General features: G+C 42.7%; 1 protein-coding gene across 1 annotated transcript; it reads right to left on the reverse strand.

Moving 5' to 3' along the window:
• Positions 1-17,184: 17,184 nt before the first annotated feature.
• Positions 17,185-35,065, reverse strand: rnd3 (Rho family GTPase 3). Its single transcript, XM_033024740.1, has 5 exons — positions 34,716-35,065; positions 34,305-34,392; positions 23,779-23,888; positions 19,161-19,295; positions 17,185-18,371 (listed from the first exon to the last, which is right to left on the reverse strand). The coding sequence occupies exons 1-5, from the start codon at positions 34,857-34,859 to the stop codon at positions 18,120-18,122; spliced, it is 729 nt and encodes a 242-aa protein (XP_032880631.1). The 5' UTR covers positions 34,860-35,065; the 3' UTR covers positions 17,185-18,119.
• Between the last annotated feature and the right edge of the window lie 37,024 nt (positions 35,066-72,089).

A 72,089-nucleotide genomic window follows, 5' to 3' on the forward strand; every position in this document is an offset into this window, starting at 1 on the left:
TTTCCTTCATGTAATATAAAGTGCTGCAAAATGAGAGCATATGTATTCAAGAGATTGTAAAGACCATTAACAATTGTAGTGAGAATTTAACATAGTCTTCCATTTTTGAGGTGATGAAGATTTAGAAATTGGCCTTTTCTCTGTCGTGTCGAGAAGAACAATAAATTGTATTATCACTTTCTATTTAGCTGTTGCTGGCGGGTTAACAATTCACAATATTTCAGCTGTGAGTCCACACAACTGTCTGCGTGAGACCGTTTCATCATTATTGACAGTAATATGCAAGTGAAGATGAATTTTAATGACCCAGCATCATTGCAGCTTGAGTCACAGCCAACATTGCCTCAAAGAACCCCAGCAGTGTCACCATCACATGGACTGCAGCTTGGCCAGATGGAAGGAGTGTGAGAAATGTCCCTAATCACGTCGCCAAGTCCGGACCAATATCAGTGTTCCCTTCTCACTTGGCAGCTGGTTCTGAACATTAATTACCAATAGGAACAAATCAGCCCTCGATGGGCATGGGGCGAGCATTTTAGACTTATTTGGGTATGGATCAGTCTTTTGTCTCCAAAACATTCAAAAATTGTGTTAAACGATAAAAGAAAAATACAATTTTACTTCGGAGTCACGTGAGTGACTACGTGAAGAACCCCGCCAGGACGCATGCATGCCATATCGCTACACGCATTGCAACGAGTCACAGCAGGGGGAACGACGTTCCCCATAGCGGCAAAAATTGAAAGCCGGGAACAGCAGGTAAAGAGACTCTGCGTTCCTTCCACTTACCTTACAGGTGGAGACATGGACCAGATCCACGAAGGCTGCGGGAAAGCTGGCGGGGGAGAACCGCAGAGTTGCGGGCAGCCGGCAGCAGCAGCCAACGGCACGCCAATCTCCCGTAATGGGAACAGCTGTGCCCGACTTCGCTCCCGCACCAGCCACGGCCGGGCGGTAGAGCGAAGCAAAAAACCAACAGAGTGGTTGACTCCGATGAGTCCGACTCTGAATAGCCGCGAGCGGCCAGTGTCCGTGCGCATTGGGGCTGGTTGGAGCGGCTTTAGGAGCAGCCACGAGCGGCCAGTGCCCGTGCGCATTGGAGCCGGTTGGAGCGGCTGGGAGCGGGGAACAAAGCAGCCGCGACGGCCAGTGCCCGTGAGCATTGGAGCCGGTTGGAGCGGCTGCAGGAGGAGCAGCTTCAAAAGCAGCCGCGACGACCAGTGCCCGTGAGCATTGGAGCCGGTTGTAACCATGGAGGTAGGTGGGTCTGGTTCCTTACGAGGTTGGTGGGAGATTACAATTCTATCTGGATGCATGGAATAAATTAACTACCGACACTTATATTTTCAGAAGTATAGGGTTATACCATAGAATTTATATAAAACATAATCCTCCAGTTCAGCATGTACCGAACCGAATATTCGTGCTTACAGGCAAAGAAAAAATCAAAAGCGCATGCTGAACTACAGTGCCCATATAAAAAAGGAGTAATGGAGGATATCCAACATGAATCACAGGAATTCGTGTCCAAAATCTTTATCATAAACTAGATGGTGGTTGCCACATCATCATAGGTTTGACTAATTTGAATACTTTCGTACTATATATTCATTACTAGGTGGGAACCTTTGTTACTGCTAAGCAATTCATTCCTAGGTTACTGCATGGCAAGCATCGTATTAAAATATGCTTATTATACAGTACCCATTAGAGGTGACCACAGATGTTATTTAACACAATGGATCATCTGCGGTACACCTTTAACACAGTTCACATGTCAGTGACTTTGCCGAAAGAAAAGGTTACAGCCTTAATGGAGGCTTGCAGCAAAACAAAACCATCCATCAGACTGGTAGCAAGAATAATTGGCATTATAGTGGCTGCGTTTCCAGCCAAACAAATCGGACCTTTACATTATCAAAAATTACAGAGGGTAAACATTCGTGCACTCAAAAATTATGGGGGTCATTCTGACAGACCAATGAAGCTACCAACAGAGGCCACAATGGAACTAAAATGGTGGAAACATAACATTAGGCATTGTTCCGATCCAAACATTATCAGCTACCCGTCTATGGAACTACATACTGATGCCAGTGCACATGGATGGGATGCTACCAATTCCATCTCCAGCTGTGGGGGAGATGGAATGCACAGGAGGCATCATTATTACAAACACTGGGCATAAACTATCTGGGAATGTTGAGAGCATTCCATGGCTTTAAGTCATATTGTTCTGGGTTATATCACCAGCATGTTAGACTACAAATTGACAACACCACCGTGGTAGCATATATCAACCATATGGGTGGAAACATATCAACATCATGTGACAATCTGGCCAACACAATTTAGCAATAGTGTATCCAGAGAGATATTTGGATATCAGCTACCTACTTACCAGGTAAACTGAATTAGTGCTAGACAACAGGTCACGCTAATTCTATGAAAACACTGAATGGATGTTGGATAAAAAATGTATTGCTGAAATTACAGCACGGTATGGAACGCCAGATATCGACCTATTCGCATCCATGCTCTCACCAGTTATCGAATTATGTTCATGGGAACCAGAACCTGGGACAGTGGCTACAGATGCATTTTCACTGCATTGGGGGATTATTTATTTATGCATTCCCTCCTTCTGCCTCATCAGTCGGGTATTTAGGAATATACAGTAGACTCCGCGTCTGGTATTTTGATAGTACCCGATTGGCCTACTCAACCATGGGTCCCGGTGATACACGACATGGTTTTAGAACCATGCATCACCATCCATCATAGACCTAATTTACTGGTTCTCCCCGCAACAAGGAGTAGTTTCCCATGTCATAATTATATAAACCTATTAATTTATAGAGTTGAAAGCATCTCTACTACACCTGGGACTGACGGACCGAACAGTGGATATTATTTCAGCGGCCCACAGACAGTCCACCAAAAAACAGTACTTGGTGTCATCAAGAAATGGGAAGTACTGTCACAACAATAAACATCACCCACAGATCTATGAACATCCCGTCTGTTCTGCAATTCCTGGCAAGCCTCCTTTACGATGAGAGGCTCAGTCATAGTGCCATCAACTGTGCCAGAGTGCTCTGTCAACATACCTGTGGCAAGGAACAGAGCGGCATTCTGTTGGGACACACCCTGGCAACCAAACTCATGAGGGGCATTTTAATGTTAATCCCCCAAGAACCAGGTACTCCCAAATAAGGGATGTGAGCATTGTACTGACCATGTTAAGAAACTGCTCTCCAGCTACAGCTCTGTCCCTACAGAAACTGACTATGAAAACAGTCATGCTGATGGCCTTGGTCACGGCACAAAGGGTCCAGTCACTACAGAAACTAAGGCTGGACAACATGATTATTTCATCTGGAAATTTAACTTTTCACATCAATGAAATAGTCAAACAGAACAGACAGGGGTCAGCAGGCCTAAAAACAGAATTCAGGGCCTACTCGACAGATGGTCATCTCTGTATTGTAACACACTTACTATTATATATGGAGTATACTAAGATCATCAGAGGGAAAGAAATGTCACTTTAATCAGCTACAAACAGCCACTCAAAACAGTGACAGTCCAGACCATCTCTAGATGGCTAAAAAAGGTCCTAATAAAGGCTGGAGTAGACACTAGCATTTTTAAATCTCACTCCACCAGGGCTGCAGCTACATCGGCAGCTATGAAGTTGGACGTTCCTATGGACCAAATCCTCAAGACAGCAGGATGGTCAACGGAGGAAACTTTCCAACGACTTTATAACAAACCAGTCATTGAACCTGGAACATTTGCAGAAACAAATTTAAGTTCTGTAATATAATTTACCCCATAAATAGGGGCAATAATTGGTGTTAATATATTTATCGTTGGGTTTCAATATCGTATTGATGTCTAATGATGTTAACTCTATTCTCCCCATAATCAAGGCAGATGTGATGCATGGACTCGTTTCCACGGCATGAAATCACAGAGCTTTAAAATCTTCACGTAGTCACTCACGTGACTCCGAAGTAAAATAGTAAGATTAAACGAGAACTTACCAGTTTGAAGTTTGATCGTTATTTTATGAGGAGTAACGTTGAGGGAATACGTGCCCTCCGCTCCCACCCTTGATCATATACTCAACTGGTATCTCTTCTCTAATCTTACTATGTTTAGTCATTACAGTTATCTGTGATTTCACACCGCTGTTTTGAAGAATGACACGCATGCGTCCTGGCGGGGTTCTTCACGTATTCCCTCAACGATACTCCTCATTAAATAACGATCAAACTTCAAACTGGTAAGTTATCGTTTAATCTTACTATTGTGTTTTATTGTTAGTGCATGGACAATCTTTGGAAGCAGCTCTGCCTGGCGATGACTAAAACTGCTTCTTGGTCATACAGACAGTTTATTAGTAACTGCTGGATTATTGTCTTTGTGGTAATGTTAACATATAAAAATGCAAAGTGTTGGAGTAACTCAGTAGGTCAGGCAACATCTGGAAAGGGAATGGACAGATAACGTTTTGGGTTGGGATCCTTCTTCAGAAGTGTCAATTCTGCCACTGTATATGAATAGTACAGTACGCTGAACTGTTGACTGTCCATTCCCTCCAGAGGTGCTGCTCCACCCATTGTGTTACTCCCGCACAGTGCTTTTTTTGTTGTAAATCCGCATCTGCAGTCCCTTGTGTTTAAATGTTCATATTTATTTAGGCTTACAGGAGAAAGTTACTCTTGCTCTTATTTACAGATATCTCATGTGTAACATCATTGGTTAATCGCAGAGTGACCATTTAAACGCCCAAATTGAAAAGCAAATTGGACTCACTAAAATAAGCTAATTAGTGATTTTTCTGCTGCAAACTATACAAGTAGAATTTGTTGCTGTTGAAAGCGAATAAAACAGAGTTTATGCACAAAATAACTTCTAGCCATGGCTAAAAGCAGCAAATGCTAACATTTGAAGAACATTTGACATCAGCTGTCGACAGATCCCAGAAGGATTTAGCGAGTGAAGTATTATTCTTATCAGAGCGACTGGCAAATCACCAACAGTTTTGCTTTAATTTAGAGTAGTGTGAGCATTGCAATCAGGATACACAGAGCACTTCACAGCCTATCCGTTACTAGAGACTGAACACCATTCTTCAATAATGTTACTGCATTATTTTTAGCAACAATGGTGCCTCTGGCACTTTGACAGCTATTTTATTGATGCTGCTTCAGAACATCTGAACGTTATTCCCCTAAACTATTCTCCGTATTCTTTATTCAATACGAGCAATGTGAAAAATAGATGGACATTCTCACAGCATTTTGTTTGCATCAACTCCTGTAAAGTTGGATTACATAATTTTAGAAGAGCGAGGTAATAAAAGCATGAAGAAAGTTTAGTTTAGTTTAGTTTAGAGATGTAGCACGGAAACAGGACCTTCGGCCCACCGACCAGCGATCCCTGCACATTAACATTAAAGTACACATACTAGGGACAATTTACATTTATACCAAGCCAATGAACCTACAACCCTGTATGTCTTTGGAATGTGGGATGTAACCGAATATCTCGGAGAAAACCCACGCGGTCACAGGGAGAACATGACAGTTCAGTTCCGTACAGTTTGCACCCGTAGTTGGGATCGATTCCTGGTCTCTGACATAGTAAGCACTGTAAGGCAGCAACTCTAGCGCTGTGCCACTTGTCCGCCCAAAGTAAAACATTTTGTTCAGTCGTGTTTGTTTAATATATTTTTGCTCCCACCACAATAATCACACATTTAACTTAGTTGCTTTTTTTGTACCATGAAGTATCACAGTGAGAGGATGAACAGAGGAACAGAGAAACAAGTTTGCACATTAACTTCACCAAGATGCTTCAGAAAATGATTGAAATATATAATTACTAATTATAAATTAACATTGCTAGCAGTGAAGAAGGGTGCAATTAATTACGATCTTTATTCTTTGAAGTTATTAGCACCTATATCATTTCTGCATGTTTGACCATAATAACCATGTGCAGTGGTGAATATTAAAAGCAGTAAGCCATTTCTTAGAATCCTCCTGCCTTCTAATCAAAGTCCAACAATTGGAAGACCAATTTACTAGCTAATTCCATATGCATTCTCCCAACTGTAGATTTGTTCAACCTCTCCCTGGCCAAGTCTGTGGTCCCTGCCTGTTTCAAAGGATCCACCATTGTACCAGTGCCAAAGAATGCCTCTCCAGCTTGCTTGAATGACTACCGACCGGTGGCCCTCACCTCGGTAGTCATGCAATGCTTCGAGAGGCTGATCAAGAACCACGTCTGTGCCTTCCTCCCTCGTACCATGGACCCGCTGCAGTTCGCATACCGTCCGAACAGATCCACGGACGATGCGGTCTCCCAGGTTCTGCACACCACTCTCTCTCTCACCTTGACAGCCAGAAGGGGGGGCTATGTGAGGATGCTGTTCATTGATTTAAGTTCAGCTTTCAATACCATAGTCCCCACCAGACTTGCTGAGAAGCTGCTGGAACTGGGGCTGAACACTCCCCTGTGTGCCTGGGTCCTGGACTTTCTCACCACCAGGCCCCAGGTGGTCAAGATGGGGAGACATACCTCCAACCTCCTCACCCTGAACACAGGATCTCCCCAGGGTTGCGTCCTCAGTCCCCTACTGTACTCCCTGTACACACATGACTGTGTGGCCAGGTTCAGCTCCAACTCCATCATCAAGTTTGCTGATGTCACTGTGGTGATGGGCCTGATCTCCAATAACGATGAGAAGGCCTACCGGGAGGAGGTGGCTGATCTGGCACTCTGGTGTCAGGACAACAGCCTCCTCTTGAATGTCACAATAACTAAGGAGCTGATTGTGGACTTTAGAAGGGCTCAACATCTGAGGACGTTGACTGGAGAAAAATGGGGCTACTGTGGACAGGGTGAGCTGCTTTAAATACCTGGGAGTCCACATGACAGAGGATATGACATGGACAACACACACTGCCGCACTGGTGAGGAAGGCAAGGCAGCGCCTTTACCACCTCAGGCAGCTGAGGAAATTCAGTGTCTTTGAGGATCCTTCAGTGCTTCTACTCTGGGGCTGTAGAAAGCCTCTTGTCTGCCCACATCTCAATCTGGTTTGGGAACAGCTCTGCCCAGGACAGGAAGGCTCTCGGCCAATCACACTATGGGAACTACACTCACCCCCTGCAGGACCTATGCACCAGGAGGTGCAGATCCAGAGCCAGCAACATAATGAGGGACCCCTACCACCCCAGCAACGGACTGTTCCAGCAGCTATGGTCAGGCAAGCGCCTCCGCTGTCACGCTGTGAAAACAGAGAGGATGAGATGTAGTTTCTTCCCACAGACCATCAGGACTGTAAACTCTTATCTCACCAGGGACTAATTTACTGTTGTGTTGTGTTGTGTCTTTTTTTAATTTTTTTCTACAATGTAAATACTGGTCCTGTACTATTCTGTTCTGTTGTTCTGATGTTTTTGCACAATCCGCAGGCATTGCCACTTTCATTTCACTGCACATCTTGTATGTGTATGTGAGAAATAAAGTTGACTTGACTTGACTTGTTAAATCCCTTTAAAATCAGAAACCACACTTGCACCATTTCTCAATGCTTTCTGCAGATCAGCCATTGATGTTGAACCTAATAATAATAATCAGTATGTGGAGATTCAATCCTTATTTTTCTGGAAGCAGCAAGAACTGCTGGTCTTAGACCTCCAACTTGAGGCAGGTCTAACATTCTGATCAGTTCATTGCCATCTCCGCAGAAGGGTTGTTAGGTATATTCCTCACTTCTGTGTCCGGAGTACAGCCAAGAAGAAGAAAATGCTGTGTAGGAAGGAAATGCACTGTTTATACCAGAAGAAAACATGTCTGTATAACACTTTGTCACCTACCCCACAGCCAACAATGGACCATTGTGGGCTCCACCTTTCCGTGATCATCGTTGCTTTGCATATCTTTCACTCATTTGTTCTATATCTCTCTCTGTCTCTCATTTCCCTTTCCCCTGACTCTCAGTTTGAAGAAGGGTCTCGACCCGAAGCATCACCTTTTCTCCAGAGATGCTGCCTGACCCGTTGAGTTACTCCAGCTTTTTGAGTCTATCTCCATGCTGATCAGCTCTGTTGAGAGATGGATATCTATGTTTAATCTGACTTAACTGGACTTTATCTTGCACTAAGCATTATACCCTTTATCCTGGATCTGGACACTGTGAGCAGCTTGATTGTAATCATGTATAGTGTTTAGCTGACTGGATAGCATGCAACAAAAAGCTTTTCACTATACCTTGGTACATGTGACAGTAATAAACTAATTTAAATTAAACAATTAAGAACCATTATGAGCAAATCAACACATAGAACAAACAGTCTGCCAAGTTAGAAAATGTAGTGTCTGAAGAAGGGCCTCGACCCGAAACGTCACCCATTCCTTCTCTTCAGAGATGCTGCCTGTCCCACTGAGTTACTGCAGCATTTTGTGTCGGCAGTTGATAAATCCTTTGGAATGCTACAGCATTAGAGAGTCACCATCATCCAACAAGATGATCGCAAAGGAAAGTTGAGTTTATGTACAGAATAACCATTTCTGGTATTGGTTTATTGTTTTCACATGTATCAAACTGCAGTGAAAACCCTTTGCTTTATGTGCTGTACAGCAAACCACGCATTAACACATTAACCACAATTAGACTATAGCATCACATAGGCATGTTATATATGACAGGTAGTGAAAAGAGAAAATAAACTGCAGAATATGTTGTTACAACTACAAAGAAAGTGCAGATAAAAAAGTGCAAAGTCGGCAATAAGGTAGGTTGAGAGATGGTGACTACACCCGTAGCTTTTTAGAGGTCTATTCAGTAATCTGATATCAGCAGGGGGAAGTAGCTGTTACTGAATCTGGTGGTAATGTGCTTTCAACTTTAGTATCTTCTATCAGATGGGAGGTGACGAGGGAATGGCCGGGGTGTAAGTGGTCATTGAATATGTTGACTACTTTTCAGAGGCAATGTGATGTGAAAATAGAGTCGCTGGGGATGAGCCTGGTTTGCATGATAGACTATGATTTGGTGTGGTCTTCTGCAGAGCAGTTGTGATGCATGCCGATAAGATGTTTTCTGTAGTCCATCTGTAGAAAGCGGTAAGAGTCATTGGAGACATGTTGAATGTAATTCGTCTTCCAAAGAACTAAAATGTTGTTGTGCTTGGCCCTGGTGCCAATGTGATTTCATGCTACATTACTATGTTTTCAAGTTGAATAATTAAATTACTGACTATCAGAGTGTACAGGGAGACTTGCTGCTCATAGAATTTCTTGAGAAGGCAGCCAGCATAATCATGGACCTTTTACACCCCGATCACTCCTTCCTCTCCCTTTTCTCATCAGGCAGTAGGTTCAAAAGCCTGAAAGCACATACCACATGATTCAGGAACATCTTCTTCCCTGCTGTTATTAGATTACTGAACGGCCCTCTCAGAACCTTAGAGTATTGTCCTTATTTCATAAACTGCCTCATTGTGACCCTTGCACTTCTTGTTATCTGCAAAGTGGGCACCAGGGGCTACAAGTGTGTACAATGTGCTGGATCCAGCACAATTCAGCAGATTATTTAAAACCTTGCAACAGTCTTATCTCCTTCAGCTGCAAGCATAGACAAGAAAATAAGTCTAATGCATAGGAATGAACTGCAGATGCTGGTTTAGACTGAAGATAGACACAAAGTGCTGGAGTAACTCAGCGGACCTGGCAGCATCTCTGGGAAAAGGAACAGCTGAGGTTTCGGGTCGGAACACCGACAAAATGCATATGAAGGAGCTGCAAATGCTGGTTTATACCAAAGATAGACACGGGTGTTCTGACCAGAAACGTCACCTATTCCTTTTCTCCAGTGATGCTGCCTGACTCGTTGAGTTACTTCAGTGCTTTGTGTCTATCTTCAAAATAAATGTAATGTTAGATTTGGGAATGATTGGAGACTGACATGATTAGTTAAGTTTAGCCTAGTTTAGTCTAGTTTAGTTTAGTTTAGAGATACAGCGTGGTAACAGGCTCTTTGGATGACTGAGTCAGTGCAGACCATACACTAACACTATCCTACACACTAGGGACAAATTACAAATGTTCCTAAGCCAATTAACCCACAAACCTGTATGTTTTTGAAATGTGGGAAGGAAACCAGAACTCCTGGAAAAAAAAACATGGTAATGGGGAGGACATACAAACTCTCTATAGACAGCACCCATCGGCAGGATCGAACCCTGGTCTCCAGCACATAAAGGGAGCAACTCTACCATTGCTCCTCTATGCAGGCGTGATCTCAAAATAAACTCAAATAAACTCATGCATTCTTCTACATTTTACAATATCAGGAGTTCCTAAGTAGCATTATATCTGATTCAACAATTTTGAAATACAGCAGTGTGCAAAAAAAGCACATCTACCAATTCATTCACAACAAACTTCCACATTGATCAATGTGCTAATGACTAGAGCACCTGTTTCTAAGTGTTGGTTAAGAGGTAAAAATATTGGATATCTCACCTGCTCTAATTTGAAATAGCACCATGATATTTGTTAGTTTTGTCTCTGGAAGTGGACAGAGCCGCCAATAACAATTCATCTGAAAGAAAGCATCTCCAGCAGTTTCAAACTCCCTCAGAATTGCACTGGAATGCCAGCCTAGATGTGTGCATTGAAGTCTCTGGAAAGGGATTTGAAATTATTATCAAAAAGCGAAACCAAAGGTAATACTGCAAATCCAAAATAGAAGCAGAAAGTTTCAGCAGCAGCAGTGATGTAGTAGTAGTGTTTACGAAGGAACGGCAGATGTCGGAAAATCGAAGGTAGACAAAAGTTCCGGAGAAACTCAGCGGGTGCGGCAGCATCTATGGAGCAAAGGAAATAGGCAACGTTTCGGCTGAAACCCTTCTTCAGACTGATGGGGGAGGGGTTGGGGAGGGGGGGGGGTCGGGGAGAAGAAAGGAGAAAGGAAGAGGAGGAGCCAGAGGGCTGAGGGAGAGCTGAGAAGGGGAAGAGACAGCAAGGGCGACCGGAAATTGGAGAAGTCAATGTTCATGTCGCTAGGGTGCAAACTGCACAAGTGAGGTGCTGCTCCTCCAATTTCCGGTGGTGCTCACTCTGGCCATGGAGGAGGCCCAGGCCAGAAAGGTCGGATTCGGAATGGGAGGGGGAGTTCTAGAGATCAGCTGACATCTAGAGCAACGGATGCAATAGATGAGGTTGGAGGAGGTGCAGGTGAACCTCTGTCGCACCTGGAACGACTGCTTGGGTCCTTGAATGGAGTCGAGGGGGGAGGTAAAGCGACATGTGTAGCATCTCTTGCGGTTGCAAGGGAAAGTGCCCGGGGAGGGGGCGGTGCGGGTGGGAAGGGAAGAATTGACCACGGAGTTACGGAGGGAGCGGTCTTTGCGGAAAACAGACAGGGGGGGGGAGATTGGAAGATGTGGCGAGTGGTGGGGTCATGTTGGAGGAGAACTATTTGTTGTATGTGACGGCTAGTGGGGTGAAAGGTGACGACTAGGGGACTCTGCCCTTGTTACAAGTGGGGGGGATGGGGAGAGAGAGCAGTGTTACGGGGTATTGAAAGGACCCTGGTGAGAGCCTTATCTATAGTAGGGGAGGGGAACCCCCGTTCCCTGAAGAATTAGGACATTTCTGATGCCCTGGTGTGAAACACCTCATCTTGGGAGCAGAAGCGGCGTAGACGGAGGAATTGGGAGTAGGGGATGGAGTCCTTACAGGAAGCAAGGTGGGAAGAAGTAGTAGAGTTGCTGCCTTACAGTGCCAGAGACCCGGGTTCGACCCTGACTACAGGCCCTGTCTGTGCGGAGTTCGTACGTTCTCTCTGTGACCACATGTTTTCTCCAGGTTCTCCAGTTTCCTCCCACACTCCAAAGACATACAGGATTGTAGGTTAATTGGCTTTGGTAAATTATAAATTGTCTCTAGTGCGTCGGATAGTGCGTACAGGGATCGCTGGTGGGCACGGATTCAGTGGACTGAAGGACCTGTTTCCTCATTATATCTCTAAACTAAACTAAACTAAACTAAATGTGCCGGGGATGGCCATTAGGTCAAGCAACATGTGTGGAGGAAGAAAAACTGTTGACTTTTTATCAAAACCTGAGAAGTGAAAAAATAAATATGTTTTATGTTGCTGAGAGGGAAAAGGGGAAGAGAACAAAGGGGATAACTATAAACAGACATTCTTTTTGTTAACTCCACACCTTTCTCTCTCTCTCTCTGCAGTTCACAACTCACTTCACCATACCGATAAAGGATCATTGAACTGAATTGATATCTCTGTTTCTTTCAGCACAGATGCTGCGTGACCTATTGAGTGTCCCAAGTACTTTACAAAATGTAGAACAGAGCACAGAATTGAGACCAGATCAGCATGGGAACAGGCCCTTTGACCCCACAATGTCTATGCCAAACATGATGCCAAGATAAACTAATTTCCTTTGCATGAACGTGATCCATATCCCCCCCATTCCCTGCGCCTCTCCATCCATGTGTCTCTCTAAATGGCACTATCATATCTGCCTTCTGAGCACGCACCACTCTCTGTGTAAAAAAAACACATCATACATCCTGCACATTGCCTTTAAACGTTTGCCCCTTCTCACCTCAAACCTACGCCCTCTAGTCTTTGACATTTCCTCCCTGGGAAAATGGTTCTTATTATCTGCCCTATCCATGCCCTTCACAATTTTATATATTTCTATCAGGTCTCCCCTCCAGAAAAAAAACAATCTGCTTTTGTTAACCTCTTGCTCAAAACATTCTTGTTTTGGAAAATTGCTCAGTGGCTATTAGGTTTTCATATTGCTTTGACGCCATAATCTTTGTACTTAGAACAATTTTCATTGGTACTTCTTTTTCCGATCAGCATGATCAAAGTCACTCAACTTAAAAAGGAACAAAAAGAGTCTAATGTCAATGAAACATAATCAGGTGTAGAGATGTTCCTTCCTGAAAGGTTGAGTTACAAACATTACTTTCATAATATCTTTCTCAGGCATGTATTGGTGTACAATCTTGAAATTGTTATGTTATCCTGAGAACTGGAATCTGAGTTCAAATCCCACAGCGAGAGTTTCAGAATTTGGATGAAGTTCCAAATGTCTCAATTCTATGACTCCAGGAGGTCAGCCAAGCTGCTTCTCTCTGTACCTCTTTCATGGCTGCTTTGTTCCCTTTATGTATTGGAGATTGCAGTGAATGACTTTAAATTGTGCTCACCATTATCATCTAACTGACCACAAAACGTCAGTCAAAAGTCTGGAGAATGTTGCCCAAGCAAATTCTTCGATTGTGTACGGTATCCTCTGAAGCCACCACAAACCACAAAAACAGGGATACAGGGCCTCATTCTAATTTCTCATCCAAAAATCAGCCATCACTGACAATGCAATACTCTTTATAACGCATACTGAAGCACTGTCCATGTATTATACGTTCAAGAATGGAGTTCAAACCATCATTCTCCTGACGCAGCAATGAACACTAAACTCAGTAATTTCCTTATCGAAACCGTGTAATTTCTTATCCTTTAAAACCCCCCTTTCATTCCCCCTGACCGCAATGTTGAATGGCTGAACTTCTCCTCTGAATCACTGAATTTCTCTTCTGAGAAAGTCAGTGACTCAGAGCTTCCAACTAAGCCAAGATGATAAGTAGCAAACACAATGTACAAAAACATTTAAGAACTCATGATTTTTTTAGAAGAAGCCACAAATAACTGCAGATGTAGGAATCTTTAGCAAATCACAAAGTGCTAAAGGAACTCAGCAGATTAAATTGTATCTGTGGAGGGAATTGACAGCTGATGTTTCTGGTTGGGACCCTTCTTCAGAATGATTTTTAGGGGATGTTGACTAGACCATAGTTAGAGTGCTATGCAGTTTGGGATAATTGAATTGCAGCCATGGAAAGTGTACAGGATTGATTTTCTTGAATAATGACTGAGATGGAAAATATGGTTGTTCCATTTGTGTGGCACAGTGGCGTAGTGGTAGAGCTGCTACCTCATGGTGCCAGAGACACAGGTTTGATCCTGACTACAGATGATGTCTGTGCTGTGTTGCGTTTGTACATTCTCCCTGTGAATCAGTGGGCCGAAGGGCCTATTTCCACACAAAAATTATTTTTCAAACTAAAATTCCTTTAGGGATTTGTAAATTACTGACAAGGCCTGAATTTAGGCTGAAGCTTGGTTTCTGGTCCAACCATAATTGTGTTTGAGAATATAGTGTTAAATCACCTTCCTGAAGCATGACAATCTATCCAGTGAAGGTATTATTTGAGGCACCCTCGGGGAACAAAAGGCAGGTGGGAGAAGAGAGAGAGACAATGGTTCGATGGTCGATCCAAGCATACAAGGAAGTCGATTGCTGGAGACCCACAAAAGCCTGGGGCTTGCCTGGAACGGGGCAATACTAGAGGGCAGACTGCAATCGGAAATTGGTACCAAAACATGGCTCCTCTTGAATGCAGGATCAGTAGACTATTTCCGTACACTTACTAATCGCAGATTGAGGGGGGATCTTATAGAAACTCACAAAATTCTTAAGGGGTTGGACAGGCTAGATGCAGGAAGATTGTTCCCGATGTTGGGGAAGTCCAGAACAAGGGGGTCACAGTTTAAGGATAAGGGGGAAATCATTTAGGACCGAGATGAGAAAAACATTTTTTTACACAGAGTGGTGAATCTCTGGAATTCTCTGCCACAGAAGGTAGTTGAGGCCAGTTCATTGGCTATATTTATACAAGAGGGAGTTAGATGTGGCCCTTGTGGCTAAAGGGATCAGGGGGTATGGAGAGAAGGCAGGTACAGGATACTGAATTGGATGATCAGCCATGATATTGAATGGCGGTGCAGGTTTGAAGGGCCGAATGGCCTACTCCTGCACCTATTTTCTATGTTTCTATGTCTATGTGATTCAGTATGGGAATATTGTACTGGACTATGTAAGAAAATAATTTCACTGTGCATTTGCACACCATACTTACTGTATTATTCACATTGGTCTTTCCCCGATCTCTCCAGCTGCGGGCAGCTTGATTCATGTCAACTCTCATATCCAATCCATTTCTGCCGCAGTCACATCACAGTGTAAAGTAGCTCAGCAATGTGGCGTGTCAGTTCTTAGAACAGTCCTCTGGGCATTCACTTTCAAAGCTGAACAGTTCCCATCTTTAGGTTTTACTCTAAAATTAAATTTTAAATTAAATTTCTTTATTTATATAGCACATTTTTAGTCAACTTGCATTGACCCCAAAGTGCTTCACATAATTACATCCACACACACAGGCAAAGGTGGGTGAAGTGTCTTGCCCAAGGACACACACAGGCAAAGGTGGGTGAAGTGTCTTTGCCCAAGGACACAACGACAGTATGCACTCCAAGCGGGATTCGAACCAGCTACCTTCCGGTTGCCAGCCGAACACTTAGCCCATTGTGCCATCTGTCGTCCCAGTACTATCTGGGTACTATCCTACACACTAGGGACAATGACAATTCTTACTGAAGTCAAGTAATCTACAAATCTCTACGTCTTTTGAATGTGGGAGGAAGCCGGAGTTCCCTGAGAAAACCCATGTGTTCACAGAGAGAATGTACAAACTGCATATAGACAGTACCCATAGTCGGGATCGTCCCCAGGCCTCTGGCACTTCTGTTTCTCCTATCCACATCATATTCAACTCAGTTCTAAACATCTAATATTTCTGATGAATAGACTGGTGACCTTTCCAAATAAGCCTGCATCATTTTAATAGCCACATTTTCTTTGCCTAATCCAACCCTAAGTAACAGGCCGAAAAGTTGAAGGTATTATTAACTAATGTTGCAACAAGTAAAACAAACCAGCTTACCTCTCATTGCATTGTTGCATTAGCCCCCTGGAAGTTTGTGGCTATGTTGTAAACATTTGAACACCTCCATATCTTAATTGAAGCTCAGCTCTCAGAATGCTTGTGCATCTGATCTCCCAAATATCTCCCAGCTGTTATCAGGCAACTGAATCGTCCTACCACAGATATCAGTGCTGAACTACTTGTACTGCTTTGGTGACCCTTGGACTTCCCTTGATCAGACATTGCTGGCTTTACCTTGCGCTGTGTTATTTGCTTAACATGTAAATGGCTCCTTGTAATCATGTATTGTCTTTCTGCTGACTTGATAGCATGCAACAAAAGCTTTTCACTGTACCTCAGTACATATAAATGAAATTCTTCATCTTGTTTGTGCCCAGGTTGTGTTGACCATGTGTCAACCTGGTTTTCCCATCTTCTTCCAAACGCTAGGCTACAGCCTTCCCATTTTCCCTACTCACATTTTCCCCGTCGAGACAATAAACATCTTCCCGTCGCATTCCCACCAAAAACAACACGAGAACCTACCCATTTCGGGGAAAAAAGATGACATCACAATGCTCCACTCCAGCAAGGAGGGGGCACTTCAGCGCTCCAACGGTGACGTCACAAGGTACTCGCAAGGCAGGACGACCTGCTCCGGGAAGGAGGGGCACTCCAGCAGCGGTTTGCAAAGCACAATGGGACAATCCAGGAGGGAGGGGCACTCAAGCGCTCGCGGGACAAGCCTTGGTCCAGGACGAGCCCGGAGATGAAGTCGGGGCCTGCACTGGAGTCCAGGCGACTGCCGAGCTGATGGCTGGAGTTTACAGCCAGGGTCGGGCAGGGTACAAGAACCAGGCCGAGTTCCAGGCCCTGGTGCTGCTCTACGACCTGGGTAGTTCCTAGGGCAGCAAACAGGTGTGAGGGGAGAAGGATGAGGGAAATGAGATAGGATGAGGAGTGGGGTGGAGGGAGAGCTCTCTTTCCCCCCCCCTCCCCCACACACGCTCAGCTCCCTCTCTATTCCCCTCCCCCTCCCGAGGGAGGGTGATGAGGAGGGAGTGCTGGGGTATGAAGAGAAATGAGCCGCACCTGCGCAGTTGGGGGCTTTGAGTGTGTGGTGCAATATTGCGTTGGGGGAAACGGGTGAGTGGTGGAATCTTGCATTGGGGGAACAGACCCAACGGGCCTGCACTTGGTCTAGTAAACTATAAAACCTCTATGTAATGAAGGATTAGCTAATCGCAGCCTCAAACAGAAATTTTCTTCCTCCACCCCAAATAATAGAAACCAAAGTGTGATCAGTTTTTTTTTTATTTGGCAAAGAAATAAGTATTCTTTGTAATAAATCATAAGCTTTAATAAGCTTAGATTAAAAATACAGTTTAGTGATACGGTATAGAAGTCTGCTTACTATAAACTGCTTGAATAAATCTAAATGGTGGCTTTTAAAACGAATTATTGCAATAATTTACATCAATACTTGATTACATTTTCCAAAAACTATACCTCAATAAATACTGCCAAAACATTAGAATGGACTTACAAACTTCCAACATTCAAAAAAATTGAAAAACACTACATTTTGAAAACATAATTTAAAGTACACAATACCTATTACAGAGAAGCTTTTGCCAGCTGTTATATACCACCCTAAAGCATCATGATGCACCAATCATACAGCATTGTTTAGTGAAGAAACTAATGTTCAGTGATGTAAAAACACTGGAATGACCTCATTTCTGCAATAATGGTCAAAGTGCAACTACAGCTTGTTACATGTTCAATATTATGTGGAGATTATTGGCCCCACCACTGGATCTTGGAAATATATCCTCAAGAACAAAGGATGGTGTTAAGTTTGCTTCCAGGTTTAACAGTTTCCTTTGCTTGCCCTCCCCTCCAATCAGGCCCGCATGCCTCATTTTATGGGTACAAGGCCTTTGCAAGTCTAACCTGGATTCCCTTAGGATTCCATCTCACTAATTCCACTGGCAGCATCTACACCCAGCTTTTTCTAAGCCAGGTCATTCCACTCTCTGAACCCCAATGTCGCACACATGAAAAGGTGAAGGATATCTTTGCAAAGGCGATTTGAGACACACTGGTATGTAAATGATGCTGCATTCTGCACGGAGTCCTTTCCTGTTTTGTCAAAATAGCCTTTCATTTCATGTCATTGTAACTTTAAGCTGATCTCTTTCCGTTTCCACTGCCCAGCCCCACCGTCTTCACATCACAGTGCAGCTTCGTGCCTTGTCCTTCCGTAAATCAGGGGACACTGAAGACAGTTCTGGTCTGCTGGGCACGTGTGAAATTCGTTTTGTAGCTCGCTTCGATTGGTTACGTTTGACATTTTTGTTTGGTTTGTTTACACAGGCCAGCGTAGCCACGTGAAAAATGTCTCTTACACTGTTCTCCGATGACAATGATGAGCATTCAATATATGTTGCTGCTCCAATCTGTTTGGCCATGTTGGTACCCTGAAGAGAAAAGAGTCATCGATTAATAAAGAATTGACAGAGTGGGCAAGATATTGTTATGTTTAATGGATCTGCATTTAAAATTTGCTTTACATTTAAAGGCTTTTTAAAAATCAATGCAGCAGTTCGTAGTCATCTTCAAACTAAGTGTCTTTGGCATAAACCATATTTTATGATCAATGTATGTGGAGAGGAACTGCAAATGTTGGTTGATACTGAAGATGGACACCAATAGCTTGAGTAACTAAGCGGGCCAGGCAGCATCTCTGGAGAAAAAGGAATTGGCGATGTTTTATTAATATTGGCGTGGAGTGCCAGATACTAGGATCCATTAAATGTATATTTTGTTTACAATACAGTCTCAGGACTGCAATTATATAGCATTGATATTAGATACGCAGATCAATTATAAGACCAATGCATTTTCATTGGTATTTCATCAGCATTTTCATTGGTCATTTGCTCTGGTATTTTATTTAATTCACATGTTTAATCAATAATGTTTTATTATTGATGTTTAATGTTTAACGCGACATTCCTAACCGTCACTGTATATCATGTTGTCACTTGCAGTCGGAGCACCAAGGGAAATTCCTTGTATGTGAATACTTGGCCAATAAACATTAGTTCATTCATTATTTTACTGCTATTAAAATTATTTTGAGTTCAGCAAGGATTTAGAGTACACTGGTACTTTTGAGCTGTGTGCCACCTTGAAAGAGAAGTACACCTATCATGCTCTTTTGTGCCAGAAAAATGGAGATCACCTAGAAGTGGAAATCTACCTACCTGATCATAAGACACTGGATTCTGTCGGTGATTGGACAACTCCACTAAGGTGGTCAGATCAGAACGCAGATCAGATTTACAGCCAACCAACAAGGTTTTTGTGTTCGGGCAAAATTCCTGGATCTCACCTTTCCACTGAAAATTCAAACAAAGTGGCAAGATTATTTATGGCAATATAGTCCATCAACCTCTCCCTCGAAAGGCAGCTTGTTAACACAGAACACAGCCGTTAAATGTTAAACCAAAGAGTATTAAGAATAATTTTATTACAGAAGACAGCAGCATGCTAACAGTTAGGGCAATATTCTCCAAGGTGTGCAGATATAGTTCAACCATGAAGGATATCCAAGGCTTGGCTGTTTATATATAACAGGACAGAGAGCTGCTGCTCTTTAAAGCATTCCAGAAGACAGGGAAAGACTGCACTGCATGCCTTCGTGCTGAGCAGGCCAAGTGTGCAAATCAATTTGCTTTAATCATTTACCACAACTCATACGATGCACAGCCAGATTAATAAACATTTTAAATGTCAGCAAGTTTCCTTTCTTATTTGTTTGCTGCCTACAAATTTAGAAATCACAATTGAAGAGTTACAAATGATTATCTTTGTTGCTCCTGCAAATGGAATCGAATCACAGAAAGAATTGTTTAGAAATGAACCAAAGATGGACACCAAGTACGGGAGTAACCCAGGCCAGCATCTCTGGAGGGAAAAGGCCTTTTTGTCCCCCGGAGAGCAGAGTTACTCCAGCATTGCGTCTCTAGGGCAGGCATTATTTATTTTAATATGTGCATTTGAGAGACTTGAATGATTTGTAGTTGCCACTCAAGATCATGGATGACTTGTTTCCACTCTGGGTTTGCGTGTCAAACTCATGCAAAAGGGGAATGAGGGAAGCTGGAGAAAGTCCACTCCTTCTGCAGGGAAGGATGAGACTCCTGACCTCAATGCATGGCCAGGGAAACCCAATTCTATCCTGCTGCTGCACCGCAGATTGGATCAGTCATGGGCCAGACGTTCCCAGGAATCAACGAGAATGGTTCAAGGAAAATTAGAATACACACTTGAACCCTTTTCTCTGCCTGTCTAGTAATCCCTTCCTCTGAAAGTCAGATTAGCATCTGCCTTGGGCTACATCTGTTAAGGCATGCAAATGATGCAGGCTACCTAAAGTAGCAACAAGGTAGGAACATAGACCCAAGTATCAATTATGACAACCTGTAATAAGATGGCACCTTTACATTGAAAAATGCCCCAACACACTTCATGTTAACATAATCAAACTGAAGGAATAAAAACTTGGGCCTGGAGGTAGAAATGTAGAAAGCCATCTCCAGGAAGAGCAAGAGAGGAACCTCCAGAGCTCAAGACCTAGTTTAATGATGGGCTGAATGCAGTGGGTGATTCGTAAAAGGTTAGGTGCAAAATGTTGTGCTGGAGAGGAAGTGAATCTCTGTCAATGTCCTGAGGTTCATAAGCTGAGACGTTGGATGAGTTGGGGTCAGAGAGAAGGATTTGAACACAAGGATGCAAATTAATGTAAAAATCAAGGTACTAATGACTATTGGATTTTAAGCCAGAAAGGTCAAGGTAATAGGGTTCAAGGTGTTGAATTTAACAAACACCAAGGTTATAAGCGAAAAACACAAAAGTGTATTCCGATAAAATGCAAGGAATCATGGGATTTGTCAAAAGTCACAAGTGATAAAAACTCTCGGCAGCCGTGCCGCACGTGGACACAGACTTGTGCCTCATCTGCATCCAGGACCGAACCCGGGTCTCTGGCGCCACAATCGCTGCCGAATCGCCACTGGACCATCCCCGTCCCCTCCAGAGTGTCCTTACTTAACTACAAAGTCACCAATCTGTCTGTATGCATGCTGGCTTGAATGTTTTGTTAGTCCTTCCTATTTTATCTAGGGCCCTTACATTTTCCCTTTGCTTCTACTGTTTCAAAGAGAACAATTGCAGCATATCCAATTTTTCTTCGTTTGACATTTTATCATCCTCAAAGACACTAATATTTCCTAGGGAAGGTACAAAAGTGTTCACAAGCCACTAGAGCAGTGGTTCCCAACGTGGGGCGTACACCCCACAGGGGGGCAATTTTATTTTTAAGGGGGGAAATTGAGCGCGACTGAGGAGGTCTGGGTCCAAATTTTCGATTTTTATTTTTTGGGATTTTCCATCAGGTAAACATATGTAGTTTATGTTTCAGATGTTATTTTGAGTAAATAATTTTTTGGGGGTAAAAGGGGGGGGGGGGGGCATCAGGATTTTAGAGGTGATTAGGTGGGGCATGGCCAAAAAAAGGTTGGGAACCGCTGCACTAGAGCAAACATTAAACATTTTCATATCTTCCTAGGAATTGTTAGAGTATATTTGAGGTTGCCACAATGAGAAAATAGTGCAGAGCGACTAAAATAATGACCAACACATGGATCACTACTACAAAGAGCCAGCGTAACTAGTGCAAATTGACAACGACTCCATTTAATGAGCATTTTTCACACACTGGACCAGTTATCACTTTTTAAATGATCAATCATTAAGCATTGAAATTCCTGCACTCTTTACAATTCTGCTCCAGAATTTTTCATTAAATCATAATTAATAAAATGATCAGCAAAATGATTAAAACAACGCTCCATTCAATATCCCACTGAGCCAGAGCCAGTGCAGTTGTAATACTAATTGTGTTAGGTATTGCCTCTATCTTTCAACCCAAGATATTGGTTATGCATGAGGAAAACAACATGAAATGCAATCGTAGTGGCAATAAAGCTACAACCAGCCTCCACCTAGACTATCTCAATGGGAAGGTGAAAGATAAAAGAACACCAGGGATTTGGTATATTAATTCCCAAGCCAATTGGATTTATAAACAAAAGAAACAACAGGCTGGCAGGAGGTCACCCCCCAATAATATTTTATGTTGGATCAAATGTAAAAGCTCAAAATCCAGACTGAGCAGAATACCAGCAACTGGAGAAGCTTAGAACGTTAGTCAGTGGTCTCGCAACCACTATAACGGGCTATAACACCAACTACACAAAATGAACCAACTCTGGTTTTTACACATTTTCCCCTTTCAGATTATATTATTCCAAATAATGGAAACATTGCATGGGACTGGAGAAATGAGCCAAAGGCGAGACAGTATTTTACAAATTGTTTTAAAGTTGGGTCAACTGAGTGTTGATCCCAGCTTCTATCAAATTAGTCATATACATCCCCTATACAAATTTGAATGCACAGCGATACCCAAGACCAATACCAAAGACCGAGACAGGTCTGGCACTTCCTGCTTATTACCCTTTATGGCCAGTCTCTTTGCAATCATCCTCGTGACTCAGCAACTAATCCCAGGCCTTGTGAGTCAAGTTTTTACAAGTATGCAAAAGACTGCAAACAAATTCAAGCCTCTCCAGCAGTCAAGTATTCCAGATAATGTACACAAAGCTGCTATTCGATTGCTCATTTAAAGAGATACAGTGCCTTCTATAATGTTTGGGACAAAGACCCATCACTTATTTATTTGCCTCTGTACTCCACAATTTGAGATTTGTAATTTAAAAAATAAATGTTTTAAATCACATGCAGTTAAAGTGCACATTGTCAGATTTTATTAAGGGTCATATTTATACATTTTAGTTTCACCATGTAGAAATTACAACTGTGTTTATACAGTCCCCCCATTTCAGGGTACCATGTTTGGGACACATGGCTTCATAGGTGTTTGTAATTGCTTGTATCCATTTTGTTTAATGGTTAAATATTGCAAACAAGCCTAAATAGATTTCCAAAATGTAGAACACAATAATCTAAGTTAATCAACATCAAAGTTAAATTGGTAACAAGCCCACAACAAAGTGCCTCTGGCTGTGTTACTCAGTGTAAAAAACACAGGGAATCCAAATGCTCTTCTTCAGTACTCCTAATATTTCTTAGCTGTTAAAAAAAAGCTAAGGTTGGTAGCTTGAAGGCAGACACAGCTGTGTTGACAATTCTATTCCAATTACATCACCATGTTCCTCCAAGGTCAACTCATTTCCGGGGCGAACTAGTCATTGTTCATATCTATATAGTCATTGGGCCGGGCACTATCAGTCACTCAAGCTTCTTTTAGTAAATGCATCAGTATCAGCTTCAAATGAGAGCATTCTCTACATGGTCACAAGCATTTTGACTTGCCAGGACAATGTGCAGTAGATTTAGAAAAAGGGTATATTTTCAACATAAACATAACAGCATGTGTATATGTGTTTCAAAAAACAAACCCTAAAGATGGCTAACGAAGGAGTTTCAAATCAAGTTATTAGTCCAAGATTGGAAGTTCATAGGTTCTAGCGTAATTAGGCCATTCAGCCCATCAAGTCTACTCCGCCATTCAACCATGGCTGATCTATCTTTCCCTCTCAACCCCATTCTCCTGCCTTTTCCCCATAACCCCTTAATACCATTCCAATGAGGAAATTGGTGTGAAGATGTGAAATCAGTTCCTCTGTGCATCAGGATACAAGGCAAACCAATTCTTTGTTCCAAATATTTATCCCCAAGTCATAATTAAATATCCTGAATGTTAAATATGGAAAGTCCCTTCTTTATCACACCTACCTTCTTAAGCACACTGTCGAGGGTCTCCGGGCGACTTATATCAAAACAAATCAAAACGGCATCCGAATCTGGGTAGGAAAGTGGTCGGACATTATCGTAGTAGGGTGAACCTGAATAAAGCAAAGACAAAACATCAGTATCACAATAATCATTTTGCACAAAGTATACACATCAAAACGCAGCTAGCAGACAAGATGCAGAAATCTGGAACAAAAAACTGCTAGAAGAAATCAGCAGGTGAATCTGCATCTATGGAGGCAAAGGGATGGTTGATGTTTCAAGCCAGGATCCTGCATCCTGCTCTCAATTATCCCTTTTCCTCCATGGACGTTGCATGACCCACCAAGTTCTTCCAGCAGCAGGATCACATTAAAATGGAGCATGAAAATCAGTCTTCAGTTTCTTAATTGAATAAGTTTCAAGTTGGGAAATATTTTTTCCTGGTAGCTCAAATCAAGCACAAACGTTTGTGAAAAGGAACACACTGCAGTTTCAATGAAGTTATAATTACCATCTCTATGGCTGGTAAATCAGGAACTGTGGGGACTCATTACCATAGAAGCAGATAAACATGTTAGTTTAACACCACAATACATGTGCCTCCAGTGTATACATGGCATTTCTTCAAATAAATGAATTAATTGATGAAACCTTTCAAAGTCAATCCGTAAAGAATGATGACCTTCTCAACCAATATTCACAAGTAAAACTACTTGCATTTTACATAGAAAAATCCTGTTTGGGATCATGGACAAAGTCTCCTGCAATTTAATCCCTGTTGCAATTGGGGTTACTAAACAACCCTATCCAATCTCAAAATCTCCTAGTCCCAGAGATTACTTCAACATTTTCTAACAGGAAACCACAAGCAACTAACTTGACTAGAAGACTGAATAACTTGAGCAAACATTAGCATTTGCAGACATGCAGATATGAGATCAAAGTTCAAGAAGGAACTGCAGATGCTGGAAGATCGAAGGTACACTCCGAGATCAAAGTTCAATTGGTTTCACCACAGCTCCCAATTACGTAACCAAATAGCCTCCTTTAGCAATGTACTCAGAAGGATGAATATCAACCATCTTCAATATATGGCACACATGAATCCTTTATGTCACTTGAATGGGCAACAATAACCTGGCATACCTTTGTTACCCATGGATTGACTATCCCAGGGTCCCTCAGGCCTAGCTCCAATCTTCCATAAATTTTGTGCAAGAAAGAACTGCAGATGCTGGTAAAATCGAAGGTGTACACAAAATGCTGGAGTAACTCAGCGGGTGAGGCAGCATCTATGGAGAGAAGAAATGGGCGACGTTTCGGGTAGAGACCCTTGTGCATTTAGTAAAAATCAGTGAAGAAGTCAGCTGCCTACATTCCCATATACCCACTAGCCTTGGACACGCTGATCTACTTTGGTGCCTGCCATTATCCAGCTCCATTTTAAAATGTAAAAAATATTTTTCAACTTCTCCAGCTCTGTCCTCCTCCATCACTCCCACCCTCTGATCTCCATGGTCTAGTTCTGGCTCCTTAAGCACTATTTTTGATTTTAACAATGGTAGCTGTATATCTAGCAGTCTAAGCTACAACCTCCTGTCCCTTCACTAAATCTCCCCCCTCCCCCCATACTCTTTCAAACCTCACTCTGGGCCACTTCATTTCTACATGTGGAATGACGTCAAAAATGTCTCTTGATAATACTTGGCCAGCACTTGGGAATACTTTACCGCAATAAGGAGACCTACTAGTTTCTGATAATGACAGGTCTTCCTTCACACCAAAAGTGAAGGAACAACCTTGATTGTGCCACTATCTCCAAGGTGCACTCACATTCAAAGCCATGAGTGCTACCACCAACTAGTAATTAAACAAAAATAGTGAAAAATAAAGCATTCTAATAACTAATATGAACAAAACACACTTTCTACAATAACTAACCATATACCTCTCTCCAGTTGAAGAGAAAAGCAATAATGCCTTTGGTACCAAACGAATAGTCAATGGCATTAGAGCAGAAGATCCTCCTACCAAAAAGTTGTGAAGTTTACAAGTAATTTGCATGACATCATTTCTAATGAGTAATGAGTGAGAAGGAAACAAAACAAAATCATGAGGAATAGATCAGGTAGATGCACAGAATCTCTTGCCTAGAGTAGGGGAATCGAGGACCAGAGGACATAGGTTCAAGGTAAAGGGGAAAAGATTTAATAGGAATCTGAGGGGTAACTTTTTCACACAAAGGGTGGTGGGTGTATGGAACAAGCTGCCAGAGGTAGCCGAGGCTGGGACTATCCCAATGTTTAAGAAACAGTTAGACATGGATAGGACAAGTTTGGAGGGACATGGACCAAAGTTGGGCCAAATGGTGTTTCCACACTGTATCACTATGACTCTAACAAAGTTTGGTAGCTTAACAAGCTGTATTGAAACTGGCTTAATATCTTTGCCCTGCTGACAGACCTCCTATGGAGATGGCAAAACTGCTAGCCCTCATCTAGTCACCAAGTATCTTAGAACAGTTTTATGTCTATCTACAACAGCTCAAACAGACTTTGCAACTGGACAGACAGAATCACTTATGCTGGCCTAAGTCACTTCTGTCCACAACTGCACCCCACCAACAACTCAGTTTGTTCTCTCAGCCAACCCAGTCACTTCCACTGGTTACAGAGTTATTTAAATGAATTGATTCTGGGGACAACTGCATTTCTACAATTGTCATCTCCACTCACAATGTTCTAAGTGCTCCATTTGAATGATGTGCCTGTACAGTTGTAGCTGTGCCATTTCATAGTGCAGCTGAACACATTTAAAGCCCTTTTCAGAAAGTGATAGCATTAGATTTATGAACAAAGAAACAGGGACTGAATGAAGCATCAGCCTTGCCATTTGGTGAAGCAGCAGGTGTGGGTCAAGAATGAAAGACTAAAATCACAGTGAAGTCAAGCTCTGAAAGGCTAGCATTAGCCATTAAATGCAGCATTATCACTTCAGCACAATAGGATCAGCTTAATGTACTGAGCTTAGAATGCACATTAAAATGAAGCAAGTTATTAACTACTGACAAAGGCCTCTGAATGCTCTACCTTCGTATTCTCAGAGTTTTCCATTCATTTTCTGACAAGTACTGCCCTGTGCTGTAGCTTTGCATTGTAATACCCATCAATCAAACCAATTGGGCTGGGTTGAAGGCTACAGCAGGAGAGAGCAGCTTCCTCATCAACCCACATTCAGTCGGGCAAGTCAACCTGGTGCAATTAGTTTGCTTTTTCTTAAAGAAGATTCAATCTCAACTTCCCAGCGTTCCTATGGCCAGTACTGGAATAATGAACAAAGCTAATGTGGCCTGACTGGCTCTTTCCAAATTGAGTTATCATCTTTGTAATGCATCAATGTACGAGCAACTAGTAGGGATAAACAGACGCAATTGATTTAATTGCCATCCCCTTGGAAACAGACAAAATCAGTGAGAATCTCCTACCATAAGAAAATCCAGCAGGTATGCAGACTACTTAAATTAAGGTATCTACTGCCATATGGAATTTCAGAGCTGTGAATCCAATTCCATATTAAGGAAGTGTCCTTTACTGGATTGTATCAAGTTTTACACCCCATATCACACAATGCTCGACAAGAGAGGACAGAGGGAAAACATTTATATTTCAGACCCATAATCTTTCTTCAAACATGCCTTTGCTAGAAAGTCTCCAAAGGATGCTGCCTATCCTGTGATCACCATTTCTGATCTTATTGCACATTTCAGGCATCAACAGCATTATTAATGCAAGTTATTCATTAATTCAATTGCTTCCCTCAATTAAGCCACTTTCAAATCTTGCACACTATTACATTTTGTCCACATTATCAACCACTTTCCCTTGCACACATATTGGTGAACACTCATGGAGTAAAGTGCTTGGAAAATAATAATAATAATAGGAAGATCCCAATACTAATGTTGCTCCACATTGTAAAAAAAACTGCTTTCATGTTCAAGAGTGATCAACGCATGACCCAACAAATCTCATATTTCCATTTCTCTGGCAATAGTTGTAATGAATATTTAGTTTCATCTTTAAATGTACTGACTCTTTTTCATTTGATAATTAATGCAATCCTTTCTGGTTCACATATAGCAGTTAGAATTCCCACAGTGAAACTAAAACTAATTTACTTCTCAATTTCACAGACATTCCCATGCGAGATTAACTGTAACCCAATCGCTCATTACTGATCATCCAAGAACAGTATTTAATGCAGTTGCACATGGACACCACAAACACTTTTAGTAATGAAAACTCAATCCAAGGGGCTGTGGAAAACAGTGATCATTTGCAGTATCTCACTGTGGAATTTATCATCACAGCTTGCAACTAAACCCTGCCATTCAGGAGCACCAGCAAGATTCAAGCATAAAGGCAGCAGTGCTAGGCCCAGAGCATTGCGTTTAATCATGACGGAGGTTTGAGGGATCATGCACATGTTGAAGCTAAACTGGGATTTAATTAAGTAATGGGAGAGGATCAGTAGAAGTCACTAAACTAAATCAAAATGACTGCAAAGTTCAGGAAGTATCATTAGTTTGGGAATTGTTCCAGTAGCTAAAATAGGTGGCAAGTCTCACCTTGGCAAAGATCAATGAAATGCAGTTCGGTTCTTTAGTACTTGGAGCATAATTAGAAGCCAAGGTTAACCTCACCTGATAATTCTACTGATAGATCAAATGAAAGTGCCCAACTCGCTAAGGTCTACAAGTCAGTATCTAACAATATCCCTCCGGGGATATGGATGCATGTTGGTTTGTACCAGTTTTTTTTTTTAAAAAGACAACAACAAAATCACTCATCTAGAGACGTGTTCAAATCCCATTCTAACAGCAATAAAATTAATCTCAAATAAAGGAAACATCAGGGTCAGAAACAGTGACCCCAGTGTCATTAAACACTTCCGATGCTCTAATGTCTTTCAGGAAAGGAGTCATAGTGCGACAGTGTGGAAACAGGCCCTTTGGCCCAACTTGCCTACACTAGTCAACATGTCCCAGCTACACTAGTTCCACCTGCCTGTGTTTGGTCCATATCTCTCTAAACTTGTCCAATCCATGTACCCGTCTGTTTCTTAAAAATTGGGATAGTCCCATCTCAACTACCTCCTCTGGCAGCTTGTTCCATACACCCACCACCCTTTGTGTGAAAGTTACCCCTCGGATTCATAATAAATCTTTTTCACTGCACCTTAAACCTATGTCCTCTGGTCCTCGGTTCACCTACTCGGGACAAGAGACTCTGTGCATCCACCCAATCTATTCCTCTCATGATTTTATACACTTCAATTAGATCACCCCCTCATCCTCCTATGCTCCAAGGAAGAGAGTCACAGCCTGTTCAACCTCTCCCTATAGCTCAGACCCTTTGGCCTTGGCAACATCCTTGTAAAAGAGAACTTGTATTCCTTGTTCAGTCTGATGTACATGGTCACTGGCAAAGAAGCATGATAGACTTAACTACCCACTCAAACAAATAAACAGGACAATATGTGATGGACACTGGTCTTGACAGTGATACTCAATAATTAAGCCTAAACAGCTAAAATGAGTTGGTGAGAAAAAATAATTAGATAGACAATTTGAATTTCACTGCATTGCACACCTGCTCACACAAGCTACATTATCACTGGATACCTTCAATCCTAGCTTTCATGATCACATTGAAATGAAGTTGTACTAAGTCACCAGGTGCTTGCGGTCTACAAAAGTATTGGATTTCCTCAACTTCATATTGTTCTTGAACTTCAACTAGTTAATGAAATTCATGATAGTCTACTAGAGCAGCTGTCTCGTCTCATCTCATCTGTCCCACAAAAATATGTTCTTGGAACTGACTATCAAATGGAACAGGCATGCACCCAATCTAGCTGATATTCAGTGCACAATCCAAAACTAATTTAGCATCTGCAGTTCCTTCTTGAACACTAATGCAAGTCGGTTGGAATTAATTGTACTCGGTACGCGAGTTGTAATTCATGAGGGGAACACAATATCAATAATTATGAATTTAAGAACATGCCCCATTATGTCGCATTAGCAAATTATAAACAATATTAATAATGAAAAGGGATTAGCACGGTTATAAACTATTTAATTGTTAGTGTTTTTAAATTATATTAAGCTATCATTAAAGCATTACACAATTTCATTTTGATCCATTTAAAAGTAATTAAAGCAAAATGTATATTATTTTTTGATGATACAAACATTACTACAGAACCCAAGACAAATAATCTTCACCAGAACTCCAATGCCTAAAGAATAGCCAGCACTTCCCACAAAAGGATGTGGATCATATATCTTTCACCCATCTTGTTAGAACCAGATAAGGAAGTATTGATTTGGAACACCATTTTATTAATCCTGGTTGAAACAAGGTTAGGGACCCAAGTCCACTGTCAACAAGATAAGTTCATCTTTACAAAGCACTGAATCAGAGAACCTGTTTAAAATAATGAGTGGTGGCCCTGAAAAAGTTGTGCCCTTCATACAATGAAATGCATTTGGCTAAGAGGCCCCTCTCTAAATGTAAATTGTTTGCTCCCATTCCAATTTGAAAATTATAATCAGTCACTGGAATTATGCATTGAGTATCACCTCTGGCATCACTACTGCATGTTCCAACAATAGGACACTCAACCAAAAAGGACAAACAATTCAAGTTGCCAGCTAAGCTTAATGTGTTTATTACTACATTCCATCAAAAAACCACAGCTTGCAGTCAGTAATGAGAATCTAATGAGAATTTTACTGTTCCAAAGTAAAATGTTAATCCTGTACTTCACAATCCAAATATTGCAATCAAATCTTTTTAACAAAGATTTACTAATGAAAGTGGTTAACTATTCATCCAAACTAACTTTAACGGAATCAACAGACCTAACTGTTGAGCCCTCCAGAGGCGTTGTGGCCCTTGCTCAATGAAACACCAGCGAAGTGAGGAGCCCACCTGATAACCCCAATGAGTTTGTTAACATGTGGGTAACTTATCATTGCATATGGAGCTAGTCACTGTCCTTAGCACGTGCGTATAAGCAGTTTAGATTCAACCTTGGCCTTGTCTTGTTGGTTGAGCGCTTATCCTGGTGTTATAGCACAAGTACTTTGTGTGTTAATTGTAATTTGAAGGCTCCAACAATAATAGCTTGAGATTGGGCCAGAACTGTCACTACCACCAATGTTGTAGAAAAAACTAGTTGTTCTTTCCTTTCCTGGACATTGAATGGCCCTGTTGACATTAGGCCAACAATGTCTAGCTGTGGATAGTGACGGTGCAGAATTCAGTAATAAAGAGCAGGACAATTTTATTTATCACCGAAGGACATTTTTCAGTTCACCTCTTGGAAAAAAAAAAAAAATCAGTATTAGTGCTCAAGTAAAACCAAGACACTGGGGTGCAGAATTGAAAGCCCCAGACCCATGGAAAAGCTATTTTGCATTAGCAGGCAAACAATTTTAAAATAATCAACCAAAACTTCAAAAGGCTATTTGAAAGCACTCGCTTTGATTCAGTGGGGAACACAATGTTTCAGATTGCATAGCTGGTACAATGGTGCAACATTGGAGAGTGACAAGTAATCAATTGGCCTGGAATAAGGAGCTGAGTAACTAACTGCCCCCTCCCCCACCAGTTGCAAAAGGGTTGCAGCCATAAGTAGGTTAGCAGCTGGCGGATTTAACCAATTGCCACCAAATAAAGTTGTCTGATAGAATTCTTATTTTTTTAATGCCATTGAAGAACACCAAAGTTATTGGAAATTCCTAACATTACTGAAGGAAGAAAAGCAACATTTTGATGAAGCTGCTACATCATCAAAATTTGGCACGGGCACTCAAAATCCATTCCTCATTTTAATGTCATAGAAAACATTAAAATGTGTAACTGTTAAGTTGCAAGTTGATGTAATGACTAATGAAATGTTTCAGAATGCACTGCCCAACCAGTTAGCTGCTGGATAGATGCCCTTTGATCTAAAAAATCCAATGTAATCACGAGGGTAAAGATGTGTAATTTTAATAGATACCATCTATTTCCTAATGTGTTGTATTTCCTAATCCGATTTTAGCACCAATCATTCTTCAAATGCATCCACCGTAACTGGGTACAAGACTGGTTGTTATTATTGGTTATAATTGGAGTTTCAAAATGTGTGCGAAAGATAGGAAATGTCACCAGCTTCATGAAAATTAGACTTCAACATAACTATCCCTTCATTTAAATAAAACGGACAGAACGATATCAGTAGTTAGGAAACATGCGTCCAGTCACAATCTCTCTCTCTCTCTCTCTAGAGAGAGAAAAGCACAAATGGTAACCAAATTGTATAGGGGGCGATATTCTTCTCCCGCTGTTTCTGTTAGTAAAGCGATTGATTTAAGCTCCGGACAGTCTTTATGGGTTGTTAGCGCAATTCCTGGCATACCAGTCTGGAAAGGGAAAATGCCAGCGCTCTCGCCAGCAGCGGCCTCTGCAGTCCGTCTGCGTTTTTATTATTTTATGTCTATGTTTTAATGTAGTTTTTGTTATTTTTGTTGGGGTATGTGTGTGGGGGGGTGGGGGTGGTGTGGGGGGGAGGGGGAAACTTTTAAATCTCTCCCTGCACGGGAGACCCGACCTTTTCTTTGTCGGGTCTCCGTTGTCGTTGGGGCTGCAACGAGGAGCGGCCTCCAACAGGAAAACCGGGGACTCCAGTGCCGAACTCACCTCACCGTCGCGGAGCTGGCCGAGTCCAGAGCGGGTGGAGCTGTGGTGGACGCTGCTGCGACCCGACCCCCGGAGATTCGGTGGCTGCAACTGCGGGTTTGGCGGACGGCACCGGGAGCCCGCGGGTCCCTGCTGGGTGACCGCTTTTCGGGGCTTCCGCAACGGCGACTTCTCCCGCCCGAGTTGCGGGGTTGAAGAGCTCCTGGAGCGGGGCCTTACAGCACCGCCCCGCGCGGCTTGGAATGGCGGCGGGCTGCGAGCGCGCGCCGGGGGCTCTAACACCAAGACCCGGTGCGCGAACTTGCATCACCCGGCGTGGTTTAATGGCCACGGGACAATTCGCCATCGCCCGCCGGGGGCTTTGACTTTGACTCTGACATGGGGGGGAGAGTGCAGTGGAGAGAGAAGTTTTTTTGGCCTTCCATCACAGCAATGTGATGGATGTTTATGTAAAATATGTTGTGTCTTGGGTCTATTTGTTGTAATGTATGGCTGCAGAAACGGCATTTCGTTTGGACCTCACGGGGTCCAAATGACAATAAATTGAATTGTATTGTATTGTATTGTATTGTATATTTGAAGAATGCCTGATGGACACAAACTTCTGCAAGCAATTAAACTCCCTTGGTGGTTATCTCGGCCCTTTGATGTGCCTTAATGACAGCACTTGCATTCTGTCTTTTAAAAAGACAGCTCAGTCCCGAACAGACTAGCTAAACATTTTGTGCCATCTTACACGCGGCGATTGCTCTCTTCTTTAAATACAACATAACCACCGCATGGAATGCGCCCACACAGCGCTCCGTTAAGTACATTGTGTGAGCTGGTGGTAACCGATTTCAGCGATTTGATATACAATTAGATCCATATATCACAACGAGCATGGTTTTAATTAACCAACTCAATGTACATTTTAAATCCATTGCAGGAACGCGGAATATTTGAGAAAAGGAAATGTATTCAGTATACAATCCACTTTCCTCATCTGAGGCCGGAGTTGAATTTCATTGGAAGTATCATTGAATGCTTGGCTTTTAAAATGATCTACGTTTCACCGAGAGCAACGAGGAGAATCTTTGTTTCTTCCCGACATCACGTTCCCCGGTCTCCCAATGCCTTTGAACTGAAAAGCTAGATAACAGCAGGGAGAGCGGACACACAATTCCCCGCTGTAATATACTTTATCACCACCCCCACCTCCAAACTTTCGCTCATAAAGTACTGGGCAAACAAGGCGTGGGTTTTATCTACCTGCGTTCCTTCTAAACTGGCGTCATCACCGCGCCCTTCTTTAATTGAGGAAACCAACAAAACCAAATTCCAAATTATATCCTAAGCCACTAAAAATAAATTCTTCTTGTCCAGGGGAAATCCTTTGTTGCATACATTTTTGGAAGGCAGGGTGGTGCGAGTCTAATCGACAATGAAGATAAAACGCCCCGAAACATTTTACTCCTTTCTTTAAAATAGCTGTGCGATAAGCCAATGAGACGTTTATCTAACTAGTAGCCGGTTAGGAAAGAGATCCAGAGTTTACAGATGCAGAGTTGACTCAAAACCGGAAAAAAAAAAATCGCAGACACAAAATAACTGGGGTAACTCAGCGGGACAGACAGCATCTCTGGAGAGATGGAATGGGCGATGTTTCGGGCCGAGACCCTTCTTCAGACTGGAAAAAAGATCGCGTCCGATTTAATCCACCACATAACGTGAACTCCCTGAGAAAGACAGAGTTTGTAACAACGCAAATCCAGAAGCTAGGAGACTTCTTACCTGAAGTATCCCAGAGACTCAGCTCTATTCTCTGCGTTTCAATTTCAAAGCTTGCTGTGTAATTTTCGAAGACGGTGGGTACGTAACTCTAAACACAGAGAATGTGAAAAGCTTTAGAGTATATAGACTTAAATATTTAAATTAAATTAAGCTAGTCCAAGCACCGGGGAATGTTTAACAATTCAGTAGCGAATGTAATCACTAAACTTAAATTAAAATTAAATTTAATCTTCAGATTAAATCACTAAAAAATATACGTGAAATAGTTTAAAATAAAGTTCAGGTAGTAGCCCTACAGCAATCATTACATTAGGAAATGTTAAAACATAATAAAATGGGTGTAATTTTCATGCAGGTGCACCTCAAAATTCAGTAATCAGCCAGACTGAGGAAACCGGATTGGTAACATACCTCCGGGAAACAATCCTTGGCGAAAACGTGCAGCAAAGCTGTCTTTCCACATTGACTGTCGCCCACCACAACTATCTTGCATTTCACGGTTTGATTATCCATCGCGTTTTTGGTGAGTTTCTGGCTTGATCTTCTTTCCTTCATTGACGTGGATTTGGAAGGTGGGTTAGAAATAATTAAATTTCTCGCTGGGCTGCTTGCTGTAAGCGTGCGGCTGCCTTCACAACAAAGACTGGAAACAGGAGACCGATTCCTCTCCCCTGAAACAGCGAGCCCCGAGAGCTGTTGCTGCTGCTGCCTTGACCTGTGCAACTGCCCAACACGGTTCCTCACTCTGGCGGTGCGCACCTCCTGATATAACATCTCGCTGCCAATCAGTTAGTCTCCGCCTACCTTCCATATAAGGACTGCCTTCGTTCCATTCGTTCCATGGAGTCGCGATGGCTGCTGGGACTTGTAGTCCTGTGTGCAACTTCGGTCGCTGTCTGCCAAGTGAATGCGGACTACAGCTCCCGAAGCCACCCTTCCCTACCAGCCACCGCCCTTGTCCCGCCCCCACCGTGCGTTGATTGGCTCTCCGTTAATCGTCTTGCAGTGCCCGCCCTCCGAGTGAGCCGTTTGGCTACCTGGCCTGTCAATCATACCACAGACGCTGCTCCTGCAATTCCAGATCTATTTCCCACCACTGGTCGTGCATGCATGGAACTTTAAATGTTACCGATATTGCAAATGCAAAGAGAAAAATCTGCAGTCAAAATGTCATTCCCGTTGTTCCCACCGAGGCGGATTTTTTTTTTCATTTTGTGATGATTATTGCTCACCTTCGTCTCCTCACTTTCAATATTTCCACTCCCACAGTTTTCTTTTATTCCCCTCTTGTGGAGATGCTGGTTTGGATATACGCAGACCGTGTTTGCAGTATCACATAATACCACGGAAAACGGTTCTGCAGAACATTGAAGGAAATGTGTATGTTTGTGGCAAGACGAGTCTTGATAAATCCTCATCGAGTGATGCACAGACCAATACTAATGTATTTCCTCTCAGATCTCCCACATACCAAGTATTATGCGCCTAATAATTTTGCCCGACACTGAAAAATGCATGAAAGATTTGCATATATTTCATTAATTTATTCTGTATCTCTCCATATCAACGTCTATACCTCTCGGTTCCATTTCCCCTGACTCAGTCTGAAACAGAAACATAGAAAAATAGGGGCAGGAGTAGGCCATTCGGCCCTTCGAGCCAGCACCGCCATTCAATATAATCATGACTGATCATCTAAAATCAGTACCCGTTCCTGCTTTTTCCCTATATCCCTAATTCCTTTAGTCCGATCAGCTAAATCTAACTCTCTCTTGAAAACATCCAGTGAATTGGCCTCTACTGCCTTCTGTGGCAGAGCATTTCACAGATTCACAACTCTCTGGGAGAAGTTTTTCCTAATTTCAGTCTTAAATGGCCTACCCCTTTATTCTTAAACTGTGACCCCCTGGTTCTGGACCCCCCCCCCCCTCAAATCGGGACATTTTTGGCCTGCATTCAGCCTGTCCAATCCTTTAAGAATTTTATATGTTTCTATAAGATCCCCTCTCAATCTCCAACCGAAACGTCGCCTATTCTTTTTCTCCAGAGATGCTGTCTGACCCGCTGAGTCACTCCATTTTTTGTATCTATCTTCGGTTTAAACCAGCATCTGCAGTTCCTTCCTACACTGAAAAATGCAGATCACTTGTCTCCAGTTTTTTTTTATGTTATCAGAACAGGGCGACTTCTTTCCATAAAGCAAATTTGAAACGTAACGCAGAGGAGGGATTGCGAGGGAAATAATCTTATATGTGAACATTTTAAGCATTTGCAACAATAATAATTGTATTTGAAATGGGACCGATGCAGATCTGCGGGTCATTTCGCACAATGTGGGGAGGCGAACATGTAATTTACAGGGCAAGTTGCTGGTTGTGCATTCGACGTGTGAAACCGGTTTAGAGATGAGTAGTTTGCCTAGACATGTTCTACCTTGGCATTCGCAAGGATGTGGGAAATAAATGGTCCCGGTTTTGGAAGGGAATCTGTTGGAAGGCGCCCTCTTCTGTTGAAGATCGTTGCAGGAGACTGGAAACATGAGACGTGTTGTACAATGAGACCAGCCCGGCGCAAGCAGAATTATGAAAGGAGCTAAGTGCAATGAAAGCCGGGCGTCTGATATTAGTTTGGAATTCAGTGCAAAGAATGAAATTACAAGTACGATAAAATAAAAAAATCGAGCAAGAAATAATGACACTTAAAAATGCACGGCAAATATATATTTTTAAATGAGTACTTTGGGTTAGGAAGCGTGAGATCAAAGAGACTTGAATGCACATATTAAAACAGGAATGTGGATCCTGGAAGCAGCAGGGACTGGAAATACCCGCCACGAGGTCTGGGCGGGAGCATTCCTGGAAGAAGAAATTGCTGTTTCCACATATAATGGTGCACGGGTGTAGGGTTAATTGGCCCGTGTTCCGTGTGTGATCGGACGAGGTGCGGAGGAGTTGCAATTGAAGTTGCAAACAAAACGAAACGAAAAATTAGTCGAAGATAGACACAACAAATCGGGTATGTTTCATACCGGTCAGTTATTGGTTTGTTTAGGAAGGAACTGCAGATGCTGCTTTAAACTGAAGATAGACAGAAAAAGCTGGGTCAGCGGATCACACAATATCTCTGGAGAAAAGGTGACGTTTCGGGTCGAGACCCTTCTTCAGACTGAGAGTCAGGGGAAAGGGTAACGAGAGATATTGACGGCGATATAGAGAGATATAGAACAAATGAATGAAGATATGCAAAAATGCAACGACGATAAAAGAAACAGGTCATTATTAGCTATGGGCTAGGTGAAAACGAGTTACAGACAATGAAACTCACCAGGACGACATTGAAACAAGTACTTTAAGAAGGAACTGCAGATGCTGTAAAATCGAAGGTACACATAAATGCTGGAAAAACTCAGCGGATGCAGCAGCATCTATGGAGTGATATAAATAGGCAACGTTTCGGGCCGAAACCCTTCTTCAGACCCTTCTTCAGGTTTCGGCCCGAAACGTTGCCTATTTTCTTCGCTCCATAGATGCTGCTGCACTCGCTGAGTTTCTCCAGCAGTTTTGTGTACCTATTGAAACAAGTACAACGAGTCTGAAGAAGGGTCTGACCCTAAACGGCACCTATTCCTTTTCTCCAGAGATGCTGCCTGTCCCATGGAGTTACTCGAGCTTGTTGTGTCTATCTTCGGTTTAAAGCTGCACCTGCAGTTCTTTCCTGAAAATACCCCAATAACTGATTGGTATGAAACATAAACTGTAAATGCCGGGAATATCCAGCAAGTCTGGCGGCATCTATGGAGAGTGGGATGATGGAGTTGAGGTTTTGAGTCAATGATCTTTCATGAGAATTGGGTATGGTAACTTAGAAGTAAAATGTCATTTACAGCAAAGGGGGAACAAAAGTCTCAAAGGGATCTAACCCACTGAATAATGAAAGGCCTAGATAGAATGGATATGGAGAGGAAAGAAGATGGGGAATTTCTTTAGTGAGGGGGTAATGAATCTGGAATTCATTGCCACAAATGGCTGTGGAGGCCAAAGTCAATGGAGTTATTTAAGGCAGGGATTGCCAGATTCTTGATTAGTAAGAGTGTCAGGGGTTATGGTGGAGAAGACAGGAAAATGGGGTTGAGAAGGAAAGATAGATCAGCCATGATTGAATGGCAGAATAGACTTGATGGGCCGAATGGCCTCATTCATCCTAGAAATGAAGTTTCCATTAGTGAGAATCTAGGACTAGCGGGCACAGCCTCAGAATAAAAATACACTTTTAGTATGGAGATAATGAGCAATTTCTTTCGCCATTAAATTGGGTATTTTTAAAGCGGAGATTGGCAGGTTCTTGATTAGTAAGGAGGTCAACAGTTATGGAAAGAAGGCAGGAGAACATAGTTGAGAAGGAAATATAGATCAGCCATGATTGAATGACAGAGTAGACTCGATGAGCCAATTGACCTAATTCTGCTCCTAAGACATGAACTTATGAAGAAGTCCTCCTTGGATATAACCTTTTATATCTGTTGGAGAGAGTTGCACTTGAACTTTTATTGTCTGTCATCTGTTACTTAATGAACAAATAACTGAAATAAATTAATTTCAACTGGAAATTAGTGAGCTCCTATAGATGCATTTTGCTAGAGGCAACTGCATCTTCTTATCTCGCTGAGCCCGAACTAGCACGGAAATGTGCTAAGCACAATACACTAATTATTTTCTCAGAAGGGAGTATTTTACTTTAGTTTTATTAAAATTCACCATCGCGAAGAGCAGTGATGTGCAATTATATTCTATTTACATGTAAAATATGTGGAATAGGCATTCAGTGTATGACCTTGACAAGAAAATTAACTACATTTACCCGAGAAAGGCACTTTCAGCTTAATTAGATAAATTGACATGGCTGACTACAGTGATACGTTACATTTGATGGTAAAGTGTTTATCTTGTCACTGGATCAGGAATTTACTCTGGGAAGCTCTTGGATAACCTCAATACTACCATTCCACAGTGGGAACTCAACCACTTTGATATCGACACTGCTCCATCATCGCTGAGCTGTGGTTTGGAGATCTCCAGCGCGGCCGGCGCTGAATAACATCGCGGAGTCCTGGGACACTTTGCCGAGGGCCGCCAGCATTGCATCTCCGCCCAGCGCGGCCTGCGGACTTCGGGAGCAGCGGACTCCGGTACGAGGTGCCCGACTCGGATTTCCAAGCCGCTGAAGAGGTCCTCCAGTCTCGACGTCGGACTTCCATCACCCCGGCGAGCAGGCTCCAACATTGGGCCGCCCGGAGCGGCGAGAACGGGGGGTTGGTGAGTCCCCCTCCGACCACGAGAGGACAACAGAGGACGACTGAATGTTTGGAGCCTTCCCTCAGAGTGGGAATTTGATCCCGTTGTGTGGGATGCCTGTGTTCAAAAACAACCTATCGTGTCCTGTGCTCTTTATTATTTATTTGTATGGCTGTATGGCGATCACACATGTCACTGTACCAATTGGTACATGTGACAAATGAATGTATCTAGTATCTTGATTAAACACATATGCTGCATGACAAGCAGGAAGAAGCAGGGAGAAGGAGGAAGAAGGCCAATTTAGAGAACAAGAAAGTGGTTACATCTTCTGGTGGGGTAAACTGAAAGAGGAATGGTTTCTTCATCAAATTAGCTTACTGTAAGAATAAACGAGTTCATCAGCTCAGCAACCCACCCCGCAGAATTAGTACACACCTTTTGTTCGCTCTAACGCAGAATCAATATGCTATGGTCACCAGTACATACAGTTGGCGAATTCCAATAAAATCCTTCCCTTGAATGCACGTGAAACACCGCCTCATCATAAATAACAATTTGTTTTGTTAGAAAGACAAGCACAAGACATCATTGCAATAGCATCAGGCCAAACAAAACACCTGCTAGATTAGATCATTGTTCAAGTGCGGGACTGCAAGGGCCTTTGCATTACGCACACCATAACAGTCATGAGTTAAGGAAGTTTAATTGTCATATGTACAGGATACAGAACAATTAGATTCTTACTTGTGGCCACTTTGCAGGCACATTAACGCAACAGCTCAACAAATAAATATACAGTAATACAATAAATCACCAGTTATATTACGTAATGAGGCCATAACAGTGCAAGCTGAAATACACGTTGCCGAGGTGGGGTTATGGCTAGCGTGGTGCAGTATGATTCAAGATAATTGATGGGAAAAAACTGTTCTTGAACATGGCTATTCTCAGGCTCTTATACCTTCCTGCACTGGCCTTTCTGAAGTTAATGATAAGTTCCTTGCTTCTATTGACTCGAGCAAGAGGTTGTTGTTGCAGCAGCACACAGCTAGGTGTTTTGTCTCTCTCCTGTATGCTGACTCATCAGCGCCTATGATTCAGCTCTCAACAGTGGTATTGTTGGTGAATTTATAGATGACGTTAGAGCTGTGCTTAGCCACACAGTCATCGGTGTAAAGAGAGTAGAACCGGGGACTAAGCACTCAGCACTGAGGTGCACCTTTGTTGATGGTCAATGAGGAGGAGATATTGGTACCAATCTGCACTGATTGAGGTCTGCCCTTTCTGTTCACTCTCACCATGTTTACTTCATCTAATATCTTGCACTGCAATGAGGGATAGTGCTTCCTGTGGGATTATTTGTATTTCTTCATGGTGTGACTGTAATGCTATTGGGAAATCAAAAGCCAAACGGTGCCTCAAACCCTGAACCCCCAGCCACCGATTCCAGATCTTCTCCAGATCTTCTCCAGAGATGCTGCCTGACCTGCTGAGTTAATCCAGCATTTTGTATCATCGATTTCATACCCTCTTTCGCCAGTGTTTTATACAATATCATGTACATTCTCACTCTTCTATATGAACCAGAGCTGAGATTTCAACCCCTTATTCTTCTGACCAATGCGACCCCATTTCACAGCTGTAATCACATTTCTGTCCCAGCTCTTGAGTTAGTTGTCTGCAGACGTGACAAATCCACATCCTCTTGGCCAGCCTCCTCTATTTTTCCACCCATGCATTTGACCCCATAAAAAAAACGTCCTCAATCCCCTTCCTCAATCATCCTCACACTGCTGACCTACATTGTCTCCCAATCCACTAATACCTCAAATCTACAATACTCATCCCTGTGTTTAAAACCTTCATGCTGAAACTTCTTTATACCTCACTGCTCACCATCTATTTGATCAGATGCAGCCTCACAGCCTTCTGAGTTCCTTGCTCCTCCAGGTCTGGGCTCTGAGGCAATCTTTCATCTTTCACCAGTAATTGGTAGTCGTGCCTTCAGGAGTTTCAGGCTTTCCTTCATAATCGTCCCAATCAATCTCCCGATCCTCCTTCAAGATGCTCCTTAAAATCAACCACTGCAAGGTTTTGCTTTCTAATATAACATTATGGGCCTCACTGTCGAATTATGCTGGATAATATCCTGTAAAGTGCTTTGGGCATTTTACTGCATTAAAGGCACTCCACACATATACCTTAATGTTATTCATTCTCTCAGACAAAGGCAAAGCATGATTTCCTGATTTTAAAATTACCGAGAAGAAATCAGATAACTCGATCCAATGAGTCGGACATTCCGAGCGAAGGGGAGAAAGGTTGTCTTTATCCACAGGTTAATGAACCTTTGGAATTCTCTGCTCTAGAGTCCTGAGGAGATTATCACTGAGTCTATCCAAGACAGAGATCAGTTTGATATTAATGGAGTCAAGGGATATGGGGTTAGTGCAGGGAATATCACTAGGATAAATCTCAGCCATGATGGGATTGAATGATGGAGAAAGTATTAGGAGCTGAATGGCCTACTCCTGCTTCAGTTTCTTCTTAAGTCAGTGCAAATGATCTGACTGTCATCCAACACAATGTATTGGTCGTACCTATACCTCCTCCTTCAACTCCATCCAGGAACCCCAACAGCCATTTCAGGTGAGGCAGAGGTTCACTTGCACCTCCTCCAACCTCATCTACTGTATCCTCTTTTCTAAGTGTGGTCTCCTTTACATCGGATACTCAGACTGGGCGATTGTTTTGTTGAACACCCTCGCTCAGTTCGCCTTGGCCTGCATGATCTGCCGGTTGTTAAAAGCTCTAACTTGCCCTCCCATTCCAATACTGACCTTTCTGTCCTGGACTTCCTCCACTGTCAGAGTGAGGCCAAATGAAAAATGGAGGAACATCCATTTTGCTTGGGCAGCTTACAACCAGCAATTTGATTTCTCTAACTTAAGTAAACCGTGCTTTCCCTCTCTCTCCATCCCACCCCTGCCATAGTTATCCTACTAGTTTCACTGTCCTCCTGATTAATTTTAATATTTGTATGTCTCGTTGTCAACTTTCCCTCAGGATGTCTCGATGTCAACTTCCTCCCAAAGGATGTTGTTAAGTTGGAAAGAATGCAGAGAAGATTTACGAGGATTCTGCAAGGCATTGAAGGCCAAAGCTATAGGGAGAGGCTGGGCAGGTTAGGGCTTTATTTCTTGGACCGCAGGTGTCTGAGGAGTGATGTTATAAAGATGTATAAGATCGTGAAGAGAATTGATAGGGTGAATGCAATGAGTTTTTTTACCTAGAGTAGGGGAATCATGAAGTAATGGACATAGGTTTAAGATAAGAGGGGAAAGATTTAATCGGAACCTGAGGGATAACCTTTTCTCACAGAGGGAGGTGAGTATATGGAACAAGCTGCCAGAGGAGGCAGTTGAGGCGAGTACTATAACCACATTTAAAAGACATTTGGACATGTCCATTAACAGGAAGGGTTTAGAGGGATATGGGTAAATACAGGCAGGTATGACTAGTGTAGATGTGGCATCCTGCTCAGCACGGTCTGGAGTATTGCTCACCACACCTGGAGTATTGTGTACAGTTTTGGTCTCTTAATCTGTGGAAAGACATTCTTGCTATAGAGGGAGTACAGAGAAGGTTCACCAGACTGATTCCTGGCATGGCAGGACTTTCATATGAAGAAAGACTGGATAGACTCGGCTTGTACACGCTAGAATTTAGAAGATTGAGGGGGGATCTTATAGAAACGTACAAAATTCTTAAGAGGTTGGACAGGCTAGATACATTTATACATGTTCGGAATGACTTTCCATTAGCCCAGTTCTCAGTAAAACTTAATTCTACATGTGCAATATTCTTTGCAGTTCACATGTAAACATGAAAAAAAGGAATTAAACATATTTTTCCATATTATTAATCATGTTTATTCCTTCAAAGTTTACATATTTTTTGCAGGTAATGTCAATTATTGATAACAATTAAGAATAACAAAGACATGGGCGGTACAGTGGTGCATCTGGTAGAGCTGCTGCCTTACAGCGCCAGAGGCCTGAGTTCAATCTTGACCATGGGTGATGTCTGTGTGATCTCTGCACATTCTCCCTGTGACCTTGTGAGTTTCTTTTGTGTGCTCTTACATCCCAAAGACCTGTGGATTTGGAGGTTAATTGATCTCTAAAATTGCACCTAATGTGTACATAGTGGATGAGAAAGTAGGATAACACAGACCTAGTGTGAATGGGTCGATGTGGACTCAGTGGGTCGATAGTCTTGTTTACATGCTGCGTCTCTGAACTCTTAATTAGTCATAGAGTGGCGCCACCAGGGGCGCCGAACAATTGGCAGCCCCGCCAACAGTCTGTCTATTCTTTCGTCTTTTTTAAATGTTAGTACATTTTAAAAGTCTGTGTAAATGTTCTCCGGTTTGTTTGATGTGGGGGAGAGGGGGAGGGGATCAGTTTCTTACCCTGCCGGAGATGCAATTGTTTTCCGGGTCACATCTCCGGTCACTCTGCGGCCTCACATCGTTGAGCTAGAGGCCTTCACAGACTGACCTTGAGCCCCACAGCGGGGCGTCGACTTACATCGGAGTCGATCCCTTGCCTGGGATCACTCCAACCACGGCCTGCGGACTTTACCATCGCGCTCGCAGTCTCAGGAGAGGCTAGTCGGGAGCTCCAACGACGCAGAGGCTCGACCAGCCCCGGCACGGTGGAGCTGACATCCCCCTGATGCAGGAGCTGATCGCCCTGATGTGGAGGGCCCAAAAGCAACCTTCACCCTCTGCTTCGTTATAAGAAGGTGGCCGATTAGGAAAAGGGGAGATGCAACGAGACCTGGGTGTCATGGTACACCAGTCATTGAAAATAGGCATGCAGGTGCAGCAGGCATTGAAGAAAGCGAATGGTATGTTAGCATTCATAGCAAAAGGATTTGAGTATAAGAGCAGGGAGGTTCTACTGCAGTTGTACAGGGTCTTGGTGAGACCACACCTGGAGTATTGCGTACAGTTTTGGTCTCCTAATCTGAGGAAAGACATTCTTGCTATAGAGGGAGTACAGAGAAGGTTCACCAGACTGATTCCTGGCATGGCAGGACTTTCATATGAAGAAAGACTGGATAGACTCGGCTTGTACACGCTAGAATTTAGAAGATTGAGGGGGGATCTTATAGAAACGTACAAAATTCTTAAGAGGTTGGACAGGCTAGATGCAGGAAGATTATTCCCGATGTTGGGGAAGTCCAGAACAAGGGGTCACAGTTTAAGGATAAGAGGGAAGTCTTTTAGGACCGAGATGAGAAAATCATTTTTTACACAGAGAGTGGCGAATCTGTGGAATTCTCTGCCACAGAAGGTAGTTGAGGCCAGTTCATTGACTATATTTAAGAGGGAGTTAGATGTGGCCCTTGTGGCTAAAGGGATCAGGGGGTATGGAGAGAAGGCAGGTATGGGATACTGAGTTGGATGATCAGCCATGATCATATTGAATGGCAGTGCAGGTTCGAAGGGCCAAATGGCCTACTCCTGCACCTATTTTCTATGTTTCTATGTTTCTAAGCCAATTTTCTATTCATTAGTTATCTCTCCTTGGATCCCATGCGATCTAACCTTCCAGAGCAGCTGACCATGCCAAACCTTGTTGAATGCTTTGTCGAACTTTTAATTCATCACACATTTAATGTCCTACAAACCGACAAACGCACTGTGGTAGCGTTGCTTCCTTACAGCGCCAGACACCTGGGTTTAATCCTTACTAAGGTGCTATCTGTTTGGAGTTTACACAAACTCCCTGTGACTGTGTGGATTTTCTCCGGTTGCTCCGATTTCCTCCCACCTTCCAAAGACGTGCAGGTTTGTGAGTTGGCCTCTGTAAATTGTGCCTAGAATGTTAGGATAGAACACGTGCATGGGTGATTGCTGGTCGGCATGGACTTGGTGGGCAGAATGGCCTGTTTCCATGCTGTATCTCTAAACTTAATCTAATGTGTATGACAATAAATATACCTGTCATTTGTAGCCAATCGGCAGCATCTCCAGCATTGTACAAATTACAGATCAAAATACTTTATGAAATTAATGTTTGGATAATTCTCTTGATAATGCAATTAGCGTTTACATCTTTTTTTCTGTTCTTTTCATAGACAGGATAAAGATGCACAGGCAATCCATTAGCCACGCTCAAATGTCCACAAAATGTCAGGCTTACTAGGCGTTTTCAGTGAGTCATTCACGGATCATGAATATAGCTTGCAATGCCAGCATTTATTATCCATTCCTAATTTACCCTAGAACATTTAAGAGTCTTTATACTTTTAGACTTTAGAGATACAGCATGGAAACGGGTCCTGTGGTGCACCGAGACTTTGCAGATACAGCGCGGAAACAGTCCCTTCAGCCCACCGAGTCCACGCCGACCAGTGATCCCCGTGCACTAGGGACAAATTTACAATTTTACCTAAGCCAATCAACCTACAAACCCGTATGTCTTTGGGAGGAAACCAGAGCACCCGGAGAAAACCCACGCGGTCACAGAGAGAACGTACAAACTCTGGACAGACAGCACCCGTGGTCAGGATCAAGCCTGGATCTCTGGCGCTGTAAGGCATCTACTCTACCACTGCCCCGTCCATTGTGTCGTGAATATTGGTGGCCAGGCAGTCACATACAGGCCAGCATAGTAACAAAGTCAGGTTTCCTATGCTGAAGGATATTAATTAATTGAAAGGACACAAAGTGCTTCAATAACACAGCAGATCTAGCAATATATCTGGAGAACATGGATAGGGTCGGGACCTTCTTCAGAATGATTATAGGGGTGGAGTGGGGGGGCGGGGGGGGCTGAAGAAAGGTGGATGAGAGGAGAGGGAGGACAAAGTATGGCATGTAATCGGTGGGGTTTGATAGGCAGATCACAGCACAGTGGCGTAGCGGTAGAGCTACTGCCTTATAGCGCCAGAGACACAGGTTCGATCCTGGCTATGGATTCTCGTCTGTATGGAGTTGGTACATTCTCCCCATGACCTGCGTGGGTTTTCTCAGAGATCTTCAGTTTCCTCCCACACTCCAAAGATGTACAGGTTTGTAGGTTAATTGGCTTGGTATAAATGTAAAAAATTGTCCCTAGTATGTGTAGGGTGGTGTTAATGTGCGTGGATGAATGCCGGACCTGGTGGGCCGAAGGGCCTGTTTCAGCGCTGTTTCTCTAAACTTAACTGAAAAGATGGTTGAAACAAAGGATTTGAGCAGAAAGTGTGAGACAGACAGGTTGAAGAGTTGAGAATTGTGAAGCCAGAGGAAGGAATGTAGGAGGAAGGGGTGGGAGAGCAGAGAAAGAGGTGCAAGTCCAGGTGGTGCACATGGGAGGGGGGGGGGGGGGGCAGAAGAAAGGGAAAGGTGTAAGGTAGAAAGGAGAGGGGGAGGACAAGGTTGTTAGAGGTTACCTAAAATTGGAGAATTCAATGTTCATACTGTTGGGTATTTCAGGACAGGGAAGCAGAAACCTGCCATATCAGTGCTCGACAATGCACTGGTCATAATGCAACCGCTGCCAGCTTTCCCTTTGTATGAGGAATCCTTACGGTCCACACGATAAATGGAGAAACCCTTGAGAGTGCGTAGCGTCAGGTGAGCTGTGTTGGAAGGAAATGCAAATAGACACAAAAATCTGCAGTAACTCAGCGTGACAGGCAGCGTCTCTGGAGAGATGGAATGGGTGACGTTTCGGGTCGGGACCCTTCCGCAGATTGGTTAGGGATAAGAGAAACAAGAGATATAGACGATGATGTCGAGAGATAAAGAACAATGAATGAAAGATATGCAAAAAATTAACGATGACAAAGGAAACAGGTCATTGTTAGCTGAAAACGAGAAGCTTGTGTGACTTGGGTGGGGGAGGGGTAGAGAGAGAAGGAATGCCGGGGCTCCCTGAAGTTAGGGAAATCAATGTTCATACCACTGGGCTGTAAGCTGCCCTAGCGAAATATGACCATGGGCAAGCCACCTTTTAGTGAAACAAAGAACACATCTATCCCTGACCGCCATTTGAAACGGCAGCCTTGCTGGAAGCTCTTCAAGCCTCTGCTCGAGCGATTGAATGTTAGAGTGAAGTATGGTGGGGAGGGGGAGCCAGGGTCGCAGTCATTTCATCCGTAAGTGGAGCCATCCCCCACTCCACCCGCAATTACTGAGCTTCTGTGTTTTGTTAGGATTCTCAGCTGTGTCAGCAGCTTCAGGTCTAAAAAAGATCAGGATTTAAGAGAACTCCTTTGATTCAGCAATGATTGACACCAGGCTTTAAGTGCTGGGTCTAATTACTTGATCAGCCCCTGGAACGGATAGATAATAAGGAGAAACAATCATAGGAGGCTGCATTAAAAAGAGCTTCACATGTGAACTGTCGCCGTGCTGCTGTCATCCGGACAACTTTGGTTTTTGCACCTTATCAGGCTCGTTCCCCTTGTTCTCTCCGCCCATCGATCTCTTTGTGGCCACAAACATGTTTTTTTTGTGTGTAGGAAGGAACTGCAGGTGGTGGTTTAAACTGAAGATAGACACAAAAAGCTGGAGTAACTCAGCGGGACAGGCAGCATCACTGGAGGAAAGGAATGGGTGACGTTTTGGGTCGAGACCCTTCTTCAGACTCAGAGGAAAGGGAACGGAAAGATATAGATGGTGATATAGAGAGATATAGAACAAATGAATGAAATTTAAAGGAAATTCCTTGAACCAAAATGAGAGCTCGGCCTTTCTCTCTCCACAAATTTGCTTATTCTGCAATCTTAATATTACAGGCAATTTGTGATTTTTAATCTTGTCAGCATTACTTTTGATTGCTAGTGTTGCAACTTAACCACCAGATGACGGCTTCCAAAGATCTTCTGTTGTAGCTGTATTAGGTGACTTGAGGAACCACGGCCTCTAACTATCGCCCACCCCACAGAGATGCTACTTCCTTCTATATGCCTTTCCTCATTCCTGCAACTGATTTAGAATAATTGTGTTGCTATGATGAGTGCTGGCGACATAATTGGGAAAACTAACGTAAAAGAGCGACTGAATAATAGCAGAAGGGAGATGAATGAACCTGCTGCTGCTGCAATGACACCTCCTGTAGCATCCTGGGTTAATGGAACAGCTGATGTTAATTCAGCTCCCACATTGCGAGACCTGTCAACCAGGACATCATTAGTCAGTGTCAGTTGCTTAACTCTTTAAAAATATTAGTGTCTGTTGATTAACTCTTTAAAATTAAAAGTGTGGTAGAAATCAGGAGACACAATACTGAAGCGAGTCATAATTATTTGCAAATTTGGCTTCCAGTAACAGCCTGCGGTTAATCCATATTCCATCACAAGGAAAGAAATAAACAATCTTAGACATAAGTACCCCAACACCCTAGTGTTAAACAAGTTATAATATATTTTAGTTTAGAGATACAATGCAGAAACAGGCCCTTCGGCCCACTGAGTCCGTGGCGACCTTTACATCTTTGGAGTGTGGGAGGAAAGCGATGCTGAACTACTATCTACCTCTTTGGTGACCCTCGGACTATCCTTGATCAGACTTTGTGTTTAAGAAGGAACTGCAGATGCTGGAAAATCGAAGGTAGACAAAAATGCTGGAGAAACTCAGCGGGTGCAGCAGCATCTATGGAGCGAAGGAAATAGGCAACGTTACAGGCCGAAACCCTTCATCAGACTGATGTGAGGGTGGGGTGTGGGGGGGGTGGGGGGGGAGGGGCGGGAAGAAGAAAGGAAGAGGAGGAGCCATAGGGTTGAGGGAGAGCTGAGGAGGGGAGGAGACAGTAAGGACTACCTGAAATTGGAGAAGTCAATGTTCATGTCGCTGGGGTACAAACTGCCCAAGCGAAATATGAGGTGCTGCTCCTCCAATTTCCGGTGGTCCTCACTCTGGCCGTGAGGCCCAGGACAGAAAGGTCGGATTCGGAATGGGAGGGGAAGTGCTGAGCCACCGGGAGATCAGGTTGGTTATTGCAAACTGGCGATTGCTTCGCCGAACACGTCCGCTCGGTTCGTAATAACCAACCTGATCTCCCGGTGGCTCAGCACTCCAACTCCCCCTCCCATTCCGAATCCGACCTTTCTGTCTTGGGCCTCCTCCATGGCCAGAGTGAAGCCCACCGTAAATTGGAGGAGCAGCACCTCATATTTCGCTTGGGCAGTTTGTACCCCAGCAGCATGAACATTGACTTCTCTAATTTCATGTAGTCCTTACAGTCTCCTCCCTTTCTCAGCTCTCCCTCAGCCCTCTGGCTCCTCCTCTTCCTTTCTTCTACCCGCCCCCCTCCCCCCACCCTCACATCAGTCTGAAGAAGGGTTTCGACCCGAAACGTTGCCTATTTCCTTTGCTCCATAGATGCTGCTGCACCCGCTGAGTTTCTCCTGCATTTTTGTCTACCTGGTTCAGACTTTGCTGGCTTTACCTTGCACTAAACGTTATTCCTTTATCATGTATCTATACACTGTAAATGGCCCAATTGTGATCATGTATTGTCTTTCTGCTGACTGGTTAGCACGCAACAAAAGCTTTTCACTGTACCTCAGTCCACGTGATAATACACTAAATTGAACCGCTGAGAAAATGGGGAGAAGGTACAAACTCCATGTCACAATCACAATCACAATCACAATAATATTTTATTAGCCAAGTATGTTTTGCTACATACGAGAAATTTCATTTGCCAAGTCAGTCATACAAATAAAAAGCAATGGAACACACAAATCACATTTTAACATAAACATCCATCACAGAGACTCCTCCACATTTCTCATTCTTGACTCCCATAGCCGGTGGTGGGCCCTCCGCATCGAGACGATCAGCTCCTGCATTGGGCGGATGTCAGCTCCCCCACGCTGGATGATCTAACCCCGGGTCGTGGTTGGTCGAACCTTCCGCGACATTGGAGCTCCCAACATCCATGGCCTCTCCCGAGACTGCGAGCTCCCAATGTAAAGTTCGCAGGCCGCGATTGGAGCGATCCCAGGCAAGGGATCGACACCGAAGTAAGTCCATGCCCCACGGTCAGTCCGAGGAGGCCTCCAGCTCCATCGATGGTAGGCCGCAGAGCGACCAGAGAATGCGATCTGAAAATTAATCGCATCTTTGGGGCAAGGTAAGAAACTGAAAAAAAAGTTATCCCCCTCCTCCTCCTCCCACATAAAACAAACTGGAGAACATTTACACAAACTTTCAACACACACTAAAAATTAAAAAATGACAAAAAAACAAACAGACTGTTGGCGGGGCTGCCAATTGTGCGGCGCCCCTGGTGGTATAGACAGCATCCCCAGTCAGGATCGAACCCGGGACTCTGGCGCTGCAAGGCAGCAACTCTACTGCTGCACCACTGTGCCACATACATATAATGAGAACACTCTTATCCCCATCATATTGGATCCCCTTTATTGTTTCACTATTAATAAAATGTGTTGTGCAGTGACAATCATATTTAGGAAAAGCTGATCAGTACTTTCGCAGCATTACACAACAGATAAATCGAAGCCGCAACATTTATTTATATCCAATATTTCAACTAATATACCTGTAATGTGGATACGGAAATTAAGAAACAGAATTTTGTTCAAGGATTTGCATTGGAAATCATGTTTGCTGCTGTCACATCATGTGTTTAATATATTTGTAACACTACAAGGGAGTTTAAATCATTTATTTTTGTCTCTCTATATCCGAAACTGGATCCATCAGCAAGGATATATGTTCATCTATCACATGTTAGAAAGGGGTCAATCATGCTATAGAGACCCTGGCAATTCATGCAAAATGAAATGCGTTATCTCACAGTTGGCAAAGTATTCGGAACATCATTAGGAATAGAAGGATAAAGAAAGACATTTGAATATCTAGTAAATTCATGGGACCTTGAGTTCATCACTCCTGTAGAACCATTATGTCATGGATGATTTGCACTTTACCTCATTTACCCACCCAGGCTCCATTACCTCAGAACAATTATTCAAACTCACTGATTCAACATCTGCAATCTTTTTGAAAATGCCTTTCAGATTTCTGCAGTGTGTGCGCAAATCGTTTTTCTGATTTCTCCACCCAATCACAGATAATTTCCCTCTCTCTCCACCCCTCCCCCACCCAAGTCACACCAGCTTTTAGCTCTCACCTAGCAAACAGCTAACAACGGCCTGTTTCCTGTATCATTGTTACTTTTTTGCATATCCATCATTCATTCGTTCTATATCTTTCTACATCATCGTCCCTATCTCTCATCTCCCTTTCCCATGACTTTCAACCTGACGAAGGGTCTCGACCAGAAAGGTCACCCATTCCTTCTCTCCAGAGATGCTGCCTGTCCCACTGAGTTACCACGGCATCTTATTCTGTCCTCCCCCTCTTCTGGCCACAATATAAATCATGTTTATTTGATCACGTTTCTGCTTCTGATGAAAGGTCATTGACCTGATATGTTCACCTTGTATCTCTCTACACAGATACTATCTGGGCTGTAGAGTAGCTCTAGTGTTTGCTGCTTCCGTTTTCATTTCTGATTTTCACTTTCCGATTACAATCCTGCGTGGCTGTAATAGAAAGATTCACAGAATCGTAGAAACACACGACACGGTAACACGTCCTCTCAGCTTGGCCCGTCCATGCAGACCATGAAGCCTCTCTATGTTAATTCCATTTGCTTGAATTAGCCCCATATTCCTTCGCACATTTCCTATCCGTGAGGAGCGATAGGAGGGTGGTATTGCCTCCAGCGCCTTCAAGGTCGGCTGCAGGAGACGGCCCAGGAACACAAAGATGGACGGGCGAGGAGAGGAACGTTGGTTCCAGTCCGCCTAAACCCGCATGATCTCCCAGTTGTTAAACACTTTAACACCCCCTCCCTTTCCCATACTGACCTTTCTGTCCTGGGCCTCCTCCTCTGTCAGAGTGAGGCCCAACGCAAATTGGAGGAACAGCACCTCATATTTCACTTGCACCCCATATATCCCAGCAACCCTGCGACCCAACAGTATGAATAGCGACTTCTCTAACTTCAAGTAGCCCTTGCTTTCCCTCTCTCCCCATCCCTCTCCTATCCTAGTTCTCTGACCAGTCTGACAGTCTTCCTAATTAAATTTTATCTCAATATGATTTTAGTATGATTTAGTATGTGTTTATCTTCAGTGTAAACCAGCTTCCGCAGTTCCTTCCTACACAAGAATCTATCAATCTCTACCTTCAAAATATCCATTGACTTGGCCTCCACAGCCATCTGTGGCAATGAATTGCCACCTCAGTTATGTGACGACAATCGTTTTACTCAATAGAAAGCGGTGCAACAAAAATGAAAATAATGGCCTTGGTGTCATGATTTGGCAACATTATTAAAACATTGTTAAAATTACCCAAGTGGGAAGTTTAAAAAGTTGCTGGGATATTCTTACTGCTCTTTCAGCATTAAATTCCATTATAAAATATAGAACGGTTTGGCTGTCAGATTTGGTTCTATAAATCTATAAATCACCCATTATTTGAAAACTGGTTACCTTAACTTTCATTCACAATGTGGGCTGGGAGAGGTTGGGCGGCGCGACTCTCGTCAGCAGCGGCCTCTGCAGTCCGTCTGCGTTTTTACTATTTTATGTCTATGTTTTTATGTAGTTTTTGTTATTTTTTGTTGGGGTATGTGTGTGGGGGGGTGGGGGTGGTGTGGGGGGGAGGGGGTAACTTTTAAATCTCTCCCTGCACGGGAGACCCGACCTTTTCTTTGTCGGGTCTCCGTTGTCGTTGGGGCTGCAACGAGGAGCGGCCTCCAACAGGAAGACCGGGGGCTGTGGTGCCGACTACTCACCTCACCGTCGCGGAGCTGGCCGAGTCCAGAGCGGGTGGAGCTGTGGTGGACGCTGCTGCGGCCCGACCTCCGGAGATTCGGTGGCTGCAACTGCGGGTTTGGCGGACAGTGACACCGGGAGCCCGCGGGTCCCTGGAGGGAGACCGCTTTTCGGGGCTTCCGCAACGGCGACTTCTCCCGCCCGAGTTGCGGGGTTGAAGAGCTCCTGGAGCGGGGCCTTACACCATCGCCCCGCGCGGCTTGGAATGGCCGCGGGACTGCGAGCGCACGCCGGGGGCTCTAACACCAAGACCCGGTGCGCGACCTTGCATCACCCGGCGTGGCTTTAATGGCCGCGGGACAATCGCCATCGCCCGCCGGGGGCTTTGACTTTGACTCTGACATCGGGGGGGGGGGGGGGGGGGGGAGTGCAGTGGAGAGATAAGTTTTTTTGGCCTTCCATCACAGCAATGTGATGGATGTTTATGTAAATTATGTTGTGTCTTGGGTCTATTTGTTTGTAATGTATGGCTGCAGAAACGGCATTTCGTTTGGACCTCAAGGGGTCCAAATGACAATAAATTGAATTGTATTGTAATTGTATTAACACAAAACAGTTTATTCAATCTCCATAAGAGATATTTGCGTGAAATCAGGTGAAGGATATAATGCATGTTTCATTGATGTATGCTGGAAACATGCAGGATAGGCTAGTTGCCATATTAATCTTGTGACAGTGCTGATTTTATGCCAAGTGGACTGAGATTATCTCGCTATCTGTAAGGGCAAAGGCAGAAGTTTAGTATTATGGTGGAGAGTTGGGTTGAGATGTGTGTATGGTTTTACCATCCATTGTTTCTAACTCAAAAGATAGCTGGGAGTTGTGATTGAACTGTACCTGTGGATGATTAGGTATGAAGATACCATTATCTTTTATAAGGCGAAGGAATAGGTGATGTTTCGGGTCGAGACCCTTCTTCTCGACCTGAAACGTCACCCATTTCTTCGCTCCAGAGATGCTGCCTCACCCGCTGAGTTTCTCCAGCATTTTTTATCTACCTTTGATTTTCCCAGCATCTGCAGTTCCTTCTTAAACATTATCTTTTATAATGTTCCTCCCAGAATGAGCCACAATTCCATCATGACTCCCTCCATTATGAAGAACCCACTCTTCTGCAAGGGTGATAGGGGGATGCAGCTACTGCACTTAACACTTACCAGTCTTTCAATCCAAGCATTGAATATGCACATATGCACAACAAAGATCCCTGTTTCTGAGTGCACAAATATTATGTCTGAATCCTGTCCTATGGACATTGTTTGATCGGTGAGAGGTGTTGGTATTAAGCACATCTTAGTCCTCTTCTCTCACACTTCAACCACTACTTCAATTACCTCCGATTTAGAAACTATGCATCATATAACCCAGCATCCCACCTCAACCCAACCTCCTACCACAGCTCGACCCACTTGTGCCTTTGCCCTTTCAATGCTTCTCTGTCACCACATGTACCAAGGTACAGTGTAATTCGTATTCTGCATACTGTTCAGTAAAATTATTGCCACATTAAGTCCAATCCCTGATTAAGTACAGAATAGAAACAGCCAACTGAATCCATATATGCACGACTCTCCAGACTTAGGCTGCATTTTCAAAGTCACCAGTTGGAGCTGGCTATAAAGGCCTCCATCAGGGTCGTGCAGTCAGTGCACCATCGTCTCTCTCCTCGCCCGGTCACCTTCAGCCTTTGTGTCCTGGGGGTGCATCCCACAGCTAACCTTGAGGCTGCAGTAGGTAGGACCCCCAGTTCTTCATACCCGCCCTTTGTACTTGCAAGACAGTGTTTCCCATGTTGGGGAGTCCAGCACCAGGGGTCACAGTTTAAGAATAAGCGGGAGGCTATTTAGGACTGAGATGAGGAAAAACTTTTTCAGCCAGAGAGTTGTAAATCTGTGGAATTCTCTGCCACAGAAGGCATGTGGAGGCCAATTCACTGGATGTTTTCAAGAGAGAGTTAGATATAGATCTTAGGGCTAATGGAATCAATGGATATGGGGAGAAAGCAGGAATGGGGTACTGATTCTGGATGATTAGCCATGATCATATTGGATGGCAGTGCTGGCTCGAAGCACCTATTTTCTATGTTTCTCTGTAACGTCCGCCGCCGTCGCTGACTCCCTCCACCCTCCTCTCCAGTTCCCTGTCCTTGGGGGTGAGGTTAGGAGCTGTGCTCAATTGCTTCCTTTCCAGGCAGGTTCCTGGTTCCACAGTGGGTGAGCCACGCCTGCCTCCAGGATATGGCAGCGGCCCACGGCATGTCGGGAGCTTCTGCCCTTTCAGGCAAATGAAGATGCCATTACCAACCTTGACATTACATGGAAGGTCATTAAAATGTTTGCAGCACTGCGTTCAGGATTTTGGGGCATTCATTTATCGCATTGACCTGAACAAAGCTCTTGTGCAGTTCAGAAGCTAGTTAAAACATGTATGCATTAATCACGCATCATGAGTTCTGTGCCTGTTTTGCAGCACTGTCCAATTTAGCCCTGGGTAAGTGGTTACCAACTTGACTAAGGCATCGTTCCCTTCAGGCTGCATAGTCAAAGCAATTATTTTCTGTCTCTACTCATATCAGGTACTTGTGTTGACAGCCGCTTTTTGTAGTCCAGATCCTTCAGCAATGCCAGTAGCTATCAATTAGCATGGGACGTGATCAGTGTGAAACATCAATGGATACTGCACACCTGCTTTGCAAGGACAGGTTAACATAAAAGAATAGATAAATGGAGAAAAGTTAGTTGATATCATAATAACATCTTTAAGACTGTATCATGGAGATACTTTACATACTCATTGAAGAGTTTTTTATTTTCTTTGAACTTCGACATACAGCACGGAAACAGGCCCTTCGGCCCACTGAGCCAGCGCCAACCAGCAATCCCCATTCACTAGCATTATCGTACACACTAGAGACAATTAACAATTCTTACCGAAGCAAATTAACCTACAGATCTGCACGTCTTTGGAATGTGGGAGGAAACCGGAGCTCCCAGAGAAAATCCACGTGGGCACGGGGAGAACGTACAAACTCCGTGCAGACAGCACGGAGTTTGTCAGGATCGAACCAGGATCAATGGCGCTGTAAGGCAGCAACTCTACCGATGCGCCACCGTGCTGCCGGAGGGTTTTTTGTTTTGTTATTTCTTAAAGCATGCTCATATTTAGCAAATCTGGTAACTCAATTAGAAGGTTGGCAGTAATTCCAGATAAGGTAACACTTTCCAGCACTTTTCGCAGTCTGAAAAAGGGTCTCGACCAGAAACATCACCCATTCCTTCTCTCCAGAGATGCTGCCTATCCCGCTGAGTTGCTCCAGCATTTTGTGTCTATCTTCAGTTCAAACCAGCATCTGCAGTTCCTTCCTACACTTTACAGAGGTGATTTGTTACATTTGGTTTTTCACGTGATAATTAAAATAATGCTAATGTGAAATAATGATGTTGTGCTATACAAGGATCCCAGCTGAAGCCATATTTTGCAATTTCATTCATCACAGCGCTGTTAATTATTCTGGCTCTGAAGAGGTCAAGAAAATAGAAAGCATCAGTTAAAATTTTAAAAGCTGTGAAATATACAGTACCCACTTAGTATCAAAATGAATCAGTTAACTGGAGTACAGCTTCTTCTGGGAACTAGAGCTCAGTTCCATCTCCTTGTGGTTGACAGATGCCTGACTGACATAAGAAATGTATTTTGGAAAACTCCAGTTTTTTTTAGAATAAAACTCAGTAAGGTTTTTAGTTTTAACATTGTGTGTAACACCGTTTGAAGTAAAACAACTAATAGAGATTATTCACTGTCCAATATGGAAAATGTAAATAGTAGGGATTGAAAACAGTTGGTGATTATTTGGCGTTGTTACTCAGAAACTGGTGGCAAAAACTTTCCTTGAGCTTCCTCCTTTGTCTAGTGCATGGACTTAGTTTAGTTTTGATTAGAGATACAGCATGGGAACAGGCCCTTCTGCCCACCGAGACCATGCCGACCACTGATCCCCCGTTCACACAAGTTCTATGTCATCCTACTTTCTCATCCACTCCCTACACAATAGGGGTAATTAGATATAAATTCTTCTCTATAATGAAACACATTTTCACAGTCTGGTATATGGTATTTGATAGGAAAGGAATAGAGGCATATGGGCCAAATGCAGGAAAATGAGATTAGCTAGGATGGGCATCACGGGCTGAAGGGCCTGTTTCCATTTCCTTTGACTCTATAACTCTATAAGAACAAGTTACAGACTCTATAGTCTGCAGCAAATGGCTCCTGATACTCCAGAGTCCACTAACTCCAAGGAACAGGTCTGGAGTGCAGTAGGATTATCTCTAGAAACACAGATATGTGTAGCTCCAAAGAAGTTCAACATTATCCATGGAAAAGCAATCTACGTGACAGACCAGCCAGTGGTTGCAGTGCGTACCATCTACAGAATAATTTACAGTCTCATCTAAGCTATTCCAACGACAACTCACAAAACTTTCACCTCGACCATTAAGAAAGACAAGGGCAGATGGAAGCATCATTGTAAATATCACTTTATCTTCACTGGATCTAAATCCTGAAATTCCCTTCTCAACAGTACCATGAGAGTACCTACACCAGAAGGTCAGTAGCTGTTTAAAATGATGGGTTGACACCACATGGTTAGGTTTAATGGCTAGATTTCCAATGTTTGCTTTTTATTTCAGATTTCCTGCAGTTTTTCTGATTTTCAATACTGGTTAGTGTGTACGATGTATTGTATACAGTTCTGGCAATACTGTTATGTCTGAATACAATAGATAAATCGAGTTCTAGAGCAAAGGACCCTTTGGCCCATCTTGTCTATGTTGAACTTTTACCCATCCACACTAATCCCATTGGCCCACATTTCAACCATATCCTTCTAGGCCTTGCCTAGAATGTCTGTCTAAACACCTCTTAAATGTCATTATTGGATTTTATTCCTTCGCCTTCTCTGGCAAAGCATTCCAGATTATCAACCACTCACTGTGCAAAATAAATTCTTCTCAGATCCCCTTTTAAAACACCTTTCTTTTATCGCGTGCCATGGCCTCGTGTTCAGGAATGTTTTTTACTATGTACTGTAACTTTATTCCTCTTGCATAGTTGTATCGGACCAGCCTTCAGCTTCTTTCACTCTAGGGAAAACAAGGCCAATCTCTTCCCACAGCTAAGGTCCTCCAATCCAGTTAACAACCTGGTGAATCTTCTCTGCACTTTCTCTCATACAATAACACCCTTTCTGTAGTGTGGCAACAAGAATTGCAACTCTAACCATTGTTGTAAATCAGAAAAACCGCTGATGCTAGAAATCTGAAATGAAACGTTAATTCTGGAAATAACCAGCAGGTCAGGCAGCATCTGTGGAAAGTGATAGAGAGTCAATATTTCACTTCAGAAGCTCTGGACCAGGGAAAGAGCTTCTGTCAGGGGACCCCTAGCATGAAATTGTATCAGGTTTCCAGAATTTACAGTAGTTCATTTATATTCACTGGAAGTTTCAAATTATGGACAGCATCAGTCATTCTGCACAAACCTTGTTCAATATTCAGAGGTCTTCATACCAGTATTTTAATGATTTCTTTCCCTCCCCATTCAGTATCATAAGTGCTGCCAAAAGGAAATACAAATTAGTAAATATTTAAAATCATTTAAAGAGACCTAAATAACTAACCTACATAACTAAGGAAGGATTGCAATGAAAAGGGACAAATACATATATTACAACAGAAAAACACCAGATAACCAAATACTGCTCCCTTACGAAATACATTGCAAATCCCAGTTCTATTTGACTTTCCATTCAATCTGCCATTAAGTTAATAATAAATGGAGTCCATTTTTTGCTTTATCAATGATGTTACAATGGTTAGAGTGCTTTGTGACCCTTTTCATAAGTAAATGTTTGTAATTGGCTCTCTGAGAGGCCTCCATGGTACCATATTCTGATTACATACATTTTCAATAGTGGCAATGAATCACGAGAATAAACAGATTTTTCTGCAAAGTTAACATTTTGAAATAATTCTATCTCTATCATTGTTATCGACCAAAAGAAAGACTAACTCCACGAGTTCAACCTGGAGATATCATAGTTTCTATGACAAGGACTGAATGGATTAAGAGTCATTAAAGATGACCTCACAAGGGAAAAAAAGTTAGAATATTTCTTTGTTTTAAAAATCTGTCATGCTGACATGGTGTTAATATAAATTAAGTATAAATCTAGCCAGACAATTGAATATATCAGCATTGTATTTCCTAACTTATCATCTCTCTTTCCTCTACAATATGTCCATCAGTTAGTCAGTGGAGTCAGGTGAGTGCAGTTAAAAGCAACGTGTATATGTTATGAAAATGATTTCATCAAGAGGTCCACTTCCAAAATCAAAGCTAAGAAAAATGTTTTAGTTGTGGCCAAAGACCAAAATGTTAAATGATCCATCTTGGAAGTATTTTCAGGCTCTGCAGCTTCTCTGAAGTGAAAAAAAATTTCTGCAGGGAGTAGGAATGCATGACGCATAAAGACAAACACCAGTAGTAACGCCGGGTCAGCGAATGTGGGGATGATATTTTTGTGGAAACTAGTAACCTCAAACTCAAGGCAATTATGGAATTATAGAATTACCCAAAATTTGATGGTGCCAATTTTCCATTTTTACAATAGGCATCAGACAATACCTTATGAAGTATGTACTCTGACCTAATGCAAAAGAGTAAGGATGCTTCGGTGTATTGCCAAGCTGTGAAGTGGCTTCACATGTTACACCCCTCATGATGCTGAGAAAGTTATGTGCAGAATTGATCTTGCATTCCTCAACAATTTGCCACCAAGGCAGAAGGTGGATATGACAGAAAGAGTGCAAGGCAGCTCAAAACAGAGATGGTGAGGGAAGTTGGGTCACTGTGAAGAAGATCAGGAAGTAGGAAAAGTTGGGTGGTGAAGATTAGGCCAGTGGGGAAAGGAACATGAGAAGAAAGCAATTATAAGGATAACATTTGGGGAGAAGATGAGGAGATTTGGAAAGAGGCCCAGAGTAAGAAATGCTGAGCAGGGAACAAGGAGGGGAATGGAGAAGACTGAAGAGTTAGGTGGGGAGTATCAGGTGAACACACTGGCTTCAAGGGAGAGACAATTGGATAATAGTGAGCAGATTATTGCTGAATAGATGATTCCAGAGCAGGGAGAAGATGAGGAGCATTATCCACTTGTTTCTCCCCGCACCCAGGAGATCTGGAGAGGGGTTCACATTAGAAGATCAGCAGGTTTGGTGAAGTGGGGGATAGTTTGAGGAAGTGTGATAGATCTAAAAGATAGTGATGGGAGTGAAGGCCAGTCGCATTATGAAGATTTACTTATTTATGAAGATAAAAGGTGAATTTACCTTGAGGAAGGCAAATACTTATTCTTCCTCAAACTATCATCAATCTTTTAATAAACACAGGAGATGACCATAAAAAAATAGCTTGAGGCCTTCTGCATATTTAAGGCATGTTGCATTCATACAATTTATGTTCCTGGTTGTACATTATACAATTTATGTTCCTGGTTGTACATTATACAATCATACGTAATACCAATTGACATTATTGTTGGGCATTTGCATGCAGGAAAAACGTGATCAAATTTATAGATGTACACTACACAAACACAAAGTGCTGTGATCGTATTTTAGATAAAACTCTGACGTATATTTTGTTAAAATGTTATGCTATGAGGCATTATTTCTTGGCCAAAGGTTTTATACGTATGGTTTGTTCCAAATAAAATGTCACTATATCCCTTCAAAAGTTCCTTTTAAAATTAACCCTTTCTCTGTGATCAACTTTCGTGTCTTTCACACATAGGCAACCATGACGGAAAGAGTTTCAAAGACAATGAATATTCCAAAAAGTAAACAAATAATGTCAAATTTTGAATGAAAAGATTCACTAGTCACCCTGCAACAATGACCTTAGCCACAGGTCACCAAGACAGGTCACCAGGTGGTCCACCATTTTGATAGGCGAGAGGGGGGTATTTTACCTAGAAAGTCTCACAGATTGGTACAGGGAATGCCGGAATATCGATATTCAGGGAGATTCGAGAATCTTGCGCCATTGTCCAGAGAAGGCAAAGAGTACATTGGATAACTGCATCGAATATCTTTGGAGTAATTATATAGAAACTCTTTCAATTAGGTTATTAGTTCATAAATGACAGTAGTAGAATTAGGCCATTCGGCCCATCAAGTCTACTCCACCATTCAATCTTGGCTGATCGATCTCTTCCTCCTAACCCCATTCTCCTGCCCTCCCCATAACCACTAATCAAGAATCTATCTATCTCTACCTTAAAAATATCCATTGACTTGGCCTCCACAGCCTTCTGTGGCAAAGAATTCCATAGATTCACCACCTTCTGACTAAAGACATTTCTCCTCATCTCCTTCCTAAAAGAGCGTCCTTTAATACTGAAGCTATGACCTCTGGTCCTAGACTTTCCCACGAGTGGAAACATCCTCTCCACATCCACTCTATCCAAGGCTTTCACTATTATGTATGTTTCCATTGGGTGAAGGATTGTTCAGAAGAGAGCACAAAGCAATTGGCAAAAATATATAATTGGGAATTTTATTTTTAACCCAATAAGGAATTAGAATTTGAAATGGACTCCCTCTAGCGGTGCAGGTTCCACTGTTGGCTTAAAAAGGTGGAATTGAATGAGTACTTGGGGAGAAAAAAAACTGCAGGAGACATGAGAGAAGGATGAACGGGAAACGTTTTGGAGAGCTATGGCCTAATTGGGCTGAATAGCCTTCCTCTGTGAGATGCTGTTTTCCATCTTGTGCCAAAGGTCATTTAATTTGGAGGGCTATGATGTTAGCGTTTGGATCATAGCATTGTTACCGCACACAATGAAGTGATTTGAAACATTGAATCTGTGCTGCCATGAGGGGAACAGTATGTAGATCTTGGCTTTCCATTTGTCTGGGGATGCTACATGGCTGGAAGTAGGGAGGAAGGACATTATTACTCTGCTATCTTAAACATGATATTTATACTGAGAGGTGGAGTAGACTGAACAGAGAGAGGATCTTCCCAATGAAATATCCAAAATGCTGCATGTTTGTGCACCTTTAGGTTTGAAAGACCCTGAGAACTTCCCACCGCCAGTACCTCCCTAGTTATGTGATTCAGAAATGTTCAAAGACTCAGAACACTGCTTCAGGGTTGATGTATTTTTAGCTTTCAAAGGAACAATTAATTTTTCATTTCAAATATTCTATACTTCCATGGCTCTGGACTCCAGAGTCACAGACAGTATCAATAAGGAAGGCTTTTGAAAAATCTGTTTAAAGATCGACTCATGAATTCCACTGTGCAGTTCAACATTTTTATATGCTTCACAACAGAACTTTATCAGACCCTAGTTGCCAAATATGATCAGTTACATTGTTCAAGCATGGCATATCTCTGCGACCCAGTACCGTCACAAGGACAACGGGCCTTTATCATATGGCCAAGTTAAGATTACATTTTTAGCAACGTTGGACTTAAATCATACAAAGTGGCAGCAGAAATGTGGCGTGTCTTGTGCACTCTCACAGCGCAACTACTATTCATACACTCTTGTACTTAAGTATGATGGTGCCCATGCATAGTATGATTTTTACTGAACTGTATGCAAATAAAATAATTTCTCTGTCCCTTGGTATATGTGACAATAAAGAACTATTCAACCATTGAACCAGTGGCATAGCACTTTGTACTATGCCTTAGATGCAGCTGGACATATGCCATGTCTTCATTCAGAGTATTACATATGATTGAAGTCACTTGTATGATTTTCTAACCAGATGTATATCACTGATGAATGGCATGGGTTTCCATCGCATAATTAAATCTTAATGGAACAGTCAAGGCTTTCTTCTATGTTAGTTAAAGAAGGTCATGGAGCTTCAGGGTATGTTTCTAATTTTCCCAAATATTCTGATAGATTTCTCTCTCATACTCCCATTGCAACGACTCAACTTTTTTTCCCCCAACGTCCATTCAGATTCATTGCAGACCACCATATCCACCCCCAGGATCATCTCCTCTGGCCACCAATCTTCTCTCTTATTCCCTATTCTCCTCCACAATATCCTTCTCCTCAGCCCTCTTCCAATTTCCTTTCTGCTCCCCAATCGTCTCTCCCCACTCTTCTTCCCCACAAAGCTCTTTATCTTCACTGACTATTCCACTCTTCAATTCCCATTCTACACAATTACATCTGAGATTTTCTTCACCACTCTCTGCAGGTTCAGGTAGCCACAAGCAGAGCAGCTGCCATGCCACATCGAGATGCAACCTGTCTGAATACTTTCTAGAGTTGCATCTGCAGCAGTTTGAGAAAATTCTCATGGACATGTCAAATCTTCTCAGAAGCTTAAGAAAGTAAATGCCCCAATGTTTTCTTGAAGAAAGCATTAAGATGCCTTCTTAATCACCGCATAAGTGGGAAGGGACCAGGTTAGGTTCCTGGTGATATGGACGCCCTGAAGCTCTTGACCACCTCCACAGCAACTTTCTGTTGATCTCCCCTCTGCTACAATGGGAGATTGTGGAGGAATGTAGTGCAAGCATTTCTGGCCCGAGTACAAACCTGGCATTTTCTGATTCTAACGCATACAAATTCCATGGACTTTATACATGGGTTGAAATTGGCTCATCAACACTTTCTGAAGAATCTCCAAGCCATAATTTAATAAATATTTGCAGCACATTAAGGAGTGTTCACTGCTCTTATTGAGATGTAATCAATTTATTTGTCTCATCAAATAGATGTACTTAGGGTGATGGTGTATCATGTAAATATCGAACTAAATACACTTTGTAAGGCATGTCTGATATTTCTTTCTATGCTGTTCAATAGAAATTGTGTGCATAATGGATAACTATAGCCATCCAAGCCAATTTAAACTATAATCTAAAATTATAATTACCATTTACGTGTTTCCACTGATTCCAATAACATCTTTGTTGATATAAATGGAGTGGCATTCTTCCAATTAGTATTCATATTATTGTCTGTTATGCTCACTCTAGTAAAACCGAAACGGTGTTGGAGTCTGCTTGGAATCATTCGAAAGAGAGATTTTCCTATTAAATGTCATGATGGTATTTCGAAATATCTTTGTTTTTCACTGTGGTGAGCTTACAGTCCTCAAGCAATCACATTCCTGAACCTGTGTTGTTTTTCTCTAATTATCTTGCTGATTGAATAATAACTATTTTAATGCACTGTTTGCTGACCTAACCTCACACAAGCATCGTTTGTGCTTGGAGGATCTTGCCATGAGCTTTCTTCCTCAGTAAACCAATGTCAACATCACAAAGACACAATAGCAGAACAGGGAATACACACAGTACTTTTTGTAATTTGGCAGTAAAAGCTGGTGCTGTACTTACTGTAATGTTAAGCACATACATATGTGTTAAGCATATACAAAGACCCTGAAGAAGGGTCTCGATCTGAAACGTCACCTATTCCTATTCTCCAGAGATGGTGTCTGTCCCGCTGAGTTACTCCAGCTTTTTGTGTCTATCTTCAGACTGTGGAAACCAGAAACAAGAAACTGCATGTTGCATTACGAAAAAATACATAAAGTGCTGCAGTAACTCAAATTGCTGGAGAACATGGATAGGCGACGTTTCAGGTCGGGTCCTTTCTTCAGACCATGTCCAGATGGTCATGATGAAGCCGTACCCCTTACAAACTGAAGAATGGGCCTGAGCCGAAACTATTGAGTCGTCCTTGATTATACGAGTAGCCTTGCCATGGCAGAGTGGTGTTGATGGAATTAATGGAAGGGAAGGTGGTTTGTGTGGACATGTAGCCCAGTCCATCAGGCAAACCAACCTTTCTTCTATTGACTCCATTTACACTACACACTGCCACAGCAAGGTCACCACCATATTCAATGACAAATCTCATTCCCTCTTCTCCCCTCTCCCATCAGGCAAGAGGTACAGAAGTTTGAAAACACACAACTCCAGATTCAGGGACAGTTTCATCCCACTGGTCAGACAACTGAACTATCCTATCACTAACTAGAGAGTAGTCCTGTCCTACCATCTACATCATAGGAGACCTTTCCACTATCTTTAATTGGGCTTTCCAGGACTTTATCTTGCACTAAATGTTATTCCCTTTATCCTGTATCTACACTGTGGACGGCATCATTGTAATCATGTATAGTCTTTTTCCGCTGACTGGATAGCACGCAACAAAAAAGCTTTTCACTGTATCTCTGTACATGTGACAATAATAAACTAAACTAAACTAAACATCACTTATTCATGTTCTCCGGAGATGCTGCCTGACTCACTGAGTTCCTCCAGCATTTTGTGTCTATCCCTTAAGAACTTTGATGGCCAGTTTATTTCACTTAATATCTTCTCGTAATGAGGTGGTTGTGGTACAAACCCTTTGGTGTAAATCTCATTCCTACTGGCAGATGGAAATTTTAGAAAGCTGCTTACTGCATATGCTCAAGCAATTATTCCAAAGGCATAAATTATTCTTTAATTTTGTGCTTTCTTAGTTGTTGTGCAAGTTCCAACACAATGACGCATAATAGTCCTCCATTGTCAAAATGTCGACATATGGAAGAACTGAATCCATGTTAATCAATGGTTCAGTTCAAACAACAGTATTGAGGTGGTAGTCAAAAGAAGGGGGGCAATGGATCAGCGTTCTCGTCGCGCCCCCCGTCAGTACCCAGGCTCGCCTGGGGAAGCCAATGATCCTCCCAGCAGACTAAATTCTACAAGACGACGCCTGAGAGCCAAGTCAAAGAATCCTAGTCATTATCCCAACGCCGAAAGCAGCAACAACGACCAGCCTCAAGAGCACCTAGCAGTTGGACCTGCTCTCCGAATACTACAACTGAATGTTGAAGGCCTCTCTGCAGCCAAGCGACGCCTCATCGAAGTCCTCGCCCACCAACACTCCATTGACGTCATCTGTCTCCAAGAGACTCACGTTGGGCACAGAGGAAGCGGGCCGTTACACCATCAATGGCTTTGATCTTCTTTGCTATTCAGGACTGGACATGGCCCCTGCTTGGCCAGCCTTCACAAATGGGGCAGCAGCCCAACCCCACGGTGTGCTTGTGGAGAGCAGCAAACAATGCAACACATCATTGAAGCATGCCCTCAACAAAGACTCAAAGGAGGACTTGTCACCCTTCATACAGCAGATCAAGAGGCAACTGCTTGGCTAAAGGACTTTGCATTCGCTAAATAAATAGTCAAAAGAAGGGTCTAATCCCAAAACGTCACATATTCATGTTCTCCAGGGATGCTGCCTGACCTGTTGAGTTACTCCAGGATTTTGTGCCTTTCCATGAAGTAGTAATCGGTGGTGCTGGAGACACTTATTTCTCCTGTGCCCATTGTAGTGCGTGCACTGGTGAGTGTACAGAGGAATTTGCTCGGGCAATGCCAGAAATTCAGAAAGGACATCCTTGTGATTGAGGAAGGACATCCTTGTGATTGAGGCAGTGCAGCGTAGGTTCACGAGATTGATCCCTGGGATGGCAGGACTGTCATATGAGGAAAGATTGAAAAGACTAGGCTTGTATTCACTGAAGTTTAGAAGGATGAGGGGGAATCTTATAGAAACATATAAAATTATAAAAGGACTGGACAAGTTAGATGCAGGAAACATGTTCCCAATGTTGGGCTAGTCCAGAACCAGGGCCCACAGTCTTAGAATAAAGGGGAGGTCATTTGAGACTGAGGTGAGAAAAAACTTTTTCACCCAGAGAGTTGTGAATTTATGGAATTCCCTGCCACAGAGGGCAGTGGAGGCCAAGTCACTGGATGGATATAAGAGAGAGTTAGATAGAGCTCTAGGGGCTAGCGGAGTCAAGCGATATGGGGAGAAGGCAGGCACGGGTTATTGATAGGGGATGATCAGCCATGATCACAATGAATGGCGGTGCTGGCTCAAAGGGCCGAATGGCCTCCTCCTGCACCTATTTTCTATGTTTCTATGTTTCTAATGACTCACTGTGGTGGATGTTAATATGTGTTTATTGTTGTTTTTTATTGTATTGTATTGTATGTATGACTGCTTCAATTTCATTCAGACTTCGGTCTGAATGACAATAAAGGCTATCTAATCTAATCTAATCTAATCTAATCTATCTAATCTATGTAATGTTAGCTGGTATGAAGCATAAGTGGGCATTGGTTTCTTGGAAACAGGGGTGATGTAGTTGAGATGTATGGAATTATGATGTACCCTAAGCCTAGATAGAGAGAATAGGAAAGGTTTTGATAGAAGGATATGCGTCAAATGCCAGAAAATTACACCAACTTTGATGGGCATATTTATTCATATGAACATGTTAGGCCAAAGGGCCTGATTCCATGATGTATGACGTTTCTATATTCCGGTTGCAGAGAAGTCAGTAACTGGAGGACATAGGTTTACGGCAAATAGTGGAGAGATTGATGGGAGATGGGATCTGTAACTATGCCTGAGAGGGTGGCTGAGGCAGGAACATTTAATAGAAATAAAAATATGCTTCCAGATGCACTTGAGCCAATAATTTACAAAGAACTGGAAAATGAGTTTGAAAAAGCTGTTTCATCTGGCAGGGAACATAAAGGTTCAAGTAGTTCTATGGGACAATCAATCTCTTTTGACCAGGTCAACAACATACAATGTGCGATTGTTTTCTACCAGTAATGGCTGTCCATTTGAGAATGCTAGAAATTCTTCACACCTGTGCATTCCAGACATATTCCAAGATTGACGACATTACTGTTGGTATTGTTGAGTTACCGATGAAATTTGGCTGCATGGCAGGCCTACATTCTTGTCCTATACAGAATTTGATGAGAAAATGATCCTCCAATGATGACTACATGAAGTGAAGTTTCAACAAATGTCAACATGCGGAGTGGTGGATAATGGAGCCAGATTACCTCAGAACGACTCCTTTGTTGCACTAAACAACCGTAATTTGAGGATTAGAAAGCGCAATTTCAAAAAACATTGGAATGTTGTGAAGGGAAAGCCAGAAAAGTACAGTTAGAAGTCACAATTGTTCCTGCTTCGGTTTTGCTCTGGTCATAGATTTGGCTGCTGACAGTTATGCTTGTGACAAGCTGCCAGTCTTTACCTTCTGTTTACTATGTATAAAAATGAGTACTCCTTTGATACTCCTACCAAATCTAAATTCCTGCCCCATAGCCCCATAGTGATAATGGACTGAATTATATTTGAAAATTTAGCCTATTAACCTCATTCCATTGTCTCTATACCTTTCAGCATCTTTTCTTTTCCTTCCTTTCTTTCTTCCCTTTTATCATCAAATATGTGCTTGAAATTTTTTTTCATCAAATTAAAACGACAAGCAGCTGTTAAAAAAATATTACCACATTTAAACTAGACTCAAACCTAACTAAGAATGTGTAGTACAATACAATGTGCTGGTGGCTCAGTCAGCACTGAGGTAAGGATAGGTAGAGGGAATGGATAGGTAACGTTTTGAGCCTGGACTCTTCCTCAGACTCATGTAGTTGGAATGTAGTAACTTTGGTAAGAATAGCAGTTCCAGTACTGTCTGCATAAACTAAATACAACAACGGACATTCTGAATGGTTTAAATTCCCCCTGGGCGTGATACTTTGACCCTGCTTTTCTGATTGTAGAACAAATTGCAAAATAAGCAAAATTGCAAAATTGCTAAAGAGTAAAAAATAACCAGAATTCATTATTTGCGTTGGAAATAACTGAGATCAACAATTATCTTTGCAGTTTCCCTTTTAGAACATCTCATTGACCCCATGAACATTGACACCAGCGTGCTAACAGTCAACAATGAGTCAGCATTGATGCAACCTATTGCATACATTAAATATTACGTATTTGCCGTGGGTCAGGATTTGTAATGATGTGATTTGGCATGGATGTTTGTTGTTGCTCTCATGTTCTACACTTGTCCTTGAATACTGAAAGCATCAGCAGTGTAATATGTGCCCTTTATGTTAGTTTAAATGTCAACAATTTACTTAATGCAAGGAGTGGTATCGGCAGTGCATAACATTTTAATTCCATTAGAAGAAACCAAAGTGCTGGAGTAACTCAACGGATGAGGCAGCATCTCAAGGGGACATGGATAGGTGATGTTTCTGTTCTAGACACATCTTAGGTCTGAAGAAGGGTCCCAACCCAGAAAGTCGTCTATCCATGCCCTCCCACTTTGACACTTTGGCACTTTGCATTTTGTTTTGTTTTCCGATTTCTTCCTTACCTCTGAGTGGAAGAAATAATTTCTGAGGCAATTAATCTTGGAAATGGTGGAATGGTTATTATGGAAGATTGAATCGTAAATTAAAATTTGTGAGGATTTTACAGAGAATTGCCCCCACCCCAAAATATGTAAAATCGAGATTTAAAAAAATAAATTATTACTTAGAATTCAATTAAAAAATCGAATGATGAGTTTGTAATAACTGGAAGGCAACTGCACTAGTTTAAATATTATGTATTTCGTATTATTATCTTGGAGACCCCTTGAGTATATTTGAATCCTTGATGTAAATTGAACTTCAGTCATAATTACTTTTTCCATTATTATCTTTACTTTCCTCTAATTGAAATCTTAGTTGTTAGCCTGGGCAGTAAATTCTGTGCTCGATCACTTACAGAATTCGAATTGGTCTTTTACTTTCTCCTCCTGAAAGATTGCAATAATAAGTGATCATACCAAGAAGAATTGGAAATAGCCAATGATTTCTCTGGTACAAAAAAGTGCTGGAGAAACTCAGCGGGTGCGGCAGCATCTATGGAGCGAAGGAAATAGGTAACGTTTCGGGCCGAAACCCTTGATTTCTCTGGCTGTTTTGTTCATAATCTTGATACAGAAAATATCAAGTGATTGTGATTGTGTTCCCAGTCCTGGAGGTACGGAGGAGAGGTATGCTGGTTGGTGGGCCGATCCGGTTAAAGGTGATGGAGGAGTCCCTTCAGGAACCTGGGACTTATCGGGATCAGGAACTGCTCCAGTAGACCGAGCTTGCAGGCAGACTGGACTTTGGAAATGGTGGCATAACATGGCGGCACCAGCATGTGTAAATATGCAAAAAGAATTTAACTGCGCAGTTGTACAACTGACAAATAAAGCACCATTGAACCATTCATTGTGTGACTCTGTTCCCTGTCCCGCAGTCCCAGAGTGAGAGACTTTGCTCCCAGTCCCAGACTGAGTGAGTCCATTCCCAATCCTGGAGCAAGTGAGTCTGTTCTACCCAATATACAGACTATCAGTACTGGACTTCGATGTTTCTATATAATTTTCCCAGCGCAAAATGCAACCCACAAGGATGAGGAGTAGACACGAGGAAGTACAGATGCCGGTTTACAGAAAAAGACACAAAATGTGAGAGTAACTCAGCGGGTCAGGCAATATCCAAGAAAGGGTGGCATGGTGGAACAAAAGGCAGCATGGTGGCACAAAGGGTGGCATGGTGGCACAGCAGTAGAGTTGCTGCCTTACAGCTCCAGAGACCCAGGTTCGATCCTGACCACGACTGCTGTCTGTACAGCGTTTATACGTTCTGCCCGTGACCGTGTGGGTTTTACCCGGGTGCTCTGGTTTTTTCCAAGATTGTAAATTATCCCTAGTGTGTAGGATAGTGCTAGTGTTTGGGGATTGCTGGTCAGCGTGTACTCGGTGGGGGAGGGCTTGTTTCCACACTATATCTCTAAACTAAATCTAAAAAAACATATAATAGGGGACATTTAAGATCGGGGCCCTCCTTTCACATTTTGTATCAAGCTGGAACTCTTCTTCAGACTGAAGGTCCATATCTGAAAAATCACCTATCCATGTTCACCATTCTACAAGATTCAAGACTTGGACATTCTAAGATGAATGGTTCTTTGCCTGGTTAGATGCATAAACCTGAGATTTTTCAGTCAGAAGCATGAACTGCTAGCTTGTTGTTGATTCCAGCTTGATTGAAAATTATTTGGAATGCATGTCTACTGGAATTTTTGGAATCCTTCCTGGTGAGAAAGAACAACCCTCACCCAGAACCATAAGCCCTGACCACGATTCATCACCTATAAGTGAAGTACAACATAGGCAATCAAAAATGTACTGACATTGAAGGGAAAATTTAACAGGAAAGTGTGGCGTGAAATATTTTGCAAGGGAAGATACTGAGGATAGCCAAATAGTACAAGTTTAATAGAAAGATCTGAGGCTGATAAAAGTAAGTAAAAACCTATGAAGGTGAAACAAAAAGATTATTTTTTAAAATTGGGATTGTTGGCTTGTTATGAAAACCAGTGCAAATGCAGGAAAGGTTTGCAATTCACTGTGGATGGTTTGATTGGCATCATGTATTGTCTTTCCACTGACGGGTTAGCACACAACAAATGTTTTTCACTGGTACACGTGACAATAAACTAAACTCAAATTAAAACTGTAAAATATACGTTGGGTCTCAGTTGGAGTATTGTACTCAGCTCGAAACAAAATATTTTGGGATAGAAAGGGCGGAGAAGAGATTTCCTAGATAGTCCTTCAGAATGAGAGACTTTAATTCTAAGGAG

Source organism: Amblyraja radiata, chromosome 7 (genome assembly GCF_010909765.2).
Source record: "Amblyraja radiata isolate CabotCenter1 chromosome 7, sAmbRad1.1.pri, whole genome shotgun sequence".
Classification (NCBI taxonomy): domain Eukaryota; kingdom Metazoa; phylum Chordata; class Chondrichthyes; order Rajiformes; family Rajidae; genus Amblyraja; species Amblyraja radiata.

Coding starts and splice junctions, on each gene's coding strand:
- rnd3 (XM_033024740.1), bottom strand. CDS start 34,859: ATGAAGGAAAGAAGATCAAGCCAGAAACTCACCAAAAACGCGATGGAT. Junction 34,393..34,715: donor CCAAGGATTGTTTCCCGGAG/GTATGTTACCAA, acceptor CTCTGTGTTTAG/AGTTACGTACCCACCGTCTT. Junction 23,889..34,304: donor GAGTCTCTGGGATACTTCAG/GTAAGAAGTCTC, acceptor TGCTTTATTCAG/GTTCACCCTACTACGATAAT.